This window comes from Amblyraja radiata, chromosome 23 (genome assembly GCF_010909765.2).
Source record: "Amblyraja radiata isolate CabotCenter1 chromosome 23, sAmbRad1.1.pri, whole genome shotgun sequence".
Classification (NCBI taxonomy): domain Eukaryota; kingdom Metazoa; phylum Chordata; class Chondrichthyes; order Rajiformes; family Rajidae; genus Amblyraja; species Amblyraja radiata.
In genome coordinates, this window is record NC_045978.1 from 24,708,017 (window position 1) to 24,771,702 (window position 63,686).

At 44.9% G+C, this 63,686-nt stretch overlaps 2 protein-coding genes across 2 annotated transcripts in view; one reads left to right on the forward strand and one right to left on the reverse strand.

The window, feature by feature from the left end:
- map1lc3a (microtubule associated protein 1 light chain 3 alpha) overlaps positions 1 to 17,874 on the forward strand; it is a 20,827-nt gene extending 2,953 nt beyond the window's left edge. Inside the window, exons 3-4 of the mRNA XM_033041846.1 lie at positions 3,455 to 3,561; positions 16,526 to 17,874. Coding sequence (XP_032897737.1) covers positions 3,455 to 3,561; positions 16,526 to 16,688 — 270 coding nt within the window. The 3' untranslated portion in view covers positions 16,689 to 17,874. The remainder of the gene's footprint in view (positions 1 to 3,454; positions 3,562 to 16,525) is intronic.
- A 4,266-nt stretch (positions 17,875 to 22,140) lies between these two features.
- On the reverse strand, positions 22,141 to 52,376 carry pigu (phosphatidylinositol glycan anchor biosynthesis class U). Its single transcript, XM_033041845.1, has 12 exons — positions 52,212 to 52,376; positions 46,702 to 46,766; positions 42,954 to 43,013; positions 42,795 to 42,857; positions 38,038 to 38,147; positions 34,802 to 34,902; positions 33,851 to 33,948; positions 32,021 to 32,175; positions 27,682 to 27,825; positions 25,803 to 25,927; positions 25,550 to 25,692; positions 22,141 to 23,050 (listed from the first exon to the last, which is right to left on the reverse strand). The coding sequence occupies exons 1-12, from the start codon at positions 52,339 to 52,341 to the stop codon at positions 22,937 to 22,939; spliced, it is 1,308 nt and encodes a 435-aa protein (XP_032897736.1). The 5' UTR covers positions 52,342 to 52,376; the 3' UTR covers positions 22,141 to 22,936.
- Between the last annotated feature and the right edge of the window lie 11,310 nt (positions 52,377 to 63,686).

Below are 63,686 nucleotides of genomic sequence, written 5' to 3' on the forward strand. Positions count from 1 at the left end.
TTGTTGGAACAAGGCTGGGAATTGATTGAATAAATTGGGGATGGGAGTAATGGGATGAGTGCTGTTTAAAAGGGACATCACGGTTGAAGGGCCGAACGGACGCCAGTCCAGGTCATTTACCAATGACTGAGTTAAAGTATGTATTAATGTTCTCTGGTTGTTTTATGTGGGGGGTGGGCGGGGAGGGGGAGGGGGTTGAGGGAAACTTTTTTTCAATCTCTAACCTTTCCGGAGATGCGATTGTTTTCCGGATCGTATCTCCGGTCGCTCTGCGGCCTAACATCATGGAGCTGGAGGCCTTGCTCGGGTCTGGCTTTGAGCGGAACCGTGGGGACGTGGACTTACCATTGGAGCCGATTCTTTGCCTGGGATCGATGCTCCAACTGCGGCCTGCGGACTTTAACATCAAGGAGCTCGCAGTCTCGGGTAAGAGACCGAGTCTGGAAGTTCCAAAAGCCGCACGACGTTCGACTAGCCCCGACCCGGGGTAGATCGCCCGGCGCAGGGGGAGCTGAGATTCCCCCCGATGCAGGAGCTTGATCGCCTCAACGAGGAGGCCCTCCACCAGCTACGGGAGTAAGAGCATCCCATCAATGGAAGGTTAGAGGCCCCCGACCGCGGGAGAACAAAGAAGGGAGAGATTGAACTTTTTTTCGCCTTCCATCACAGTAAGGAATGTGGAGGAGTCACTGTGGTGGATGTTTATATTAAAATGTATTTTGTGTGTTCTGTTGCTTTGTAGTGGTATGACTATATGGCAAATCTAATTCCTCAAATGTTGCAAAATATACTTGGCTAATAAAGTATGATTATGATTATGAAAGGGTTCCCAACCGAAACATCACCTCTCCATTTTCTCCAGAGATGCTGCCTGACCCCGCTGGCTTACTCCAGCACTTTGTATCTATCTTTGGTATAAACCAGCATCTGAAGTTCCCTCCTAGCCATAATTTCATATCAGTCATTATAAGGTCTTGAAACTGCCCACTGCTTGGGTATGTATTGTGGACCATGCATTAAATCACACGAATTATCTATTATCTCATGATCTATTATTCACACCTTTTTATTATATTAACGTTTTCACCGATTAGCTGAAAGCAGGATTCAGGATGTATTTGCAGACGATAATAATCTGCCTATTTGTTGTTTATTTGTTAACTATTAACTAGTTTTCGAAGTGCCTTCAAATATCTCGCCTGGGTTAGGTGGGTGTACATTACTCGAGAGAATCGAGGGCCAGTGCAATTTCTGCAGCCTTGCGACTAACAAGTGGGATTGTAACCGGCTTCGAGACGGCATTACATCATTGCTTTTTACCGCATTGCGTTTTGGGAAGGGAGTCGAGGCTGGAGCACGGAGTTAATAACCTCTCTCCGCCGCCGCTCTTCCTGAGAAATTTGATCCTCCCCCAGATGCCAGGAAAAAAACCCTCCCGGCACCGCTATTCAAATTAAAGAGCGCGTTGGAGACTTGTCTTAAAAGGGCCACGTCCCTTGGTTGTTGTAGCAATTGCTTTAACTTCCCGACTGTAAAAAAATAGCAAAAAACTATCTAAATGGTTTTATATTTATGTCATAGAATCGTACAGTGCAAAAACGATAAGCTAGATCTATGCTGACATTGTGTCTGCGTGTATGTATGCATATACTTACACATATATGTGTGTGGTATGTGTATATTATATATATACACCGGTATATATATGTGTATAAATTTTGATTTGGTTTGATTCCTTTATTGTCATTCAGACCTTTCGGTCTGAACGAAATTACGTTGCGAAAACACACACACACGCACATACATATACATACGTGTGATAGACACAACATGCTAAATCTGAAGGCTTGTTTCCTTCTCTCCAAAGATGCTGCCTGCCCCGCTGAGTTACAGTGTGTGTAAACGTGTGTGCGTGTGTGGTTATTGAGTCATGCAGCACAGAAATGGACTCTTAACTATTAGGCACCGATCTGTACAAAACCCATTTTCCGGCGTTTGGTCTGTAACTTTCTATGCCTGGGTGATTCGCAGATTCATCCAGATGATTCTTACACTCTGTGAAGTACCTGCCTCCACTAGTTATTGAGGTTTTTTGGATTCTTGTGATTTCAGTTCAATGACATGCGCGACTCCAAATGGTATCTAAAGTGTTGCTTTGCCAGTTAACCAGTAATCTAAAGAAACGTGGTGATCTAAAGGACGTACATTTAGAAAGGAGATGAGGAGGAATTTCTTTAGCCTGAGGGTGGTGATTCTGTGGAATTCACTGCCACAGACGACTGTGGAGGCCAAGTGTTATGATATTTTCAAAGCTGAGATTGACAGATTCTTGATTCATGTCAGAAATTCCGGGGAGAAGGCTGGAAAATGGGGTTGAGAGGGAAAGATAGATCAACCATGTTTGAGTGGCAGAGTAGACACGATGGGCCGAATGTCCTAATTCTGCTCCTATGACTTATGGACATGGACTATCAACTATCTTATCAACACAGACGTTTTAGCTCATTGGAGTCATCCTGGCATCCCATTGTTCCCTCATCTGTCTCCTTCTATCACCCTATCCCTGACATTAGTTATCTCCCGTAACAGCCCATGGTGATCAGGGTATTGATGGAACTGTGGAACTAGCACAGAAGAGGAAATGAGGCCTGGGGCAGAAGACCCATGATCATATAGAATGATGGGACAGGATTGAGGGGCTGAATGTTTCCTTCTCCTGATTTTGTGTGCTCTTCAGGCTTGTCTTTGATTTATTTTGCCATCAACTTGCACTGAAAGTGGCCAATGAACCTGCCAGCATGTCTTAGTGGGATGTGGTAAGAAAGTGAGGCACTTCAGGAAACCCATGTAGGTTAGACCAGGGGCCTCCAAACCTTTCAGCATGAGGGCGCATTTTTGCGGGCCACACTGACACACTCGCTCACTCGCACACACACCCACAGTCACACACACACCCACCCACCCACACTCAGACACACACCCACCCACACACACACTCAGACTCACACACACACTCACCCATCCACACACCCACCCACCTACACTCACCCACTCACTCACTGGGCCACCACCGTCGCTGATCTTCACAGTCTCCCCGGGATCATCGCCGGTAACCTGTCAGCAGCTGCACACAAACCCTCAACTTGATAGCCCACGGCAAACTGACAATTATTTTCCCTCGCTGCCACAGAAGCCGCTAAACAGCCTGTTGCCCAGAACGTGTTAAGAGCTTGCGACGGGCCGGATAAAATCTCGTGGCGGGCCGGATGTGGCTCGCGGGCCATAGTTTGGAGACCCTTGGTTTAGACCAAGTAGCTTCTCCAGTGTCTTATGCAAGATTAAAATTTTGGACATTACGTGGGTACATCATATGTTGTTCAACTTTCCTCTGCCCTGGTTTTGTTACGGCTTCTATTCTATCAATGTATTTACCGAGACTCTGTTTTGATGACAGGTAATCATTGAGCGATACAAGGGAGAGAAACAGTTGCCAGTGTTGGACAAGACCAAATTCTTAGTTCCGGACCATGTCAACATGAGTGAACTTGTCAAGATTATTCGGTAAGTGTAAGCTTCTTGTTTGTCGGGAAGGGGGCACTGTGATGCAGGTAGAGTCGTTGCCTTACAGCACCAGAGACCTGGGTTCGATCCTGACCGCTGGTACTGTCTGTAGGGAGTTGGTATATTCTCCCTGTGACCGTGTGGGTTTTCTCAGGGAGCTCTGGTTTCCTCCCACACCCCAAAGACGTGCAGGTTTGCAGGTTAATTGGCTTCTGTAAAATAGTAAAATTAGTGCTAGTGTACGGGGTAATCGTTGGTCAGCGCAGACTCGGTGGGGCCCAAGGGTCTGTTTCCACGTTGTATCTCCACAGTCTAAGGACTAAAGGGGAATTGAAAAACCTATCCACCAGGTTTGGAAATGCAGAACATTGACCAGGATTTGGTATAAAATCAGTTCAGAAGAGGAAAGAGGTTACTGTATGTCCCAGCTAATGTAACTATGGTACTTTATTGTCACATGAGGTACAATGTAATTGCTTTTTTACATAAAGTTCAAGTGTACAGGAATAGTACACTGAGAGAGCATACAAGAGTTGCTATGTTTTAGTGCCATTTTTCACGTTGTCAAACCGGAATGGGTGCAGAGAAGATTTACGAGGATGTTGCCAGGACTCAAGGGCCTGAGCTAAAGGGAGAGGTTGAGCCGTCTAGGACTTTATTCCTTGGAGCGCAAGATGATGAGGGGTGATCTTATAGAGGTGTACAGAATCATGAGAGGAATTAGATCGGGTAAACACACAGAGTCTGTGGAATTCTCTGCCTCAGAAGGCGGTGGAGGCAGGTTCTCTGGATGCTGTCAAGAGAGAGCTAGATAGGGCTCTTAAAAATAGCGGAGTCCGGGGATATGGGGAGAAGGCAGGAACGGGGTACTGATTGGGGATGATCAGCCATGATCACATCGAATGGTGGTGCTGGCTCGAAGGGCCAAATGGCCTACTCCTGCACCTATTGTCTATTGTCTATTGTCTTGCTCAGAGTCGGGGAATTGAGAACCGGAAGACGTAGGTTTAAAAGTGAAGGGGATAAGATCTAATAGGAACCTGAGTGGTAACCTTTTCACACAGCACAGTGGTAGAGTTGCTGCCTCACAGAGTCAGAGACTCGGGTTCGATCCTGACTACGGATGCTGTCTGTTCTCCCTGTGACCATGTGGGTTTTCTCCAGGTGCTCTGGTTTCCTCCCACATCCCAAAGTGCAGGTTTGTAGGTTAATTGGGCACTGTAAATTACCCCCAGTGTGTGTATCCTACGATAGTGTTGGTTTACGGGAATCGCTGGTCGGCGCGCTTGGTGGGCCGAAGGTCCTGTTTCCGCGCTGTTTCTCGAAACTAAACTAGAATGCAAAAGTGGGATAACATAGAACTAGAGCCAATGGGTGATTGATGGTCGGCGTGGACCTGGTGGGCCGAAGGGCCTGTTTCCATGTTGTATCTGTAAACTAAACAAAACTAATTCTAGCCAAACCATTTGAATTGCCATGACTTTGAAGTCTATGGCACAGGCACGGGCCTGGTATGGATGTGTACAATAATCATATGGATATGTACAATGGATAATATACAATAGTAGTAATGCACATTTTTTTTGTTAAAACTGCCATTCAGCCGTATCTCATTGGACATTGGAGCTTGTTTTTCAAGTGTAAATTTCATTAAATTCAGAAATCTAACCCTGAACGCTGTGGCACGTGATTCCTGTTCTCGTGCCCCGTCTGAAAACAATTTGCTAGCGCAGTTTAATTTCCTTTAGGGATACAGCATGGAAACAGGCCCTTTGGCCCACCAAGCCCATGCCGACCATGGAACACCCGTTCACTGGTAGTATGTTATCCCACTTTCCCAACCTACACGTTAGGGGCAATTTACAAAGGGACAATTGACCTAAAAACCCGCACGTCTTCGGGATGTGGGAGGAAACAGCTGCACCTGGAGAAAACCAACCTGGTCACAGGGAGACAGCACCCGGGGTCAGGATGGACTCTGGGTTTCTGGTGCTGTGAGGCAGCAGCTTGACCACTGTGCTGCCCTAAAGACTTAAGCACAATTCTTCCCTGGGACAACATGAAGTAAACAAAGAAAGAAGAGTAAGAGTGAAGGAGAAAATGGGACAAGTTGCTGAGGATGTACGGTCTGGATGAAATTACGTGGAATGAGCTGATGGTACATAGATAGGTTGTGAGTAGTTTGTAGAGAGGCTTCAAGGGTAAAGAGAGTGGCACAGTGCGCAGCGGTAGAGTTATGCCTTACAGTGCCAGAGACCTGGGTTCGATCCTGACTACGGGTGTTGGTTGTACGGAGTTTGTACGTTCTCTCTGTGACCATGTGGGTTTCCACCTGGTGCTCGGGTTTCCTCCCACAATAACCCAAATTGTAAATTATCCCTAGTATGTAGGATAGTGCTAGGGTACGGGGTGATCACAGGTCGGCTCAGACTCGGTGGGCCATACGGGCCTGTTTCCACGCTGTATCTCTAAAGTCTAAAGGACAAGATAAAAGATGCAACAGACTATAATGTGGAGAAAATATCCAGCCATCCACTTTGGAAGAAAAGAATAGTCAAAAATTGGTGTTCGGTTCTGAGAAACCTGAAGTACTGGTATTCAGAGTGGATGTGTGTCTTTCTATACAAATGATTGAAAGTTAACATGCAAATCCTGACCTCAAGTGCGGTCTGTATGGAGATTGCACATTCTGCATGTGACCATGTGGATTTCCTCCAGCATTTTGTGTCTGTCCTCAGATCTCTTCCATCCTTTCCCACTGTATTTGTATCTTCCTGTAAATGTGATGACCACAACCAACTACCTCCGGGTAAATGTGATGACCACAACCAACTACAGCTCGTTCCATACACCCACCACCCTTTGTGTGAAAAAGTGACCCCTCAGAATCCTATCAAAATCTTTTCCCCTTCAGCTTAAACCTATGTCCTCTGGTCCTCGATTCCCCTACTCTGGGCAAGAGACTGTGCATTTATCCTGTCTACTCCTCTCATGATCCTATATACATGATCTTATATTATCTACGTGCATTGTGGTTACAGACCTGTTATGCTGCCGCAAGTGAGAATTGTCAGTCCATATGACAATTAAACACACTTGGACTCTTAACTCTTTAAAGATACTCCTCAAAGCCTGCTGTTTAGACCATGCTTTCAGGACGGTGCTGATCTTTGATAACAACCTCATAAACCCATGGAATTTTTACCCACTTGAAGGACAATAAAGATATAAGCTAATTAAATGTCAACCAGGCAATTATCGTGAGCTGTATACGACGGGCTCCACAGGTGATCTGAGCAAAACAGTTCGGAAAATTTGTTTCAAGGTTCAGCAATTTTAAAATGCCAATCTTTTTCCAGAAGGACCGTGGGCGTGGCAACCCCGGGTGGCAAACAGCGCTGCTGAAAGTAGCACAGTTGCTTCGTAGCATTTATTCCTCTCATGATTTTATACACCTCAATAAGATCACCCCTCATCCTCCCGCGCTCCAAGGAATAGAGTCCTTGAACTCCAATGAGAATCTGTGGAGGTAAATTGATAGATGCCAATTCAGATGGGACCCTTCCTCAAACTGAAGGGCCTTTTGGTTTCGGTAAGTTATGGTATAAACAAGCTTCTGCAGTTCCCGTCTACACAGTCTTTTAGCTTAGTTTATTTTAGTCTGGAGATACAGCCTGGAAACAGGCCTTTGTGCACCAAGTCTGCACCGACCAGTGATCACCCACCCGCCAGTTCTACCCTACATACTAGGGGCAACTTACGTACAAACCTGCACGTCTTTGGAACGTGGGAGGAAGCCGGAGCACCCGGAGATAAACCCAGATTCTAACCCTCACTTACATACGAGGGCAATAGTTGGGGAATACATGTGTGTGCTTCAGTAAGCTTGCCCCTTCTCCACATCCTCTCGAAACACCTTCCTTTCTTTATGGCCCCTTTCAGGAAATAAAATGCTTCCAAATGCCTAAAGGGAACTATTTGAGCCAATGATAAAATTGAGACAAAACCAAAGAAGGATTTATTAATTTAGGTGGGCAGGTTTAGGGAAAGATGGAGGATTTAATGATGAAGTGGGAGGGAGAGAGAGAGAGAGAGAGAGTGTTGGAGTGATCTAGGGAAGGGTTTCCAGACTTTGTGTTGTTCATATATCCACTAGAAGTGGAATGAAGAATGGAGGGGATGGTGTGAGGGATGCCAGTGGTGGGAATTGAAGGAATGCAGAGGGTTGTGGGAAGAGAGCAAATTATTGGATTGAAGGTCACGGACGTAGTTGAAATTTTAGTTTAGTTTAGTTTGGAGATACAGTGCGAAAACAGACCCTTCGACTCACCGAGTCCATGCCGACCAGCGATCACCCTGTACACAAGCACTATCCTAACGCACACTAGGGACAATTTCCAATCTATACCAAAGCCTATTAACCTACAAACCTGTACATCTTTGGATGTGGGAAGAAACCGGAGCACCGGGAGAAAACCCACGCATATCACCGGGAAAACGTACAAACCCCTTACAGACCACGCATCTGTAGAGTTGCTGCCTTTCAGCGCCAGAGACCCGGGTTCAATCCTGACATCGGGTGCCGTCTATACGGAGTTTGTACGTTCCCCCTGTGACCACGGGGGTTTTCTCCGGGTGCTCTGGTTTCCTCCCACGCTCCAGTGATGTGCAGGTTTGTAGGTTAATGGACCTCTGTAAACTATCCCTAATGTGTAGGATATAACTAATGTGAGGGTGATCGCTGGTTATTCACAGAATACCCTCAGGAAAAGTTGGATGGCTTTCATCATAGAATCTGATGGATTGGAGTGATCTTATATGGCAAGATATATCGTCATTGAAATCGGAGGGTTAGATTACTGATTTTTGCCATGTGATTTGAAGCCAGCTGCTATTTATTAACTAAAATAACCTCTCTCCTGTTGTTGGTGAGCATCTGACGTGGAAGTTTATCTCACAGTTCTAGAGTAGCGAAGCAATGGATCACTAGGAATGACACCAACATCTTGTAAATCTGTAACACAACGTCCTAACTTCTAGACTCATGAGTCACTGGAGGAGACATTCTGGTTTTTGACACGGTGAGGTGGATCTTGTCCGTGCTGGGAATTTTATAAGTTCCCTAGTAAACGAGGGGGGGCCACAGTGGCGCAGAGGTAGTGTCGCTGCCTCACAGTGCAAGAGACCTGGGTTTGATCCTGACTACAGGTGCTGTCTGTATGGAGTTTGCATGTTCTCCCTGTGACCGCGTGGGTTTTCTCCGGGTGCTCCGATTTCCTCCCACACTCCAAAAGACGTGCAGGATTGTAGGTAGATTGGCTTCGGTAAAATTGTACAGTCGTGCAATTTTAAAGTTAATTGGCTTCCATGAAATAGCCCCTAGTGTGTATTTAGTTGAGTTCAGTTTTAGTTTAGAGATGCAGCGCAGAAACAGGCCCTTCAGCCCACGGAGTCCGTGCCAACGAGCGAGCCCTGTGCACTAGCACTATCCTACACCCTCGGAACAACTTACAATTTTACCGAAGCCAATTAACCTACAAGCCTGCACGTCTTTGGAGTGTGGGATGAAACCGGAGCACCCGGAGAAAACCCACGCAGGTCACGGGGAGAATGTACAAACTCCGTACAGACAGCATCCGTAGTCCGGATCGAACTCGGGTCTCTGGCTCTGTGAGGAAGCGGCTCCATCGCAGCTCCACCTTCTAAACGAAACGAAAGTAAAGTTAACGAGTGAAAACTGCACTGACCGCACTGCTGCTCGGTGACGTCCCACAACACCGACACCCCAGAAACCTCTGGGTGCTCAACAAGGAGACTTGCCTAGAGTTTTATCTCGTTAAAGCAAAGATAGGGGCGGCACGGTGGTGCAGCGGCAGAGTTGCTGCCTCACAGCGCCAGAGACCCGGGTTTGATCTTGGCTACGGGCCCTGTCAGTACGGAGTTTGTACATTCTTCCTGTGACCGCGTGGGTTTTCTCCGGGATGCTCCGGTTTCAATCCACTCTCCAAAGACGTACGGGTTTATAGGTTAATGGATTTCAGTAAAGATTGTTAATTGTCCCTCGCCTGTAGGATATTTAGTGTGTGAGGCGATCACTGTCGACACCGAAGGGCCTGTTTCCACGCTGTATCTCTAAACTAAACTACAATCATATGTGTAGGAAAGATAGTCAAGAGTCAAGAGTGTTTTATTGTCAAATGTCACAGATAGAACAATGAAATTCTCACTTGCTGCAGCACAACAGAATATGCAAACATAGTATGATATGACAAACGATAGCGAGAAAAGAAAAGCTCTGTGTCTATATATACACATACTCACAGCATACCCACATATATGTATATATATTTATACACACACACATCTTAAAAAAACAAACAGAACAGTGCAACAATAATAATAATAGTCTATTGTACTTCAGAGCCTATATGAGGTTGTAGTGTTTAATAGCCTGATGGCTGTAGGGAAGAAGCTGTTCCTGAACCTGGACGTTACGATTTTCAGGCTCCTGTACCTTCTTCTCAATGGCAGTGGTGAAATGAGTGTGAGGCCAGGATGGTGTGGGTCTCTGATGATGTTGGCTGCGTTTTTTGAGGCAGCGACTCCGATAGGTCCCTTCGATGGTGGGGAGGTCAGAGCCGGTGATGGACTGAGAAGGAACTGCGGATGCTGGTTAAAACTCAAGATAGACACAAAAAGCTGGAGTAACTCAATGGGTCAGACAGCATCTCTGGAGAAAAGGAGTAGGTGACGTTTTGGGACGAGACCCTTCTTCAGACCCAATCACATGGTTCATGGGGATTGTAGATTTCCATGTTTCTATGCGGCTGTAGTCCAGACTCCACCATGATCATTCCAATCTCTACACAACCAAGTAGGTCTATGAATCAGCCCAAGGTTCAAGGTTCAAGGAGGAAATTGCTTCTTCCAAAGTTATCCATCTTTCTTTTTAAAAAAATCAAAGAGGAAAAGTTGGAAGGACATGATGTTTGTATTGGAAGGTATTTTGTGTCAACAAGCCATGGAAGGTACGTTGGGTGCTCAGATGTTGTGTCTGGAGTTCAGCCAAATGACCACATGTTCCAAGTGGAGGTCACTGGATACTTGTTGATGGGAGAAATCATTCTAGTGTAAAGAACGTCACCACTAAATATTAACCCTTCCTATGAATTGGGGTAGGAAGGAAAACAAAATCGTGCCGCTAAATGTTAACTGTTGGAAATTTTGGAGAGCAGGAACATAGTACGCAGAAGAGGCCCTTCAGCCCACGATGTCCGTGCTGAACGTGATGGCAAGTTAAAGTAATCTCCCGCATTTCCGTGTGCAGGTCCACCACCGATTTTCCGCCAACTGGTGATCCGGCCCCCACCTGTAACCCGGACAAACCCCCCCCCCCCCCCCCCCCACTCAAGGCCGTGAACTCAGCAAAATGGATAATCCAGAATTGTTCTAGAACCAAGGGTGCCAGAATATCGTTGGTAGACCCGTACTTATCTAAAAGCCTCAAACTCTGCTGTTGTATCTGCACCCACCACCGCCCCTGACAGAACGTTCCAGACACCCATCTCTCTCTGCAACAAAAAAAAACCATGTCCCACATATCTCCTTTTAACTTTGCTCCTCTCACCTTTAAGCTATGCCCTCTAGTCTTTGACATTTCCACCCTGGAAAATGGTTCAGATTGTCTACCCTATCTATGGGTGAATGAAAAAACAAAAAATCGTATTTTAATTCAATTCAGCAAGCCATTAGAGCAAATTACCTCCCCTGGAAGATTGTTCCACACACCCACCACCCTAGGAGTGAAAAAAAGTTGCCCCTATTAAATCTTTCCCCTCTCAGCTTCAACCTATGTCCGCTGGTTATTGGGACCCCAGCTCTGGGTAAAAAGGCTCCGTGCCCTACTCTGGGTAAAATAATTGAGAATAGCTTCTATTCTTGTATTAAAGATTTCAATGCAGAGTGAAAATAAGCGTCACCCGGCTGTTACTGAAGCTTTAGCTACAAAAAGAAAACAGCCATGAAAAAAAATATGCCCCTTCAGTCCCTATAAAATCTTTTCCCTCTGATATTAAACCTATGTCCTTGTTTTCCAGAGATGCTGCCTGACCCGCTGAGTTTCTCCAGCACTTGTGTCTTATTTTAAAGCATTTATCATTTATCACCTCCCCATTTCCTTTCCTTTCCTCCCCTCCCTCCCCTCTCCTCTCTCCTCCTCGACCCCCCTCTCTCATCTCCTCTGACCCCCCCCCCACCCTCCATTTATCCATACAAAAGATAGACATAAAATGTTGGAGTAACTCAACGGGTGAGGCAGCATCCCTGGAGAAAAGGAAGAGCTGCTCAACCTATCCTCACCAAACTCCGATTGACAAAAATCCTTAATTAAAGTAGGTGCCCGAACATATGTAATTCCTTGGCGGATTTTTACCAATCTCAAATTTAAAAAAGATAATGAAGCCTGCAGCTTTAAGTGCATTTAAACGCTGACCTCATCCAATGTTAGTAGAACAAGCTGATGAAGCTAAGCTGGGGTTTATTTTGTTCCTCGACTGGACGTGAATTATTCTCCTTCCCTGATTACTCGTGGGCTAAGAGACAGTTTGATCCAATGCAGACGACAATTAAGAATCAACCACGTTTCTCTGGGTTTGAACAAACCTATGGGGTGGGGCAAGAACATAGGACTCTACTCTTCACAGGAGCTCTTCAGCCCACAATGTCTGTGCCAAACAAAATGCCAAGATAAACAACTCATCTCCAGTTTTAGAGATACAGCGTGGCAACAGGCCCTTCGGCCCATTATGTCCACGCTGACCAGCAATGATCCATACACTAGTTCTATCCTAAATTCTTGGGACAATTTACAGAAAACCAATTAACCTACAAACCTGCACATCTATGGAGTGTGGGAGGAAACCAGAGCATCCAGAAGAAACCATCATGGTCATGGGGAGAACATACAAAATCCGTACAGACAGCACCTGTAGTCAGGATCGAACCTGGATCTCTGGCGCTGTGCCACTCTGTACCCCCCCATAGAAGAGAAACAGAGCTCACCTTTCAAGTCGAGGACAGTTTCCAACATATGTCTTTATTTCAGTTCTTCAACATATGCTCTTCAAAAATGTTTTTCAACCTTAAGCAACCCTCCCCTTTTCCAAATCGATCTACACTGAAATAGTTAAACGCTTCAGTAAAATAAGCCGACGATTGTAATCTGAGAATGGGATCTGGTGTCGGGTGGACATAGCTGGAGGCATTTTTGATCGTTAATAGCTGAACATTTTGGTTCAAAATAATAACCTGAACTGGTAAACACATCAAATATTTACGCAGTTTTTAAAAGTGTCTGCTCTGCTGTTAGAGAATACACCAAATTGCATGATAGGGTGTGAGCAAGTGTCGTATTTATTACCCATTGCATGTTGTGTTCAGCCCAGGCTTTGAGCCACTACTGCCTGTGTGGTGAGTTAGAGAGTTCCAATGGTTCCCAGGAATCAGTAGGTAAACGCTATGGTGAGTGATTGTCGGTACTGGACCTGTACTCGTTGTAGTTTAGAAGAATGTGGGGGGACCTCATTGAAACATACAGAATACGATACGATAGGATAGAACTTTATTTATCCCAGGAGGGAAATTGATCTGCCGACAGTCATAAAACACAAAATACATGAAACATGAAATTAAAGCGACGAGTGGAAAGGATTGGGGATGTGCAAATATCGGGGGGGGGGGGGGATGTGGGCGTCTCAGTCCACCCCATGACAGAAGGGGGAGGAGTGAAAGGCTTGGATAGAGTGGATGTGGAGAGGATTTTTCCACTAGTGGGAGAGTCTAGGGGATCATAGCCTCAGAATTAAAGGATGTTCTTTTAGGAAGGAGACGAGGAGAAATTTCTTTAGTCAGAAGATAGTTCCCAGATAGAACAATGAAATGAACCATGAAATTCTTACTTGCAGCAGTACAACAGATAAAAGTGAACATAGTAAACTGTAAACATATAATAAACAAGGAAAAAACACACACAAACAATAGTGCAGAAAGTCAAAACCAATGTCCCCAGTCTGTAGTTCAGAGCTTATTTGGAGGTTGTGGTGTGGTTAAGGCTGGAGGGAAGAAGCTGTTCCTGAACCTGGACGTTACAGTTTTCAGGCTCCTGTACCTTTTTCCCGATAGCAGGCGTGAAATGAGAGGATGGTGGCCAGGGTGGTGTGGGTCTCTGACGATGCTGGCTGCCTTTTTGAGACAGCGACTCCTGTAAATCCCTTCAATAGTGGGGAGGTCAGCGCCCGTGATGGACTGGGCAGTGTTCACCACTTTTTTCAATCTTTTTACTCCTGGGCGTTCAAGTCGCTGAACCAGGCCGGGATGCACCCAGATAAAACATGAATTACAATCAAGCTGTCCGGAGCATACAGATACAAGATAAAGGGTATAACGTTTGGTGCAAAATAAAGTTCAGTACAGTCCGATTAAAGATAGCTTTAAGATCTCCAATGAGGTATATTGTAGCTCAGGACCACACTCTAGTTGGTGATAAGATGGTTCAGTTGCCCGATAACTGATGGGAAGAAACTGTCTCTGAATCTGGAGGTGTGCATTTTCACACTTCTGTACCTCTTGCCTTTTGGGAGAGGGGAGATGAGGGTAGAGCTGCTGCGGTACAAGGGCCTGTCCCACTTACGCAATTTTTTCGGCGACTTGACGGCACCCGTCATAGTCGCAGCAGGTCGCCGAAAATGTTCAAAATGTTGAAAATCCAGCGGCGACCAGAAAAAGGTGGTGGGGTGACGCCTGTATGGTCGTGAATAGTCGCCCAAAGAGTCGTACCTTTTTCTGGTCGCCGTTGGATTTTCAAATTTTCGCCGACCTGCTGCGACTATGACGGGCGCCGGCAAGTTGCCGAAAAAAGTGCGTAAGTAGGACAGGCCCTTTACAGCGCCGGAGACCCAGGTTCGATCCTGACATCGGGTGCTGTCCCATGCAGACATTGTGGGCCGAATGGCCTGTTCCAGTGCCGAACTGTTCTATGTTCTACAACGGTTCAATGAACAACACGTCAGCACTGGGGCTCGAGTAATCTCTCACCATATTTTAAACTTGTCTTTCCCCTGGATTACTTTTCACATGAACAAAAGAAAATCTTCTACAGAGGCGGTGGGATTATATTACAGTCTTGCAAAAAATAAATATTTAACTCCACTCAACAGCTGCTGCTTTTGGCTTAATCAGCAGTAAGATTGCAAAGATCTTTTTCTGCCTTTTGTGAGCACCAATAAATTCAGCTAATGTTTATTTATGTTCAACTGATACCCCAGAATTTGAAACAGATCTCACTATTTTCGGAGTTCTCCCCAGTATCCTGGCCTTTTTATCTCTTCTTCAGACATCTGCTGAGGACAGATTGGCTACAGCAGGGAAACAGGCCCTTCGGCCCACCTAGTCCACACCGACCCACCCCGTTCACTAGCACTATCCTACACACTAGGGACAACTTACAATGTACGGAATTGTACAAACCTTTCTTATCCATATACCTGTCCAAATGTGATAACTATTGGCTTTGGTCGTTAAAACTCTTGCCTTGTGAAGGAATATATTCAGAAATTACTATCTTGGCTGCTCAGCAATTTAGAATGACCTGAAATTGGAAAGTACAAATCCTGCATGTATTGTCTTTATGCGGACTGGTTAAGGGCCTGTCCCACTTTCCCGAGTTATTCACGAATTCTCCCGAGTTTTCCCCTTGATTCAAACTCGCAGAATGTTCGTAACGGGTCCGTAGATATATCGTAGCGGCTCGTTATGACAGCCGTAGGTACTCGGGGCATCAGGTAAGTCGGGACGTTTTTTCCAGCCTGATAAAAAATATCCACGAGTAAAAAAAGTCGGGAGGATGCCCCCAGTATCTACGGCTGGCATAACGAGCCGCTACGATATATCTACGGACTCCGACGGACCCGTTACGAACATTCTGCGAGTTTGAATCAAGGGGAAAACTCGGGAGAATTCGTGAAGAACTCGGGAAAATTCGTGAATGATTCGGGAAAGTGGGACAGACCCTTTAGCACACAACAAAAGCTTTTCACTGTACCTCGGCACACGTGACAATAAACTAAACTGAACTGAAACTGCCAATGGTTACACTTTAAAATTCATTAACCTGGTGAGAAGGGAAAGATTTAATAGGCACCTGAGGGAAAACCTATTGTACATGTGACAATAATAAACTAAACTGAGTCTGAAGAAAGGTCCCAACCCGAAATGTCACCTATTGTTTTTCTCCAGAGATGCCGCCTGATCCGCTGAGTTACTCCAGCACTTTGTGTCAATCTTTAAACTAAAAGGAGCGGCACAGTAATGAGTTGTAGGATAATTGGCTTTGGTAAAATTGTAAATTGTCCCTTGTGTACAGGGTGATTACTGGTCGGAGCGGACTCGGTGGGCCAAAGGGGTCTATACCTGCGCGGACTCGGTGGGCCAAAGGGCCTATACCTGCGCTGCATCTCCAAACTAAACTAAAACTTCTGTAGCACAAACCAAGTTTGCAGTGGTTACCATCCCCATTCTTGTGGTCGACGTTTAAAGGTTGTCCTTTCTTTTAGAGTCATAGAGTCATACAGCATGGAAACAGGCGCTTCGGCCCAACTCCTCCACACCGGCCAACATGTCCCAACTACACTAGTCCCACTAGCCTGCGTTTGGCCCTCTAAACCTGTCCTATCCAAGTACATATCTAAGTATTTCTTAAACATTGTGATAGCACCTGCCTCAACATTGTGATAGTACCTGCCTCCGGCAGCTCGTTCAATACACACACCATCCTTTGTGTGAAAAAGTTACCCCTCGGGTTCCTATCACATATTTCCCCCCTCACTCTAGTTCTCGATTCCCCTACTCTGTGCAAGAGACTCGGTGCATCGACCCGATCTATTCCTCTCATAGTTTTGTTCTCCCACAGGCGCAGACTACAGCTGAACCCCAACCAGGCCTTCTTCCTGTTGGTCAACCAAAGGAGTATGGTCAGCGTCTCAACCTCCATCTCGGAGATCTACGAACAGGAGAAGGACGAGGACGGCTTCCTTTACATGGTCTACGCCTCTCAGGAAACCTTTGGGTGCTGAGGATCGACTCAAGCGGCAGACTCACGGCAAAAGATCCCTGCAATTCATTAACTGGTCGTGGAAGAGAATTTCACTGTGTTTTTAAAAAAGAAAACAAAAAAAGCAAACCGTCAGGATTTCCATCCTGCATTCTGTCATTCACACGTACTAAGGTCGCATAGTGTACCGGGTGATGTAAAACATTGAACAGCCTTCTCTCACTTGTATCTATATGATTGGCAATTGTTTATTTGCTACTTATTGGTCTTCATTTTCGTTTGTGTTTTTTTATTTTTCATTTCTTTTTTGTAATTAAAAAAACAAATGTGATTTAATGCATGGTCCACCATACCCAAGCAGTGAGGAGTTTCAAGACCTTATGACGACTGATATGAAATGATGGATCGGAGGGAACTGCAGATGCTGGTTTACGCCGGAGATAGGCGCAAAATGCTGGAGGAACTCAGGGGGGTCAGGCAGCATCTCTGGAGAAAAGGAAGAAGGGCCTCGACCCGAAACGTCACCCATTCCTTTTCTCTAGAGATGCTGCCTGACCTGCTGAGTTACTCCAGCATTTTGCACCTATCTTCTATGAAATTATGGAAGCTGTCTTGGCCGGAGACAGTGAGAGAGGGAAACATATACATAGCTATATATGTTAAAGAAAATGTACCAATGACTTTAGAACTGATTCAAAAGTCCATATTGAATATTGGTACTGAGAGTGCAGAGATCGGGTGTTGGAGGGAAGGGGTGTGTGTGTGTGTGTGTGTGTGGGGGGGGGGGGGGGGGGAATAAGTGGAATGCAAAAAGCAACTTGAAACAGCGTAATGCTTTTTCCTGGTGTTCACAATCGGCTATTTTATGTAGAATTTGCTTTTAATGCACTTTATAAACAACACGGGTGTTTAGGAAGACCCACAAACTCTCACGTTGCAGCATAAACCAAGCAAGTTTTTAACGTAGATGACCAGCGACTGTTTATTGTGACACTATTATGATTCTTTACTATTTGTGCAATGCTCTCCAATTGCGTTGGGTAATATTTAATTTCTAATGTAGTTACAGCACCTGTCAATGTGTGTGATAAAAAGGAAATAGCATTCATGGAAATTCTCATAATTGTTGATTTTTATTTCTCCTTTTGGAACAAAATGACATAATTTACAACAAAAAAAAGTCCAATACAAAAATTTTGATTTAAACAGCCCCATGTCTTCTTAATCAATTTTGTATTACGGTAAGGTGGCCTCTCTTCAACCAACACTTTCTATTACTTCAAAAGAGTTGTTTAGTGTAGTTTTGTTTATTGTCGTGAGTACCAAGGTGCAGTGAAAAGCTTTTTTGTTGCATGCTATCCAGTCAGTGGAAAGTCTATACATGATTACAATCAAGCCCTCCACAGTGTACATATATAGGATAAAGGGAATAACGTTTAGTGCAAGATAAAGTCCGATTAAAAATAGTACAAAGGTCTCTGTTGAGAACGATGGGAGGTCAGGACAACACTCCAATCGGCGAGAGGATGGTTCAGTTGCCTGATAATAGCTGGGAAGAAAACATCCCTGAATCTGGAGGTGTGCGATTTCACACTTCTGTCCCTCTTGCCTGTGAGAGAGGGGAGAAGATGGAGTGACAGAGGTGAGACTGGTTCTTGATTATGCTGGTGGACTTGCAGAGGCAGTGTGAAGTGTAGATGGAGTCAATGGAAGGGAGGCTGGTTTGTGTGATGGTCTGGGCTGCGTCCACAATTCTATGCAGTCACAAAGGTTTAGAGGGATATGGGGCAAACACAGACAAATGGCACTAACATTTTAGGTAACTTCTACAAACACTTGCCATCTTTCTCCCCCCCCCCCCCCCCAACGTTTCCCCGACCCCATCCCACTCCGTGGATGACCTTGCACCAGATTCTCCTCCACCACACTAAAGTTCATTAACTAGCTCCACAGTTTACAAGTATGTATCCCTCTTGGGCTCACACCCGTTTCGATATCTAGCCTTTGTCCAATGATCTGCCTGTCAGGGAACCACCGAGGTCATCTGTTGGTGGTCATGATTTTCCAGCCTCTTTATGATTCCACTTTGTTTTCCCCACTCCCCCCTACTGCAAGCAGTCTGAGGAAGGATCCTGACCTGAAATGTCACATATCCATGTTCCTCAGAGTCTGCCTGACCCGCTGAGTTATTCCAGCACTTTGTGTCTATTTTATAGATAGGGCATCTTGGTTGGCACGGACAAATTGGGCCGAAGGACCTGTTTCCGTGCTGTATGTCTCTATATCTTGCTATGTGCAGGCATGGAGCGCTTTTTTTGTCACGTGTACAAATGCACAATTAAATTATTTTTTTGCATAGTTTAGTAAAGTATTGCCATACCTAAGCACAATCCCCGTTAGCAAAGTGCACATAAATAGTCCACTGAGACCGCAGGCAATAGTCGCCAGGTTTCAGCGCCATTTTCAAAGTCATCCGGTCCGCGTGCTCAGTCTCCTGGAGCGGTGCCCGATCTAGGCGAGCCCCAGGCTGCTGCAGGGCCTCCACTCGACGCCTCCGTCCGGATCGTCCCGCAAACCGACATCTCCCTCCTCACCTCGCCACCTCCGTGCCCTGGGTCACTTGTCGCAGCCGGCCTTGAAGCTGCGCAAGGCAAGGCCCCGATTCACTCTCCTACCGGCCCTTGCTCCTTGCGCCCGACGTCGCCGGCTCCCTCCTCTCCAGGCTCTGGGCCCACAGGCCTTGTTGCATCCGGCTGGGGGCAATGTGAACGCAATGGGACATTACACGATTATTAGCCAACATTCCTACTTATGATGGAAAGAAGGCTATAGGGGCGGTTGCACGAAAGGTCACTGGGTCATAGGGCTCGACGCACGGAGCCGCTAAATCCAACTGGAAGACATCCGTCACTTCCGGTATATGTTATTAATGCTAGAAACGCGTACTTTCCTACCTGTTAAAAAACGCCAAAATGGTGCATTTTTGCGCTGAAAAAAATTGTGGGAGTCGGGGTAAGTGTGAGAGACATGTACCCAACTTTAGAATCCCAAACGTGAAGCGAAATGAAGGTATAGAGAAGCGAGAACTGAAGGGACAACAGCAGTTAAAGTGCTTGGTAAACATTGAAAATATTGGGGATTATCGCGTTTGCTCACTGCATTTCATCAACAGTAAGGCATTATTTGTGTTTTTTCTTGATTCCTTTGGTATCTAAAAATTCTCAGAAGTGACAAATCTGGCTGTAAATTTTTCTTCAGATGCGTTTTCATTTTGTATGTAAAAACCCACTTGAGAACCATGGGCGATTAAAAAAAATTACAGCCAGATTTATCACTTCTGAAACTTTTTAGATGCCAAAGGAATCAAGAAAAAACACAAATAATGCCTTACTGTTGATGAATGCAGTGAGCAAACGGCCAATGTTCGCCAAGCGCTCTGGCTGTTGTTGTCCCTTCAGCTCTCGCTTCTATCTACCGTCAATTCTCCTCACTTTTGGAATTCTGAAGTAGGCTAAATGTCTCACGCTTATCCCGATTTCCATAATTATTTACAGCGCAAACATTGACAATTTCAGCGGATTTTAACGGGCCCGCTACGCTGGAAACAATGTGTGAAGAAGGGTTTCGGCCCGAAACGTCGCCCATTTCCTTCGCTCCATAGATGCTGCTGCACCCGCTGAGTTCCCCCAGCAATTTTGTGTACCTACGCTGGAAACAATGGTAAGTGCCTACCTGCAGTTCATCGCGTGTAATCCATTTGGAGTAGCCTAGCAACAGAACGGGTCATGGGTCGTGACCCGACTGCCGTGAAACCTCCCGATGAATCAGCTGAAGCTGGTGGGACCTGGGACTGCCGCGAGGATGTTTTGTGGTGATGTCCAAGGGCTGGGACAAGCACAACCAACTTCTTTGTGCAAGGTAAGAAGCCAACCAATCTCCAAACCATTTGGAGAGATTAATGAATACAAAGTTCTATCAATTTGGGTAGGTACATGGATAGGAAATCTTAGAATATGGACCAAATGCAGGCAAATTAGGACTAGCTTAGCAGGGGCATCTTGGATGCCAGGGACGAGTTGAACTGAAGAGCCTGTTTCTGTGCTTAGTGACTCAGAGATATTCCCTTTGTCCTATCCATCCCTTGCCCAACACCTCTACAACTTAAAACATATTTGTTTTCTCATTTTGTCGGTTCTGACAAAGGTTCTTCGAGAGGCAACCTTTTCACTCAGAGGTTGGTGGGCATGTGAAATGATGCAGTTGAGGCAGGTACGATAATAACATTTAAAAGACATTTGGACATGGATAGGAAAGGGATATGGGCCAAATGCAAGTGGGTGGGACTAGCTTAGATGGGAATCTAAGCATTAAGGGTCTAATTCTGTTCTGTATGTCTATGACAAACATAAATCACTGTTCCCAAGTCACCACCTTCATTAAATGGTTTCTCATTTGAATATAGAAATTGATAAAAAGAATATTTAGAAACAAGGAACTGCAGATGCTGGTTTACAAAAGAAGATACTAAGTGCTGGAGCAACTCAGCAGGCCAGGCAGCATCTCTGGAGAACATGGATAGGTGACGTTATGGGTCGGGACCCTTCTTCAGACTACAGAAAGAATATTTGTTGAAGGAAGAAGGGTGCTGACCCAAAACATCACTGATCCATGTTCTCCAGAGAAGCTACCTGACCTGCTGAGTTACTCCAGCACTTAATCTTTCCTTGGCAAACCAGCATCTGCAGTTCCTTGTTTCTACATCCCGAATCATTTCAATCCAGTACAGGATTTAGCTGGGTTCACTGCTGACGTCTGAATAAGCAAACTTGCCGAGAGCAATCTAACTATCGTGACCTGCTGAGGAGACTTGGCTGGATACCTCAATGTGAACGCACAATTCTTCAGACGTTGCAAATCCTTGACCTGAAACATTACCTACGGAAGCTGAGTGTTTCCAGCATTTTATGTTTATTCCCTCAGCTGCTAATGGCACCAGGTATATAAGAGCTTTTACATTTGAGCAAACAAATGCCACTAAACCACACTCCTGGCCTGAATGGAACTTAGTTTGATTTTCGTTTACAGATGCAGCACAGAACAGGCCCTTTGGCCTTCCAAGTCCACACCAACCAGCGATCACCCCGTACACTAGCACTAGCCTTACACAGTAGGGACAATTTACAATTTTTACCGAATTCAATTAACCTACAAACCTGTTTGTCTTTGGAGTGTTGGAGGAAACTGGAGCATGTGGTGAAAACACACGTGGTCACAGGGCAAACGTACAAACTCCATACATACAGCACCCGTAGTCAGAATCAAACCCGGGTCCCTGGCCCTGTAAAGTAGCAACTCTACCGCTGCGCCACCGTGTCGCCCTGTAGCTGCAGAAATTCGCTCAGTAGAATGACGTGTGCTGTTAAACTTCAGGTAGAATATTCCATTACACGGGATAATAATGTAAACCAAAAATGTCAGCTGCTAGAGGCTTGGATTTGCTTTATCAACAGTATCTTACAATCATTTAACAGAGAGTGTTATAACAGAAGATTAGAAGGAAAAGGATGTTTTCTACATTGTTAATGATTGACAATAATATTTTAGCCCAAAGATCACACACACACACACACACACACACACTCCCATGTATTTTTACAGCAGGACCAACTCCACTTCTTAGAAATGTGGTCAAGTTTCCCAATTTAGCCGAACAGCTGACACGCACTACATCAACCCATCTAGAATACACAGCCGTCAGTCTGACCTGGATATCGTTTAGCCTTTAAGACCAGCACGCTTGAGCCCCTTAGTACCAGGGTCAGAAATTACAGCCGGATGACTCAGACCAGAAAACACCTGAGAAAATGAAATCCGTTTGCATTCCACAGGTGCCCGTGTATTGTAGGCACCCACCATTAGTTATTACAGAGGGGGAACTTGTATAAACGTGAACATGGAGCCTGAAGCATCTGAATTCTCAGGCTGATTTTGTTCCAGTGCAATGACTCTCATTGTTTAGAAAGTAGAAAATAAAACTAAAGGACCAACTTAAAAAAAATTTCCTATAACATTTCTCGTTGACAGCAATTTGAACTTTTCTTTCTGTGTTTCGAGCTCCGTAAAAACAAATACATTTGAGTGATTGAGTCCAGCAATCCATAGCTGTACCGCGATGAGAGTAAAGGGACATCAGTTAACGATGTCCTCAGCAACAGTATCTTCCCAATACAAAATAATATCAGGGATTTTAACTTTGGTGCAAGTTGTCCCTTATCTAAGAACAATGTGTGCTTCTTTCCCATCCTTCGATTTTAAATGAAGTCCCACGACAAGATGATACTCTCTCCGGATGAAGGCGTAGAAATAATCAGAAACCAACAGAATCTGTGGAGGAACATGAGACACAGCCAGTCATCACATCAGTGTTAAATAACAATGACTCAAACTATCTTGTAGTGAGTTTATAAAAATGCCTGTAAAGTGATACTCTTAATTTATGTGTTCGACTGAACTATTCCAGATATGTGGGACAATTTTTCTTTTCACATGCCTTGAACGTGTTGCCAGGGGTGGTGGTGGAGGCAGATACAATAGTGGTGTTTAAGATGTGTTTAAATAGGCATGTGGCTAGGCAGGGAATGGAGGGGACATGGATCATGTGCAGACAGATGAGATGAGTTTACCTTGGCACAATGATCAGCACAGGCATTGTGGGCCGAAAGGCCTGTTCCTGTGCTGTATTGTTCCATAAAACTAACATCCAGGGGAGCACGGTGGCAAAGCTGGTAGAGCTGCTGCCTTACAGCGCCAGAGACCCGGGGTTGATCCTCACCTTGGGTGCTGTCTGTGAGAAGTTTGCATGTTCTCCCCGAGACACACATGGGTTTCCTCCAGGTGTTCCCGTTTCCTCTCACATCCGCTAGGCGTGAGGGTTTGCAGGCTAATTAGCCCTCGGTAAATTGCCCAGCGTGTGTAGGGAGTGGATGCAAAAGTGGGATAACTTAGAACTGATGAAAACAGGTGATTGATGGTTGGTGTGGACTTGATGGGCCGAAGGCTGCATCTCTAAACTAATTAATGCTAAGCCTAAAACAAAAAGGACCCATGTACACATAGAGGATTTGACAATCATCTATATCAATATATACAGGAAATCAACATTATGCATTACTAATGACAGGCACGATTTAGAGATCTATTCGGGTATAAAATTAAAAACTGTTACTGACTCAACCAGAGTGAATATTTTTTATTTATTTTTTCTCCATTTCTGAACAATGCATTGTGAGAAATGCAGACAAACAGACCTGCTCTGCTGTGCATATTGATCATAAACAAAGTTCACATAAGATGCCCACTGCACCAGTCATCCTGACCTGGAGAAACTACCAAGTCTATCGAGCACAACAGGCTGTGACCTGAACCCGATCCTTCTTTCTGCATTTACACCTGACTTGATCCTGATGTGGACTCAAGGAACTGCAGATGCTGGAATCTTGCGGCATACACAAATAGTTGGAGTAACTCCATGGATCAGGCACCACGGAGTTAGGGGCCTGACCTGAACCTTTGCCTATCCATGTCCTTGAGAGATGCTGCTTACTCCAGCACTTTTTGATCTCAACGCATGCAGTTGCATCCGTCGGACGCAGGTTGGACGGCCATTGTCCGGCACAGATGTCAAGTACCGTCCCGCTTAGTTTTACTCTTCGTTTCCACTTGCTCTCACCTTCTCCACAGCCAACAGTGGACCATTGTGGGCTCCAGCATTCCTTGATTATCGTTGCCTGCTTTGATTTGTTCTTTTCATTCCTTTCACTCATTTGTTCTTTGTACATTTTCACACCTCTAGCTTCCCTCTCCCCTGACTTGCAGTCCGAAGAAGGGTCTTGACCAAAAACGTCACCTATCCATGTTCTCTGGAGATGCTGCCTGACCCGCCGAGTTACTCCAGCATTTTGTGTCTATTCGGTGTAAACCAGCATTTGCAGTTCCTTCCTAAACCCTTCTTGAAATGCCATCTTACATGAGGGCAAAGATGTGGACAATCATTCCCCAATCTACACAGGCAAACCCATTCACACATCAGTGCAAATAGTACACATTTAATAATTAAGGACAACCCCCACTATACAGGGGAGGGGAGACACGGTGGGTGTGTTCCTTAAAACAGCCGACAATGCGATTTTCTGTGACCAAAAGCCATGTCATCTGTTTAAGAAGGAACTGCAGATGCTGGAAAATCGAAGGTGGACAAAAATGGTGGAGAAACCCAGCAGGTGAGGCAGCATCTATGGAGCGAAGGAAATAGGCAACCCTTCAGACAAAGAAGAAGGGTTTCGACCCGAAACGTTGCCTATTTCCTTCGCTCCATAGATGCTGCCTCACCCGCTGAGTTTCTCCAGCATTTGTCTGCCATGTCATCTGTACCTGTTATCAAGCAACCAAACCATCCTATCACCAGTTAGAGAGTGGTCCTGACCTCCCATCTACCTCACTCGAAACCTTCAAACTATCTTTAATCGGAGTGTGTTGACTCTATCTTGCAGTAAACATTGTACCCTTGATCCTGGATCTGTACACCGTGGACAGCTTGACTGCATTCATATATAGTCTTTTCTTTGACTGGATAGCACTTAACAAGAAAGCTTTTCGCTGTACTTTGGTACACATGATAATAAAGCTAAACTAAACTAAGAAACACGAACTGAAGAAAAAAAGTAACATTTTGGCCTTTAAAAAAAAAATCTATTTTCTGCCTATATAAATTCCGTGAATGCAAATATTGTTCTGCATCCCAAACCTTTGGTAAGTGACTTGTGAATTCTGTGAGGGAGGATTTCCGTTACATCCATGGGCATCACGCGGGGCCTGTACTCTTACCTGGCCAACGTTGAATACCAAGGTAATGGCATAGTAGAAGTTGGAATTTGCACTCCCAGAATAGATCCACAGATGCCATAAAATTGGGAACAACACCGACGAAGAGATCAACATGCACGATACCACAAAGATGTTCCGGAGGACTGAAAAACACACAGAGTTCTCTTTAGCTTTTTAATTTTTGTTTAGTTTAGCTTAGTTTTTAAAATGCAGCAAGGAATCCGATCCAATGAGTGAGTCAGTTAGTACTTACATCGGTAAAGGTGATTCCACATGGGTAGGAAGGCCATGTACAACGCCACATCACCCACCGTAGGGTAAGACTTAAAAATCGCAATGATTGCAAGCTGAACGAACATGAAGAACATGGGGTGGTCTCTGCAAAAGGTATAAAGGAGCCTTTGTGTGAGCATCTGAGCATTGTTCAGCATGTACCCAGTGGGCCAAAGGGCCCGTTTCCATATCTTTCAAACGAGCAATTCAAACACTGCATATAAGGTATAGAATATGAAAACACACACCTCCAGATTCAGGGAGTTTCTTCCCAGCTGTTATCTGGCAACTGAATCATCTTACCAACAACTTGAGAACAGTCCTGAGCTGCTATCTACCACATTAGAAACCCTCGGACTATCTTTGATTGGACTTTACCTTGCACTAAATGTAATTCACGTTGTTCCCTTTATCATGTATCTGTACTCTGTGAATGGCTCGTTTGTAATCGTGTATTGTCTTTCTGCCGACTGGTTAGCACACAACAAAAGCTTCTCACTGTACCTGGGTACACGTGACATTAAACAAAAGTAACTAAATAACCAGAGTTACAAGCCACACGTTGTAGTCAATTCATAACGTTAGCTTCCCAGCAATTGATGTGATGCTTTACTAATCTGGTAATAAATCTAAACATAATAATCTTGCAAATAAACTTGCATTTGAGTGATGCAGCTGAAATATGAAAAATCATTTAGTTACATTTAAAGAGAATGTCTTATACCCAATTTTATGTTAGTTTGTCTGTGATCTGTCCAGCCTTATCAATGTTGAAAGACCTGGATAGGATATGTTTAGAGGGATATGTGCCAAGTGTCGGCGGTGGGTGGGACTAGTGTAGATGAGGCATGTTGGTCGGCGTGGGCAAGTTGGGCCGAAGGGCCCGTTTCCACGCTCTATGACGTCAGGATTAGCACCAGGTTTGTGTTGATTTAATTTCAGTCACAGCAGAAACATAATCTGACCATAATTTAATACCGTACACATACATTTAGAAGTGTTTGAGTGGGCTGTTCTTGTTTTCCTTATTGTTATCCTTTCCATCAATAGAACAAATTAAAAGTAGAGGTTAAGAAGCATGTCAATGGATCCATTCGTGATAATTAAAACACAAGGGGTGTTATTATTTTAAATTCCACTGTTAATATTCTAGAATGCTTCCTAATTTCACACTCACTGAATCATATTTTCAGGGTAAGTGGATGGAAAAAATGTGGACCAGATTTTAAGGTTTTACATAATTGTAGGATACTCTAAATTATATTATGGTCGTGCAGGTGCTTTTGAAGTGTTGTTACTGTTGAAATGTACTTGAAGGGGGACGACACTTGCAAGTCTACAAGCAAGGCAGAACACACGCGCATCACTGCATTTCATGAAATGTGCTGTGCACAAAGTGGCTGCTAAAATGTTAACAGTGCCAATTGTTGTACAGGTCCACCTCCGAATTTCTGGCACCCTTGGTTCCAGAGCCTTTCTGGATTATCAATTTTGCCGACTGAGGTCAAGGCCTCCGAGAGGAGTCCAGTGGTACCGGAACTGCCTGCTTAGGCCGAGGTACCGGCTCGCAAAGTCAGCCTTGGAAGTGTGCTATGGGGACGGATCTGCCTGCTCCGGCCGGGCCGGACTTCCAGAGCCCCGGCCGCAGGAGGCAAATTAGACTCACTGATCAACCTGGGAGATCGCGATGAGGTCGAGATCGCCCTGGGCGTCAGATTGAAGTGCACTCTCATAATTCTATCTGGATTTAAACTAAACTAAGATGTTGCCTGCCTTGCTGAATATTACCAGCAAATTTGTGGGGTTTTTCGGAACAAAAGTGGAGTTAGCATTTTAAATAGTAATAAAGGAAATCTTACCTTAATTTCAAGGCTAATGGAAGAGTATAGAAGAATACGTTGATTTGAAATACACACACAAAAAACAAGCGAAAATGTTCAAACATCTCAGCAAAGAAGTACCAAAATAATCCAATGTTTGGTGTAAGATCTGGAACAGAAAGGCTAGAAGAAACAGAAGATTTAGTTTAGACATGGAGCATGGAAACAGACCCTTCGGCCCACTGAGTCCATAACGACAATTGATAATCACTAACTTCCCCAATGACTTGTTCTCTCTCACCTGCTCATTAACTTCATCCAGATTCTCCAACATGATACCTACACTGGGGAAAACCTATGGACAGCATTTCACCTCTCAACCAGCATGCTTTTTGGGATGTGGGAAACCACGTGGTGACAGGGAGGATATTGACACTCTACACGGACAGCACCAGAGGTCAGGATCAAGCCCAGATTGGTGGTGCTGTGAGGCAGCAGAGCTACCTGCCGTGCAAATGCGCTGCCCAGAGAGCATATGGAAGAAGCACTCCTGCTCGTCCTAACCCATGAGGCACAAGGATTCATTCCTCCCCAGCTTCTTTTAGCTGCAACGTGTTAAATAGTTTGCCAAAACTGTGCTTAAAAACAAAATCATTTTTAAAACAAAGACTGGAAACTTCCACTAATGCCCAGACCATTTTTCTGGAACTAGAACCAGATAAAATAGAAAGTTTGCAGGATTAATTTTTTTTGCATTGTAACTTGTGACAGGTGCGACAGCACAGTGGCCCAGTGGTAGAGTTGCTGCCTTATGGGCCTGTCCCACTTAGGCAACTTTTTAGGCGACTACAGGAGACTATGCGGTCGCCACATGTTCACGGGTGGTTGCCGGGGAGTCGCCTTCATGGTCGTGAGTAGTTCCCGCATTCTTGGAACTAGTCATGGCTTCATTCTGGTCGGCGCTGAAGCGGCCTTTTCACGGGGCGACTTGACGCAAGAGTTAACCAGAGTTTAACATCGTGGGAACCTCGTGCGATAACAGTACGGCATTCGTGGACCACCGTGGACCACCGTAGCGCTAACGGCAGGTAATCGTGTATCTTGGTCACTCGGGAGAAAATTCAAGAAAGTTTGAATTTCTCCAAGAGTGACTTGTACACTTGTGGTTGAGCATTGCAACATTATATGGACGTAGTGGCCAGTGCGATATCCGTAATAACTCTTGCGGGTACCGTGGGAACTCCTGCGAACGGTGAACCCGGAAGCTGGACAGAGGGGACAGAAGGTGAGTAAAAATTGTCTTCTGTGGGATTGAATTTAAAAAATAAATAAAAATAAAGATTTGCATCCGCATATGGACATCAACTTATTCATGGGTTATGTTAATGAGATTCAAGAAAATAACTATAATCTTTAAAAGGGACTTTAAAAGGGACTTTACTGAAAGGTTACGCATTTTTATGGTCCGTGAGAAATTTTTCACATGTACTTCTTTGAGAGATACAGGTCGGAGTCCTCGCCGACTAGCGATCGATGCCTTTCCGAAGCAGGGTCCGGAACGCTACCAATCAATGTTGTACAGAGACCCGTGTAAGGAGTGAACTGCACATGCTGGTTTAAACCGAAGACAGACACAAAAAGCTGGAGTAACTCAGCGAGTCAAGCAGCATCTCTGGAGAAAAATAGCTGATGTTTCGGGACGAGACACATCTTCAGACTCAATTCCGATTAGGCTGTCTGAAGAAGGGTTCCGATTCGAATCGCCACCTATTCTTTTTCTCCAGAGATGCTGCCTGACCCGCTGACTTACTCCAGCTTTTTATGTTTTTCTTCCCAGATCTGACTTACCTGCTGAGTTACACCAACATTTTGTGTCCTTCTGTGCGTATTAACCAGCATTAACCAGCGTCTGCAGTTCCTTTAGACATTACCTAACTTCAGATTTTAGAGATATAGCGCGTGGGAACTCCTGCGAACGGTAAACCCGGAAGCTGGACAGAGGGGACAGAAGGTGAGTAAAAAAGGTGGTCTCAATATCGACAAGGGAACATGTGTCCTTCGAGGACGTCCCACCTAATTGTCATTGTTGGATAATCTTTTTAACAGGAACACTTGCAGAGATGGCTCCCAGAAAATCTCAAAGAAAGGGGGTAAAGCGTGTCAGAGATGTTTTTGCCATGTTGCTCTATTCAGTTTCTATATTGTTTCAGTTTCTATATCTATATTGTTGCTCTATTCAGTTTCCCAGGGGGTCGGGACGGGACTGGAGTTGGGAGGGAAAGGTGGGGGAGTCGAGGGAGACAGATGGGGGTGTCTTCATTTACTGGCGGCGGGTGTCTGTCACTGAAACAGGCAGGTGAGATTTCACATCCACCTTGTGTGTGCCCCTCTCTCTCTCTCCCTCTTACACAGGCTGAGAGACTCTGCCTCTGTGAGTGTACGTCTCTTTCTCCCCCTCTCCCACACACAGTAAGACCGAGGTACTGTGCTCAGTCCATCTGTGTCTCCCACATACACAGTAAAACATGTCTCCAAATGAGCCAATTCAACCAAGGGAGGATATTTATAGTGTGTGAAAAAAAAAGTTACATCATTTGTGTCACGTGTAGTTCATGATGTTCATTCAAGATTTAACGCGAAAGCTCGGGAGACGGACAAGTCACTCGCACAAATAACAGAAATGCCGAGTACCGTGGGAACTCTTTATCTACCCCCCGTTATATCGTGCGAGACTCGTGCTGGACCACGACCACATCACTCTGGTGACATCTTGCGTCAACTCGCCCCGTGAAAAAGCCCCATAACATGTTGAAAAATTAGCGCCGCCCAGAATGAAGCCACCATGGAAAGTAGCGCAAATTCTCGTGCAGTGGAAGTGGGTTGCCAGGAGGTCGTAGGTTCTCGTAGGTTGTAGCCGGTGCTGACCGGTGAATGTCATCAGTTGATTGGGAAAAAAAATGTAAAGAGTAGTTTTCAGAACCAAGGATAACCGGTAATGTTAATGTCAGTCGAGCTTCACAGCCGTGTATCTTTGGCTTCTTAAAAGTTGTCTCCACTCATTCTTCCCACCCAGTCTCCCCCCTTCTTTTAAAGAACTTAAGTGAGTCTTATCCCCCGCATGCATAACTGGCTGGTGAAGGAAGGTGTCTGTGTCTGTGTGTGTGCGCGCGTGTGGCGTGCGTGCGTGTTCCACTCTGACAGTCGCCGTTCCAGTCGCCGGGTTTTCAGCGATCTGCTACGACTTGAGAGTCGCCGGCAGGCGCCTGAAAAACCGCCTAAGTGGGACAGGCCCATTGCAGTGCCAGAGACCCGGGTTCGATCTTGACTACGGGTGCTGTCTGTACAAAGTTTGTACGTTCTCACCATGATCTGCGTGGGTTTTCTCCCACACTCCAAAGACGAACAGGTTTGTTGGTTAAATGGCTTTGGTTAAATAGTAAGTTGTCCCTTATGTGTGTAGGATAGTGTTAGTATGTGAGGATCGCTGGCCATCGCGGACTTGGTGGGCCGAGGGGCCTGTTTCTGTGCTGCATCTCTAAACTAAACTAAATATAAGACCCAACTCATCTGCTTTTAAGTGCGATTAATGAAATGGAGGGAGGAAAGGCTTCTGGATGTCTAACGAAAAAAGTGACAGCCTGTATCTTGGCTCAGGTAAGGATATCGGTAGATGGCCATGGTAACCCTGACAGTTGTACTGCAGGCGTAACTACGATGGAGCAGTTATAAATGTGAGGGTAAGACACTTCAAGTAAGAGAATTTCTCTTTTTTTGGCTGGGGTGCAGGGTGGGCCTATTTTAGAAAGTTCACTTTGTTCCCATTATCTCTGCACAGGTAAATTAATTATAAAAGTTCTTGGCCACTAGTTTTATGATTTATATCAGAGGTATTCATCTAGAATTAAATGTCCCATTGGCTTTCAAGTTTGGACGGTAGCTATTACCGCACACCACCCTCCTTTTAATTTAGTTTAGTTTGGAGGTATAGTACAGAAACAGGCCCTTCGGCCCATTGAGTCCACACCATCACACTAGCTCTGTGTTATCCCTCTATCACCTCCATTCACTACACACAAGAGACAATTTAACAGAATCCAATTAACCTGCAAACCGGCACATCTTTGGAATGTGGGAGGAAACCGGAGCACCCGGAGACAACCCGCGTTGTCAACGTGCAAACACCACACAGACAGCACCCGAGGTCTGGATCGAAAGCGGGGTCTCTGGCGCTGTGAGGCAGCAGCACTACCAGCTGCGCCTCTGTGCAGCATTAAATGAAAGCTTAAAAAAAACCTTGGATAGCAAGTAATTATTTCAGAAATTGAACTTTAGCTGACATTTAGTTTCACAATTTTTTTTTTTTGCAAGAAAAACTCACATGAAGCCATATGTTGAGGGGATGAAAGTCCACGAACTCAGCAAGAAAAACGACAAGCATAAGCTGATGAGCAAACAGCCGATAAACATGACTGCATATTTGACCAAATGGAGCAGGAAAGCAGTACTGTGGAGGCTCACCGTTAGATGGTGTTTCTGTAGGAAGAGGAAAAAAGATGATCAATATGTACATTTTGATGCATTTCAAATGATTCTTAATCACTCTTTTTTTCTCAACCTTTAAAAATATTGCTTTCGCTCACAGTGATGGGTATTTAGCTTAAGTGCTGCTGTTTGCTTGGAGCTCCTCTGACCGAGGTGCAGCAGTTAGAGAAAGAATAACCTCCCTTTAATTCACTCGGGACATGCCTCAACTTCAACCTTGGATCTTGCATTAGCTAATAATACGAGAATGATGGTTACATCCTTAAGATGGACTTTAATAAATAAATCTTGCAAGGAACCACTGCAGGCGATTTTCCTAAACCCATCTACATTTTGGAACTCAGTGACACAATACACAATCAGTAAGGCAGCACCAACCTGTTTTCTAGCAAGTATTTTCAAAGTCATTGAGGTTTTAGTCAAAAGATGCATTTAAAAATGTCTCTTAAAAGGCTTATCACACAGAGGGTGGTGTGTATACAGAATAAGCTTCCGCAGGAGGTAGTTGAGGCAGGTATTATAACAACCATTGAAAGACATTTGGACAGGTATATGGATAGGAAAGGTTTAGAGGGATATGGGCCAAACAAAGGCAGGTGGGGCTAGTGTAGATGGGGCATCTTGGTCGGCATGGACAAGTTGGGCTGAAGGGCCTGTTTCCGTGTATAAAATTCTATAGCTCCACAGATTCAGAAACTGTAGCTTCCCAAAGTAATTGATGCTCATAAGGAAACCTTGCGGGTTCTTGATGTCAGCAGATCTCAGCAAATTATTGTGCCCAGAGGAATCAATGGCAGGTGGAGCGGAAAATATCATGTCCCAGCCTGATCCACGTTATGCCCAGCTAATCCTCAGATATATGCACTTTCCAGCAGGAGTACAGAATATCATCTGGAATAGAACCTCTGACCGCTTGTCCCAAAACAAGGAGACAATTACATCACATACATCCTTTGCACATTCATACTTTGACAAAACTAGCTAACTTAAATCAATCCCTAGATCTACTGAAGATGCTGGAATCGACAACAAAAAATAAATTGCTAAAATTCAGCGGGTCAGGCAACATCCATGGATGGAAATGGATAATGACGTTTCAAACCCTTTTTCAGATGCTGTCTAGCCCACTAAGTTCCTCCAGCAATTTGTTTTTCACCCGAGATATTCTTATCATGCATAACTTCAGTACAGTACACACAGATTTAATTTTCTTTTTTAAATTATTTAATAATGTACCATAATAACAGAGATTTTAAACTCCCACTATGGCATTCCCCTTTAAAATCAATTGTCTGCTCAACTCATGTCAGCTATTTGAAAATCAAGTGCATTAAACCTAGAAGACCTTTAGTGCATGGATACATGGTTCAATGAATGTCCCCCAAAAACATTGTACAAGGGGCCATTCCTGGAGACTTGGTGTGCTGACAAGCAATTTGATTGGTGAGTAGACAACACAGTTAAGTCCATTTCTCTCTTTTGCAATGCAGCAAAGCTGAGATATTGGACTTGACCGAGCTCCCATCTGCATGTACAGATCACATTGCATTGATAGGTCAACCACCATGACCTCAGGGATGGGTTATTTGCCATCCTTTAGGAACGGAATTGTCCACACTGAAAACCTGTCAGCAATAACATGAAGCTACCATTAAGAATAAATCACCTGTGCAAGGTACAGCACTGCTGGGGCAAACAATGCAACAGGATATAGAGATTGGTATGCAGCCAAGGCCAAGAATATTGCACTAATAAAGGCACTTCCTGAAAACAGAAAACAAGTCAGTTCAAGTCAAGAGACAATTAACAGCTGCAGTCAACTTTAAAATGCTGCCATATTGAGCAATACATTACATGCAAAGACAAAAGTCAATATATTGAGGACACGTTTTCAAAGGATTAACTGAAAGGTTCACTGAAAATAGACCTATCAAAATGCTACCATCAAATTTGCAATGCAGCATTTTCCATTCTTGTTTCAGATTTGTATTTTATTTCCCTCTTTAGCAAATTTAGACTTTTAAATCAAAATATGAAATTGGATATATATTTCTCATTATAATTTTTCCATTTCCCTTCCAAAGCTCGCAGTTCCTTGGTCGCTGGGTGATTTTTCAGCTCAGCTAAATGAACATCTGTGTCTTGTGGGCTTGAAAGGCAAGTGGTAGCACCGAATACACGCCAACTATCGGTCACCCATTCACACTAGTTCTATGTTATTCCACTTACCTACCTACACACCAGTGGCAATTTACAGAGGCCGTTTGACCTACAAACCTGCACGTCTTTGGGATGTGGGAGGAAACTCGAGCACCCTTAGGAAACCCATGTGGTCACAGACATAGCACCCGAGGTGTGGATCGAACCCGAGTCTCTGGCGCTGTGAGGCAGCAGCTCTACCAGCTGCGTCACTGTGCCGCCCAAGAAAAATTTGTTTTGTTCTAATTCTCTCCTTGCTTCAAATTATTGAAATTTTAAGTGACCTCAGTGTTCTAGTCGGAATCTTAGAATAATGAATAAAATCACAACTAATGATTACAGACTGCCAAGGACAGGCTTGGCACACAAAATAGATATAACGTATTGCACATTTGTCAAAGAAATAAGAAATACTCACCTTTCACAGTGGCTAAAATAAAAATGGAAATAATGGCATTGTTGATAGCACAAGTCGACTTAGCCACACAGGTGAGCACAGTGTATGGGTTCAGGAGATAGCTGGAACAGAACAGAAAATTGCTTTTACATGAGGTAATAAATGAGGTAAATCACATCATACAACATTATAAATCTTTCCCTTCCATCTGTACCTGAAACGCGTGATGCTATCCGTCAAGAGCATAAATCTAGGAAAATTGCCCGTTTATGCTCCGTAATTGGAAAAATTATACCAAAGGCAGATACATTTAAACATATAACCAAATAGCTGCAGGCAACTCCAGAGCCAATAAAATCATGGGAGACCCTTCCACCCCTGCAACGGACTGTTCCAGCTGCTACGGTCAGGCAAACGCCTCCGTTGCCATGCTGTGAGAACGGAGAGGCTGAGAAGAAGCTTCTTCCCAGAGGCCATTAGGACTGTAAACTACTATCTCACCAGGGACTAACTTTACTGTACCACTCTACTGCTTTTTTTTTTTTAATTAATTGCTGTTTTTTTCCCCTTTTTCCTTCCGCCCACAATATTTAATATGAAAAAGAATATGTGATTCTGTTACATTCTGTTTGTAGTTTGTTTGGTTGTTTGTTTGTTTGTCATTTTGCACAATGTCCGCGAGCATTGCCACTTTTCATTTCACTGCACATCTCGTATGTGTGTGTTATGAATAAACTTGACTTGACTTGAGTTTGCTTTCTGATAAGCAAAACCAAACTTACAAGATAACTGAAAGCTGATGTATGCGTTTGCCAGACATAAGTTTGAGCGCATTATTCCGAAAATAGGTAAATTAAACTTCTGTAGTAATTACACCAGCGCGTTATTCTAAAAACAAGAGAGTAAAACCCGATGTGCCTGTATAAGACAATTATACACTCTTGACTTTTAGCTCTACAATGTATTTTAATGCTTTTCACTATGCTGTGCTGAATTCTGAAATCTTCAGGTTTGCCGCTATCTTGGCATCATTCTAAGCCTTATCCTTTGATCTACTAAGTATATTTAAATTCTCGATAGCTGTAGCTAGAATCACATTTTAATTGATAACTATATATAGCCTACAAACTATGCATTCATTCTTTAATGAATGCATAGTTTCATGTACACCCTCATGCCTGTCAGTGTAAAAATACAAACTGCAGTAGGAACACAGTAGATTAGACATTATCTGTGGAGGGAAATGGACAGACGATGTTTTGGGTTAGGAAGATGTCCTGACGTGAAACATCCTTTATCCATGTCCCTCCACAGATGCTGCCTGATTTACTGGGTTCCTCCAGCAGTTTGCTTTTTTGACTCTTGATGCCAGGGTTCTTAGTCTACCAAAGCAGGCATTCACTTAATGCTTTCGTGATTTGTTTCGGGTTACTTTAGAGAAACAGCGTGGAAACATGCCCTTCGGCCCACCGAGTCCGCGCCGACCAACGATCATCCATACACCAGTTTTATCCGACACACTTTACAATTGTAAAGGGACAATTTACAGAAGCCAATTAACTGTAAATCTGGACATTTTTGGAGTGTGGGTGGAAACCGGAGCACCTGGAGAAAAACCCACACGGGCATAGGAGAATGTGCAAACTTCATGTAGACAGCACTCATAGTCAGGATTGAATCCGGGCCTCTGGTGCTGAAGCAGCAACTCTGCCATTGTGCCGCCCTAGTTTAGTTTAGTTTGTCACATGCACCGAGGTACAGTGAAAAGCTTTTTTGTGGCATGTTAACCAATCAGCGAAAACTGGGCTTAACACCATACAGACAGCACCCTTGGTCGGGATTAAACCCGGGTCTCTGGCATATATGTGGAATCACTTAAACGTAACCGGCTAACTTCCTTACTCATTTAATTTTGTTATTTAAATGGTTATATAAAACACCAGCCAAATATGAGTGTAGGTGGATACATTAAATAATTATTTGTGTTCACCATATGAGTCGATGCCTATTGACCGAGTCCAGTAATAGTTATATTACGTAGGTTAAGCATTTTTTTTTTTAAGGAGTGCAAATGACAAGTTCATGATTAATATAGTATTACAATAATCTGGTATCGTGCAGCTCTACACCAGAGTTAAACTATGTTAATTATAAATTACTAATTGCACCATTTATCAACGGCTCACCGCTCTGACCTACTTTCAACTAAAAACATTTTTAAATACCGGAGTTAGTTTGGAAAAAGATAATTGTCTGTGGCCTTCGCCCTGCTGCCCCAGAACATGACAGCGATGAAGATGGCACTGGCTACCACCGATTGGTAGAACATCTGCAGCATCTTACTGCAGATGTAGAAGGAGCGAAGCCTTCTCAAAATGTACAGCCGGCTCAGTCCCTTCTTGTACAGGGCGTCAGCGTTCCTGGACCAGTCCAAGGTATTTGTACTCCCTGGTAAACTGCACATGCACACCATTGATGGAGACGGGGGATAGGGGTGTTCCTCTCCTCCTGAAGTCCGCTATTAATTCCGTAGTCTTGTCGGTGTTGAGCTGCAGGTGATTTAGCCCACGCCACTCAACAAAGTCGTTGACCACACCTCTGTATTCAGCAGTACCTGCTTCAACTACCGCTGGCAGCTCATTCCATATACCTACCACCCTCTTTGTGAAAAAATTGCCTCTCACATTCAATCTTTCCCTCTCACCTTAAACCTATGTCCACTGGTTCTTGTTCTCCCTCTCTGGGTACTCTGTTCCCCTCATGATCTTATACACCTCGAGATGATCATCCCTCATCCTCCTGCGCTCCGTAATAAAGTTCTCCCTTGCCCAAACTCTCCCACATCCTCATAAACCTTCTCTGCAGTCTTCCCAGTTTAACAACGTCTTTCCATCTTTAGCAGGGTGACCAAAACTGAACACAATTCTCCAAATTAAGTGCAGACATTGGCTGCTAGGCTTTCTATGTGGCACAAATGACTAAACGTCCAAGTATTTCATTGTCTGAAATGTGCTCTGGTGTGTCCTGAGACTTTAAAAGGTGTAATGTAATCACTCCAAAGTGCTTTACTTTAACCACAGGTACTTCCAGGGTTTACCAGCTGGTACAAAGGTGGATGCTAATGTTAACAGGATGAGAACCCAAATCTACCCTAACCCGTGTCATGCTACACATCCAGTGGCATTTGGCCATCTGAATCACCCCAAATCAACACAGATATCACAGTACTGATAATGACAATATACTTTCTTACTTACAACAGTGCTACCTTAAGGGGAATATGATACATTTCTTTCGGAGTCCTGACCAGTGAGATGACATCACAAGCATATTTCTTGAATTCAAATGCAATCCGCTGTTTTCTAAACTGAGAAATAAAAATTAAATTAAAAAGCTTCAGTGTCACAGTTATAGTTTAATTCTAGTCATTCAATTTAAATTTCTTTGAAATGCATTCGCCCTCGCAGTGATCAGTCAATCTTGCCGTTGGTTTGCTGCATCTGGGACAATCAAATATTATGACACTTCAAACAAAACAAGAATAATTGTGATACAAATTGCTGGAGCAACTCTCTGGAGAACATGGATTGGTGACGATTGGGGTCAGGTCCCTTTGTCAGTGAAGAAGGGTCCCGAACCAAAACGTCACTTATCCATGTTCTCCAGAGATGCTGTCTGACCCACTGAGTTGCTTCAAAACTGTGTCTAATTTTGGTAAACCAGCTTCTGCACTTCCTTCACAAATCCGAGTGTCTCCTAGAATAATAGGTTTTTACTTCTCCTCTCCTTCCCCAATTTTTTTGCTGCTTTAGATTTTAGACCAGAGATACAGCGTGGAAAAGGGCCATTCGGCTCACATAGTCCATGCTGACCAGTGATCGCCCGGTACACTGCCACTATCCTACACACTAGGGACAATTTACAATTTTACCCAAGCCAATTAAGCTACAAACCTGCACGTCTTTGTAGTGTAGGAGGAAACCCGAGCACCCGGAGAAAAGCCACGCGGTCACGGGAAGAAAATTCAAACTCCGTACAGACAGCACCCGTAGTCAGGATTGAACCCGGGTCTATGCCGCTGTAAGGCAGCAACTCTACCACTGTGCCTCCCCAATATGTTCCTGCTTGATCTGAAGATTTTGATTCATATTGCAGACATTATGTCGTTTTATGATGTTGTTGTAAAATCAAATGTCCTAAACCAGCAGTGGCTTGGATTTTTTTCGTTTTCAAATCTTTTTAATTGGTGTGGACTGTCTTTGAGGCTGAGGTTATGTAAATACCACTGATTCACAAAGTCAGTACCTGCTGCCCAGTTATCATTCTCACCCACAGAGTAAGGGATAAGCATCTCCTGTTAAAGGCAGGAAATGCTCCTACTTGAATCAGCACGTTACAAACTAAAAATAGACCCAGTTAGTTTGCAGATTGTGGCATCATTATCCACTACAAACACACGTACAAAAATATTAAACACCTGAACCCAAAAAAATGTATACGTTTAACAAGACCTACACACAGACTTTAGACATGCAACGTGGAAACAGTCCCTTCGGCCCACCGAGTCTGCGCTGGCCAGTGCTCACCCCGTACACTAACACTATCCTACACACTCGGGACAATTTACAATTTTACTGAAGCCAATTAACCTTTCTAGGTGTGCGGTAGGAAACCAAAACGCCTGAAAAAAACCCACACGATCACAGGGAGAACACACAAACTGCCTACAGATAGCACCTGTGAACATAGAAAAATAGAAAATAGGTGCAGGAGGAGGCCATTCAGCTCTTCGAGCCAGCACCACCAATCATTGTGATCATGGCTGATCATCCACAATCAGTAACCCTTGCCTGCCTTCTCCCCATACCCCTTGATTCCACTAGCCCCAAGAGTTCCATCTAACTCTCTTTTAAATCCATCCAGTGAATTGGCCTCTACTCTCTCCTGTGGCAGAGAATTCCACAAGTTCACACCTCTCTGGGTGAAAAAGTTTTTTCTAATCTCAATTTTAAATGGCCTCCCCTTTATTCCTAGACTGTGTCCCCTGGTTCTGGACTCCCCCAACATTGGGACGATTTTTCCTGCATCGAGCTTGTCCAGTCCTTTTATAAGTTCCTACAAGATCCCCTCTCATCCTAAATTCCAGTGAATACAAGCCCAGTCTTTCCAATCTTTCCTCATATGACAGTCCCGCCATCCGAGGCATTAACCTAGTGAACCTACGCTGCACTCCCTCAACAGCAAGGATGCCCTTCCTCAAATTAGGAAAGCAAAACTGCACGCAATACTTCAGACGTGGTCTAACCAGGGTCCTGTACAACTGCAGAAGGACCTCTTTATTCCTATACTCAAATCCTTTCGCAATGAAGGCCAACATGCCAGTCTTCACTGCCTTCTGTATCTGCATGTTTACTTTCAGTGACTGGTGTACAAGGTCACCCAGGTCTCGTTGCACTTCCCTTTTTCCTAATCTGACACCATTGAGATAATAATCTGCCTCCTTGTTCTTGCCTACAAAGTGGATAACTTCACATTTATCTACATTATACTGCATCTGTCATGCATCTGCCCATTCACTCAACCTGTCCGTCACCCTGCAACCTCCTGGCATCCTCTTCGCAGTTCACGCTGCCACCCAGCTTTGTGTCATCTGCAAATTTGCTAGTGTTACTTTTAATTCTATCATCTAAATCATAAATGTATATTGTAAATAGTTACAGCCCTGGCAACGAGCCTTGCGGCACTCCACTCGCCACTGCCTGTCATTCTAACAGGGACCCGTTTATTCCTACTCTTTGTTTCTTGTCTGCCTACCAATTCTCTATCCATGTCAATACCACACCCCCAATACCATGTGCTCTAATTTTCCCCACTAATCTCCTGTGTGGGACCTTATCAAAGGCTTTCTGAAAGTCCAGATACACTACATCCACTGGCTCTCCTTCATCCATTTTACTTGTCACATCCTCAAAAAATTCCAGAAAATTAGTCAAGCAGGATTTCCCCTTCGTAAATCCATGCTGACGGATCAATCCTTTTACTGCTATCCAAATGCCCCATTATTACTTCTTTAATAATTGACTCCAACATCTTTCCCACCACCGATGTCAGGCTAACTGGTCTATAATTCCCTGCTTTCTTGAAAAGTGGGATAACATTAGCTACCCTCCAATCCACAGGAACTGATCCTGAATCTATAGGACATTGGAAAATGATCACCAATGCGTCCACAATTTCTTGAGCTACCTCCTTGAGTACCCTGGGATGCAGACCATCAGGCCCTGGGGATTTATCAGCCTTCAGTCCCATCAGTCTACCCAATACTATTTCTCACCCAATGCAAATTTCTTTCAGTTCCTCCGTCTCCCTAGATCCTCTGTCCTCTAGGGAGATTGTTTGTGTCTTCCATTGTGCAGAAAGAACCAAAGTACCTGTTCAACTATTCTGCCATTTTCTACTTCCCCATAATAATTTCCCCTGTTTCTGCCTTCAAGGGACCCACATTTGTCTTTACTAATCTTTTTCTCATAACATACCTAAAGAAGCATTTACTATCCTTCTTTATATTCTTGGCGAGCTTACCCTCGTACTTCATCTTTTCACCCCGTATTGGCCTTTTTGTTACCTTCTGATGTCCTTTGAAAGTGTCCCAATCCTCTGGCTTCCCGCTACTTTTTTGCTGTGTTATATACCTTTACTTTTAGTTTCATAGGGTCCCTAACTTCCCTTGTCAGCCACGGTTGCCTCTTACTCCCCTTAGAATCTTTCTTCCTCTTTGGAATGAAATGATCCTGCATCTTCTGGATTATGCCCAGAAATTCCTGCCATTGCTGTTCCACCGTCATTCCTGCTAGGATCCTTTTCCAGTCGACCTTGGCCAGCTCCTCTCTCATCCCTTTGTTCAACTGCAACACTGACACTTCAGATTTAACCTTCTCCCTCTCAAATTGCAGATTAAAACTTATCTTGTCACTACCACCTAGCGGTTCCTTTACCTTGAGTTCTCTTATTAAATCTGGTTCATTAGACAACACTAAATCCAGAATTGCCTTCTCTCTGGTAGGCTCCAATACAAGCTGTTCCATCTCGGAGGCACTCTCGAAGGTTTTCTACAAACTCCCTTTCTTGGGGGGTCCAGAACCAACCTGATTTTCCCAGTCTACCTGCATACTGAAATCTCCCACAACCACAGTGGCATTACCTTTGTTACCGACAATTTTAACTCCTGCTGCAACTTGCACCCTATATCCAGGCTACTGTTTGGGGGCCTGTAGATAATTCCCATTAGTGTCTTCTTACCTTTACAATTCCTAAATTCTATCCACAGCGACCCTACATCGTCAGTCCCTATGTCATCCCTCGCAAGGGACCGAATTTCATCCCTCACCAACAGAGCTACCCCACCTCCTCTGCCCACACCTGCCTGTCCTTTTCTGTAGGACGTATAACCCTGAATATTTAGTTCCCAGCTTCGAACCTCCTGCAGCCATGTCTCTATAATCCTCACAATGTCATATCTACCAATCTCTAACTGAGCCTCAAGCTCATCCATTTTACTTCTTATACTTTGCGCATTCAGATATAATACTTTTAATCCATTACTCACCTCACCTTTAACATTGATTCCTATTTCACTTGGCCATACTCTCTATCCCTTCGTGAGCTTTGTCCCGTTAATTCTGATGCCTTTCTTAACTTTTCCTATACTCTCTTTCCCTTTAACTCCATCCTTGTATTTCCAATTTGTCAGGATCGCACCCTGGTCTCTGGCACTGTAAGGCAGCAACTCTACCGCTGCACCTCCGTGCTGCCCTGAGCCATTTCCATCTTTTGGGGCACAAAAAAAATGGATCCTGATGAAGATCTATGCTTGGCTTTTGCGACAATGTGAAAGGGAATTTTTGATGAGGAAATATCTGGAATGACTATGAATGGGAAAGGGCTTTATCGTTAGAGCCAGCTACAAACAATGTCAAAAGTTATACAGTTATAACACATAATACAATGTTCTTACCACAACCCTGTTGAAATCCTCTGCAACAATGTAGAGTGCAACTGCAGTGAGAATGTCCATCGCCTGCAGAAACAAAATGCACTTGGCTGTCAAAAACAGCTAACACAGCAAGTCGTTGAAAAGTGTCATGAACAGACAATATTTGGTAACTTTACTTACCATAAAGACAAACTCTGCATAATCAATAAGAAAATGGAACAGGTATATGATCAGAGGAGTCTGTAAAAAAAACCCATAGTAAATGTACTAGCTAACATAAAGGATAATTTTTCATCAAATAACCAAAAAAATGATAAAGACAGCAGAGTTTACTAGAATAGTTTAACGGGACATTGGGTCAGAACCACTCTACTTACATATGCATATGATTTAAATAACCAATTTAGGCAAGGATGGCTAGTCAGGGCTTTACTATGGTTACGAGGGGAAGCCATCACAACTCATAGCTCACTTGTTTTATTGGTTTAATATCACTTGGTAGATGAACAGCTCTGCACCTGCTCCCTGCGTTTAGTTTATAGTCATAGACATACAGCTTGCAAACTGGCCCTTCTGCCCAACATGTCTCATCTATGTTAGACCCACCTGCCTGCATGTGGCCCATATCCCTCTAAACTGTCTTATTCATGTACTTGCCCAAATGTTTCTTAAAGTTGCGATAGTACCTGCCTCAACTACCGCCTCCGGCAACTCGTTCCATACATCCACCACCCTTTGTGTGAAAATGTTACCACTCAGGCTCCTATTAAATCTTTCCTCCCCCCTCACCTTAACCTATGTCCTCTGGTTCTCAATTTCCCTACTCTGGGCAAGAGACTCTGTGCATCCACCTGATCTATTTCTCTCATTTAGTGCACCTCTATAAGCAGGCACGGAAATCGCTATCAAAACATGGGGGGAATACAATTTCTTGGCGGCCACACACGCGCACGCGATGCTTCGGCCGTGGGCCCTGTAGACGGTAACATCGGAAGCTGACCTGGTTGGTGACTGACTCCGAACTCCAGCAACAGCAGCTTTGTCCGCCCCGAATTGTGGGGCTTGAATCGGCCCCTCACGGGGGCTTGAATCGGCCGCGGGGGCTTCAACATCGGGAGCCTTGATCGCCTCGATGCAGCCCTGCGAACGGGCCAATTCAGCCCTTAGAAAGCGCCTGATAAAGTCCGGATTACAAAACATGGGGGTGATTATCCCCCACCTCTCAAAGCATTGGGGGGGGAGTGGGGAAACGTGTTCCTCCGTTCCACTGCAGGATTTCCGTCCATGTCTATAAGATCATCTCTCATCCACCTGCGTTCCAAGGAATAGAGTCCTAGCCTGCTCAACCTCTCCCTGTAGCTCAGTCCCTTGAGTCCTGGCAGCATCCTCATCAATTTTCTCTGCACCGTTTCCAGCTTGAAAGTTTATTTTAGTTAGTTAATTTTATTGTCATGTGAAAAGCTTTTTGTTGCATATCACGTGGTATAGTGAAAAGCTATTTGTTGCGTATCCAGTCAGTGGGAAGACTATATATTACACTGACACTCAAATCCATCACATCCATTCAGCAGGATTGACAGCTGGTTCAGAAAGAGAGATTCTACAGTATAAAGATGCCTACATTCTGTGATCCAAACTGGTATCAGTCTAAAAGCACCAATTGAATGTCAATGCTGAAACCATGCAGACTATAAAATGACCTCAATTTGACAAGAGATGGCCCCATAGATACTGGGTTGCCTCAACCAAATTGTCAGTGCTAACACGCAACTTACGTGCATTTAAAGATTAGCCCAGAAAAGCACTACATCAACTAACCGGAAAGTCACCAGTCCACATACTCCGGAGGTGCTGCCTGACCTGTTGAGCTTTGTGCCTTCAAATTACTAGAGCATTGCAGACCCATGATCACGGTTAGCAATCTCATATAACTCCTTATGGAGGCACAGATTGTCACTCCTTATCTGGTTATTACTGATTTTAGGATCTTGCATACAGATTGTTTCGTCTACAACTGTGATTGCAGCATTCCCACATTGTTGTACACTTTATCCTTTATCTGTGCACTATGGGAGGCTTGATTATATTAATGTCGTCTTTCTTTGATGGATAGCGTGCAAACAGAAGCTTTCCACTGTATCACGGGAAACATGACAATAATCATAATCATATTTTATTATCCAAGTATGTTTTGCAACATACGAGGAATTTCATTTTTCATATAGTCATACCAATAAAAAGCAACAGAACACACAAAATACATTTTAACATAAACACCCACCACAGTGACTCCTCCACATTCCTCACTGTGATGGAAGGCGAAAAAAAGTTAAATCTCTTCCCTTCTTTGTTCTCCCGCGGTCGGGGGCCTCGAGTCCTCCCTTGACGGCGTGATCTTGGCTCCCGTAGCCGGCGGTCGGGCCGCATCGGGGCGATCAAGCTCCTGCATCGGGGGGTGGGAGGAATCTCAGCTCCCCCACTCCGGGCGATCTGGCCGCGGGTCGGGGCTGGTCGAACTTTCTGCGTCGTTTGCAGCTTCCCAAGCAAGGCCTCCAGCTCCACGATGTTAGGCCGCAGAGCGACCGGAGATACTACCCGGAAAACAATCGCATCTCCGGCAAGGTAAGAGATTGAAAAAAAGTTTCCCCCGACCCCTTCCCCAACCCCCCACATCGAACAAACCAGAGAACATTAAAACTTTTAAAACACACTAAAAATAACAATAAAGAGACCAAAAGGCGAGATTGCCAACATGCGGCGCCCCCTGGTGGCACTTTAATAAACTAAATAAATAATAAAATAGTTTAAATAATAAACTAAACTAAACTGGTAAGACATGTTGAATCATGAACAAAATCAATCTGCCGGTGCAACTTAGTGGATGAGGCAGCATTTGTTCAGGGAAATGGAATGTTGACATTTCAGGTCAAGAGCCTTCTTCTGGACTCAATAGGTTTCTAAGATGCAAATCAGCTTTACCAAATGTCAACGCAAAGTGCTGAGAGTAACACAGCAGACCAGGCAGTATCTCTGGAGAACATGGATAGGCGACATCTAAGGTCAGGACCCTTCTTCAGACTGATTGAAGGTGGGGGGAATGGGGGAGCTGGGAGGAAGAAAGCAGGAGGAATCCCCACTAGCTAGTCCCATCTGCCTGCACTTAATCGATATCCCTTGGAAGGCCCGGTGTCAATTTTTGATCCAAGATTCACCTGCGGTCATGAAGAAACTGATTTGATGTCATTCATTATTTCAATTAACCTGAAGGTAGCACTGTGGCACAGCGGTAGAGTTGCTGCCTTACAGCGCCAGAGACCGGGGTTCAATCCTGACCATGGGTGTTGTCTGTACGGAGTTTGTACGATCTCCCTGTGATTATGTAAGTTGCCTTTGGGTGCTCCGGTTTCCTCCCACACTTCAAAGATGTACAGGTTTGTAGGTTAATTGGCTTCCATAAATTGTGAATTGCCCCTATTGTATCGGGCAGTGCTAGTGTATGGGGTGATCGCTGGTCAGCGCGGATTCGCTGTATCTCTAGAGTCTAAAGTCGTGCCTTTTGTAATACAACCTCTTTGAAACCAACAGCCCACTAACTGAAGAAGAGTCTGAAGAAGGGCCCAACCCAAAACGTCACCTATCCACGATCTCCAGAAATGCTGACCCCGCTGAGTTACTCCAGCATTCTGTGTCCTTTTTTGTAAACCAGCATCTGCAGTTCCATGCTTTTACTTCTTCCGTTTTACCAATTCATAGGATATCTGCATGGGAACTAGTCTGTGAATAGGATGGAGTGCAACATAGCATACATGCTAGGGCATCAGAAGACAAGCAGCAGAACCAGCTGCCAAGTTATAAATGAAGCAATAAACGGTGCCATAACATTAATCAAGGTTCTCCATCAACACACAGCTGGCAACATTATACTTACTTCATGGAAGACATTTCCAGAATATGGGGATACTCCTAGATCCAGCAAGGCAAGCCCTTCCACCACTGTAACAGAGGGAAACAAACACGATTAATCCAGTTGCAAAATGTAGAGAGATTAAATGATTGATCTTCATTCATTTATGCAGCTTTCTGAACCAACGTCATTAAACATTTATAGTCTGGGACTTTTCCGCCAATTCAGGAGCTTCCCATGAATTCTGGACCAAGACAACAAGCGCTTTAGCTGCAGAGACATTGCTAGTAACCTCGCCCACTTCACACAGAGGGTGGTGGGTATATGGAACGAGCTGCCAGAGGAGTTAGTTGAGGCAGGCACTTGCAATTTAATTTAATCTTATTTAAGGCACAAAGAACAAAGAGGGACCCATTGTGATAGAGGATGCTAAGACAAGGTGCTTGCGGCACTCAGCAGGTCAGGCAGCATCTGTGGAGGGAATAGATACACAATATAGATAGACAATGTTTCAGGTTGGGACTCTTCTTCAGACCGTTTGAAGTATGATCCAGACCAGATCTGATTCTATACAATACTAACCTCAACTCTGAACTTTGGCAGTTTTTGGTTGTGCTAAGGACTTTGGAGTTTTCTTGCACTAGTAAAGCATTATTAATTTACTGATTTTTAATTTATTTTATATCATCTATGCACTGTGTTTACAGGCCTGCAATGCTCCTGCAAGTCAGAGTTTCATTTTTCCATATGACAATTAGTTTTTAGTTTTAGAGATACAACATGGAAATATGCCCTTCGGCCCACCGAGTCCACATTATAAAGTCATCCTTGAGATGAGATATTCAGCGCTAAAAGCAGAAGCCCACACGTTTCAAATTCTGGGATGTGGGAGGAAACAGAGCACGAGGAGGCAACCCATGTGGTCACAGGGTGAACGTAAAATTTGACTCGGAGAGCACCCTGGAGGTCTGGATCAAACTCCAGTCTCTGCCGCTGGGATGCAGTGGCTCTACCAGCTGCGCCACCCTTTTCTTGTATCTCCAGTAAAAAACTTTGTTTTGCATGGCATCCAAATGGATCAGATAATATTGTACATAAAATTCCTCCTTCTCCCTGCATCTGTTTGGCGGGGAATGCAGTCTGCAGGTCTGCGTGCAAAATGGGTTCTTCCCCGCCATTGTTGGGCTTCTGAACGGTCCTTCCATTAGCCAGAGTACTGTGCAATTCAACTCTACCCCATTGCGGACATTGGACTCTCTCTAGAACTGATGCAGTACCAGGCTGAGAACTATGTTCTGCACTCTGTATCTTTTTCTTCGCTCTACCTACCGCACTCATGTTGGAACTGAATGTATCTATGCATAGACACAAAATGCTGGAGTAACTCAGAGGGACAGGCTGCATCTCTGGAGAGCGGGAATGGGAGACGTTCCGAAACGCCACCCATTCCTTCTTTCCAGAGATGCTGCCATTCCAGCTGAGTCACTCCAACATTTTGCGTCTATCTTCGGTTTAAACCAGCATCTGCAATTCCCTCCTACACATTGTATCTATGGTATAATCTGATTTGTTTGGATAATTGGCAAAGCAAAGCTTTTCACTGCACCGTGGCACACGTGACAATAATGAACCCAAACCTGAATACAATCAAAAGGCAGCAGACCATGGTGCTGCACATATCTTCCCGCAGCAGGCCTGGTTTGCCCGCTATCCACAAGAGGCAAGTTGCTGAGTCCTGCCCTGCTTGTCCCCGAGGCCCGGAGAGGAGGGTGAAGAGATCCAAGATAGCGGCGGACACAAGGAACAAAAGGCTAGTAAGTGGACAGGCTGTGGGAGGCAGTGCAGGGCACCTCGATGGTGGGGGGAGAGTGGGCCGCTGGAAGCTCTGCAGCAGCCTGGGCTCGGCTGGATCAGATGTGACCTGCAGCAGCAGGGAGCAGTGTGGAGGCTCCAACTGTTCGCTTGGCCAGTCCCACCCTGCAATGCTGCCAGGACAACTGGTCTTCATGGCCAGACGAAGAACACAGCACTTATAACATCTGGGACTTGAAAACATTCCCAAACCTGGTGACTCTTGTATACTCTCTCAGCGTACTATTCCTATGCACCTGTACTGCATCTAAGATGTGTTATGTATAATTGAGCTAGACACAAAGTTCTAGAGTAATTCAGCAGGTCAGGCAGCATCTCTGGAGAAAAAGAATGGGTGAAAAATGAAGAATAAGGATAGGATCCCGAATCGAAATGTCACCTATCCTTTTGGTCCAGATATGCTGCCTGTGTTACTCTAGCACTTTGTGTCTATCTTTGGTACAAACCAACATCTGCAGTTCTTTGTTTCTATAATTATACTAATACAGAACTGTATGCAAAAAAAGAATTTCCCTTTACATCAGTACAAGCCAGGACAATGAGCCATCAATGTCTGGTCAAGAACCCTACATTTACAACAAGAGACTTGAAAATTGCTCCAAATCTGATGAATCAATAGACAATAGATGCAGGAGTAGGCCATTCGGCCCTTCGAGCCAGCACCGCCATTCAATGTGATCGTGGCTGATCATCCACAATCAGTACCCCGTTCCTGCCTTCTCCCCATATACCCTGACTCCGCTATCTTTAAGAGCCCTATCTAGCTCTCTCTTGAAAGTATCCAGAGAACCGGCCTCCACCACCCTCTGAGGCAGAGAATTCCACACTCACAACTCTCTGTGAGAGAAAGTGTTTCCTCATCTCCGTTCTAAATGGCTTAGCCCTTATTCTTAAACTGTGGCCCCTGGTTTTGGACTCCCCCCAACATCGGGAACATGTTTCCTGCCTCTAGCGTGTCCAAACCCTTAACAATCTTAAATGTTTCAATAAGATCCTCTCTCATCCTTCTAAACTCCAGAGTGTACAAGCCCAGCCGCTCAATTCTCTCAGCATATGACAGTCCCGCCATCCCAGGAATTAACCTTGTAAACCTATGCTGCGCTCCCTCAATAGCAAGAAAGTCCTTCCTCAAATTAGGGGACCAAAACTGCACTCAATACTCCAGGTGTGGTCTCACTAGGGCTCTGTACAACTGCAGAAGGACCTCTTTGATCCTATACTCAGCGCCTCGTTTTAACGGCCAACATGCCATTCGCTTTCTTTAATGCCTGCTGTACCTGCATGCCTACTTTCATTGACTGATGAACAAGGACCCCCCAGATCCCGTTGCACTTCCCCTTTTCCCAACTTGACGCCATTTAGATAGTAATCTGTAACTCCGTATACAGTAAACCGTCGCTATAATGGGGTGGGGGCTGTGGTCCATTGTTGCCGATTTCCCGCTACACCCGAATGAGTGGGGGGGGGGGGGGGGGTAAAGTTTAACTTATGATCGGGAAGGAAGAAATGCAGCCTTAAACAAGCAGGAATTCACGGGTTGAGGAGCATCAGTCCCCGGCCACACACATGGTGCGCCAGGGATGGGCCCAGTACTCTCGCTGCCTTCATGCTGCTCCCGCTCACTGCTCTCACAAATGGATGCTCCCACCACATGACACTGGCAGAAGTGGGGGAAGGGAAGGTGCAATGGGAGGTGTCAGTCTGCTATATAGAGGTCCGTTTTTGCAAGAGTTTACTGTCTCAGTGTATTACTACAATACATTTGTACTGCATCTGAGATGCTTATCTAAGATGTGACTAAGTGACTTCAGAGATACTGCGCGGAATCAGGCCCTTAAACGAGCACTGTCCTACACACTAGTGACAATTTACAATTTGTCTAAAGCCAATTAAGATCATAAGATCATAAGTGATAGAAGCAGAATTAGACCATTCTGCCTATCAAGTCTACTGCGCCATTCAATCATGGCTGATCTATCCCTCCCTCCTAACCCCATTCTCCTGCCTTCTCCCCATAAGATCTGCCACCCGTACTAATCAAAGATGAGGGTCTCTAATCTTGGATATCCAAAATGTCCCCTTTCTTCAGTAGTTCGTTTCATCTGTGTATGTAAGTACTCAGTTAAAATGACATTAAAGTAAATACTGAATACAGAATAGAACGGTTTCCCCCTGCTGTTGTGGATGGATTCCTCAGCGTCTCACATTTCTGTTGTCGCTCTCCCGCTAGATAGAACAATAAGAGTTCCCCATGTCCTCGTCTTTCATCCCACTAGGCTCTGCAACCAACACATCATTCTCCGACATTTCTGCAAACTTCACATCTTCCCATCCCTTTCTGCAGAGATTACCCTCCTTGGTTCGCTTACACTTTCCTACCCAACCCGGCCCCTCCCCAGGTACTTTCTCCGGCAACCACAGATGATGTAACATCAGACCCTACACTTCTCCCCTCCAGGAACTCCAGCAACCCTTCCAGGTAAATCAGAGGTCCATGTACACCTCTGCAAACCTCATCCCCTACATTTGGTGCTTCACAATGTGCCCTACTTTACATCAGTGAGACCATGCGAGGACTAGGCGACCATCTTGCCAAACATTTGTACTCTGTCCACCAAGGCCTGCAATTGCTAACCATTTTAACTCCCAATTTCAACCTTTCGGTCATTGGCCTCCTCCATTGGCAGAGTGAGGCCAAACACAAACTGGAGGAACAGACTTTTACGTCTTTTGAATGTGCTAGGATACCGGAGAAAACCCACGTGGTCACAGTGAGAACATACAAACTCCACGCAGTCAGCACCCGCAGTCAGGACTGAACCTGGATCTCTGGCGGTGTAAGGCAGCAGCTCTACCACTTTAAAGCGCCTTGAGTATTAGAAAGGCGCTATATAAATCCCATCCATTATTACCACTGCGCCACTGGGCCGTCCCCTAAGTGTTTATGTACAGGGATACATGTACTGAGCTGTACACAAAAATGAATTTCACTGTACCTTGGTACATGTGACAAATAAAGTACCATTGAACCATTGTGTAGGAAGGAACTGCAGATGCTGGTTTACACCGTAGATACAAAAAACTGGAGTAAGCGGGTCAGGCAGCATCCCTGAAGAAAAAGAATAGGTGCCGTTTCGGGTCAAGACCCTTCTTCACACTGAGAGTCAAGGGAGAGGGAAACTAAAAGTATGAAGAAGTACATCAACAGCCAACAAGGGACCATTGTGGGCTCCCCCTTTCCTTGATCGTGGCTTTGATTTGTCCTTTTGCATATCTTCCATTCATTTGTTCTTTATACCTTTTCATATCTCTAGTTTCCCTCTCCCCTGATTCTCAGTTTGAAGAAGGGTCTGGACCCAAAACAGCACCCATCGTTTTCTCCACAGATGCTGCCTGACCCGCTGAGTTGCTCCAATACTTCACTTTGAGTCGACCAATGAACTCACAATAAATGTACAATTAACAATTACAATAGGCGGAGCAAAGGGTAAGATACAGAGTGCAGAATGTAGTTCTCAGCATTGTAGTGGAAACCAATGGGAGGGAATGGAATCATGCAGCATAAAGGAGGCCCTTCGGCCCCACCCATCCCTGCTGACCCATCTGAATGGCTGCAGCTTGCATGGGGCTGCCCGGCCCAGCGACCGCCCTCCTCCCCGTACCTCGCTTCCAGGAAGTGAGCGGCGACACCACCTCCACCCGCTCCGAGATAAACTCCGCCAGCGAGGAGCGGAACAGCATGGCCCTGACAGTGACGGCCACCACCATCACCAGCACCAAGGAAGCTGCCATTGTCCCCAACCACCGGCCCGGAGGGGGGCGGAAGAGGAAATGGCGTCTGCACGCCGCCGGCGGCCATGGGAAGTGTAGTCCCCGGACGCGGCGCGCGTAGTTTACGTCACCGCGGGGACTACAACCCCCACAATCCAACGCTCGCCTGGGCGAATATAGATCGCGTCACCGCACGGGGACTACAACCCCCACAATCCAACGCTCGCCTGGGCGAGTGTAGACACGTCACCGCCCGGGGACTACAACTCCCACAATCCAACGCTCGCCTGGGTGAGTGTAGAACGTGTCACCCCTACATACAATTATATAATCATTATCTAATTATATTATAAACAATGAATATCTAATATATTATACAATTATCCCTGAAATAATATATAATTATGTTTAATTAAATATCTAATAACATATAATTCTGTTAATATAATATAATATAATATAATATAATATAATATAATATAATATAATATATATACATAATATAATATAAATATAATTACATAATTCAATTATATAATTATATTAGTAATATTAATTATATAAAGTTTTAGGGAGTCATGCAGGCACAAAGCATGGAGGGAGGCCCTTTGGTCCACAGAGTCTGTGCTAGCCACCAGGAATCCAGTTATACTAAACCCATTTTCTATCACATTTGGCTTCTTTGCCATGGCAAGTGGCCGTCCAAAAAACTCTTAAATGTTGTGAGACTATCTGCCTCAACCACTCCAGATTCCAACCAGCTTCCGGGTGAAATAATTCATCCTCAGGTCCCTTCCATCTCTTACCTTACACCGATGCCTCTAGTTGGTGCTACTTCTTCTCACTGCCTAACCTATCCCATAATTAGGCTACAATGAGAATTAAGGTACCGAGGAAGAGAGAGAAGCTTTATTTTGCATGCTATCCAAATAGATTGGATAATACAGCATATAAATACAATCAAGTCATCACAAGTACAACAGGTAGAGGAAAGTGAAAGATACAGAGTGTGGAATATAGTTCCCAGCATTGTAGCGCATCAGTTCCGTAGACTAAGTCCAATGCCCACAATTGGGTAGAGGTGAATTGGGCAGTACCCAAGCTTGTGGAAGGACCATTGAAAGCCTGATAACAGAGGGAGAGAAGCTTTTCCAGAGTCTTGTGGCACACGCTTTCAAGCTTCTGTACCTTCTGGCAAATGGGAGCAAGGAGCAGATGGAATGATTGGGCTGAGACAAGTCTATGGTTATTTTGGAGGTAGCCAAATTGCTGGAGCAGAGTCACGGGTATAGAAGAGACCCTGGTGAGAGCCTTTGGCTGCTTTTTATTTTGGCTGCTTTTTTGGCTGAGTTATTTTGGCTGCATTTCTAAGGCACTGTGAAGTGAAGTCAATTGGAGTCAAATGTGGGAACTCTGGTCTCTGTAATGGGCTCTCAACTATTTCCACTTTGGCACCATTGATGTTGAATGGGGCATGCATTCCACCATAAAGTCCTAGCCTGCCCAACCTCTTCCAATGCTGACGATATTTGTTTATTGTTTTGGCATTGTGTGGACAAGGACTCAGTGGGCTGGATTAGCGGGCTATGAATATTGATTTCTCTAATTTCAAGTAACACTTGCATTCCCGCCCTCTCCGTCCCTTCCCCACCCTAGTCATCCTATTAGTTTCACTGTTGTTCTGCTTAGTTACACTGTTTGTAGCTACACATTATCACCTTTTCCACATCCAACAATGGACCATCGTGGGCTCCACCCTTCCTTGATCATTTGTTCTTTGTATCTTTTCATACCTCTAGTTTTCTTCTCCCCTGACTTTCAGTCTGAAGAAAGGTCTCGGCCTGAAACGTCGCCTAGTCATTTTCTCCAGAGATGCTGCCTGACTCGCTGAGTTACTCCAGCGTTTATCTTCTGGTAAACCCCCTCTGCACCACTAATGGAGGTGTTTATGGCCCTTGTATCCAAAGATCTTAGAGCGGAGCTCTAAGATCTTTGCTTGTAGCTTCAGTCCCTGCAGTGCTCCCTACCAACTGAAGGTGGCAGCAGCATCTCATTCTGAGGACTGGCAATGCGAGTGATTGCTCAGTCATACAGTACACTTTTGTGATTATGGACCTCTTTATAACGGATTTCAGTTATAGCGGACAGACTGACTGACCTTCACTGACAGGCTCGGCTGCTGATGCCAGCTTGTACCGCCACCCCGGCTGCTTCTACCACCACCGCCACCGACCCTCACCCGCACTCAGGCCGCCCGCGGGCCACGGCTATTTACTCTGCCAATCCTCGCTTCCACTCACTTAGATCCCAGGGCCAGTTCCAGGCTGAGAGTCTGAAGAAGTGTCCTGACCCGGAATGTCACCATTTCCGGTCCTCCAGGGATGCTGCTGGACCCGCTGAGTTACTCCAGCACTTTGTGTCCTTTTGTGCATTAACCAGCATCTGCAGTACCATGTTTCTACTAATACAATGATACTCTATTACTCGGTAATCTCTTACCCGGTTATAGTGGACAATCGGCAATAAAGGGCTCCACCACCCCCCCCCCCCCCCCCCCCCCCCCCCGCACTGTCTATTATAACGAGGGTTTAGTATCTCCCTGTGGCAATCGCAACCCAACTCTCCCTCCCTTTCTGTTCTGCTTTTCTCTCTTTCATGTCTATTTACTGTGAAGTTTTGAGGTTACACTTGCAGACACTACAATTAGTCTGGTCTGTGACTGGTACTTGGACTCTATCTCAATGACGAGAGCTGTGAGCTGATGGTTATAATAACACCGTTGTACTCCAGCACCTGTCAAGACAAATGAAATATATTTTTTCCAATTCTCATCCATGCATTATTTTTTCTCTTTTGTACAACAATTCTTTAACACAAGCATTTAACTCTGTACGAGCCAAAACCAAGTCCATTTGCCAGAATTAAAGACAAAGGAAGAAACAATTAGATTTTTAACTGAAAATGTTACATTTAACACGGTAGACCTGCTGCCTTACAGCGCCAGAAACCCAGGTTTGATCCCAACCACGGGTGCTGTCTATATGGAGTTTGTACGTTCTCCCTGTGAATGTGTGGGGTTTCCTCCCACACTCCAAAGACGTGCAGGTTTGTAGGTTATTTAGCTTTGGTAAAAATTGTAAAATGTTCCTGGTGTGTAGGATAGTGCTAGTGTATGGGGATCGCTGGTCGGCGTGGACTCGGTGGGCCAAAGGCCCTGTTTCCGCGCTGTATGTCTAAACTAAACTAAATTAAATGAAAAATTACACCTCAATAAGACTACCCCTCAGCCTCCTACACTCCAGGGATAATGGCCCAGCCTATCCAGCCTGAACATATAACTCAAACCTTCCAGACTTGATTACATCCTTGTAAATATACAAGTGACGTGAGAAGAGTCAAGAGTGTTTTATTGTCATCTGTTCTGAAATGGAACTATGAAATTCTTAGTTGCAGCAGCAGAATAAATAGTTTACTTTAGTTCAGATATATGGTACAGCGTGGAAACAGGCCCTTTCGCCCAACGTGTCCACTCCGACCAACGATCACCCCATACACTCGTTCTCTGTTATCTAGGTTTTGTGCCCTGCACACTAGGGGCAGTTAGCATACAAACCTGCACATCTTTGCAATGTGGGAGGAAACTGGAGCACCTGGTGAAAACCCACACGGACACAGGGAGAACGTGCAAACTCTATACAGATAGTACCCGTAGTCAGGATCGAACCTGATTCTCACTATACTATGTAAACATACTACTCAGTGGACGCCATAATAAATAATAAAAATAAGTTCAATATATAAAGACAAACAAACAAACAATAGCCCAGACCTTCACATAAACCAAACTCCCTTCCATTGACTCCATCCGGAGCGGGTGGAGCTGTGGTGGCGCGCTGCTGTGACCCGACACCCGGAGGTCCGGAAGCTCCTACCGCAGGTCTGTGGACAGTAAAACCGGGAGCCCGCGGGTCCCTGGTGGGAGACCGTTTTTCGGGGCTTCCGCAACGGCGATTTCTCCCGCCCGAGTTGCGGGGTTGAAGTTTACCTACATCACCGCCCCGCCTGGGCTCCAACACCAAGACCCGGTGCGTGGCCTTGCATCACCCGGCGTGGCTTTAATGGCTGCGGGACATTTAACATCGCCCGCCGGGGGCTTTGACTCTGTCTTTGACTCTGACATGGGGGGGAGAGGGGAGTGCAGGGGAGAGATATGTTTAAGCTTTGCCTTCCATCACAGTGAGGAGGACTCACTGTGATGGATGTTTATGTGAATTGAATTGTGTTGGTGTGTGTCTTGGTTCTTTTTTTGTATGACTGCAGAAACCAAATTTCGTTTGAACCTCATGTGAGGTTCAAATGACAAATAAAAGGTATTGTATTGTATTGTATTGTATTGTATTGTATTGTATCTACACTTCACACTGCCTCGGCAAGGCCACCAGCATCATCAAGGACCAGTCTCACCCCGGTCACTCCCTCTTCTCCCCTCTCTCATGAGGCAAGAGGGACAGAAGTGTGAAAACGCAAACCTCCAGATTCAGGAACAGTTTCTTCCCAGCTGTTATGAGGCAACTGAACCATCCTATCAACAACTAGAGAGCGGTCCTGACCTTGCATCTACCTCATTGGAGACCCTCGGACTATCTTTTATCAGACCTTACTGGACTTTCCCTTGCATTAAACGTTATTCCCTTTGTCCTGCATCTGTACACACTCCACTACATCGACCCCTGGACCGGACTTTGGACTTTTTGTAGACTCATTAAGCTAAATGCCCTAAACCTGCTCCTAAGGCATGAACAATGATTTATACTTACCACTTTCTGAATGAAAATATTGCCCCTCGGCTTCATATAAAATCTTGCCCCCCCCACCTTAAACATGTGTCCTCTTGTAGAAACAAGGAACTACCGATGTCCCTCTGATGTCCTCTTGTTTTTGATCCCTCTAACCTAGGGAAAAGAATCATGCTCAGGTCTGCCCAAAACACAGGTGCACTATTTTTTTACCATAAGCAACAGGGACATAAGCAACGTTAAAGTGAGCAGCACTTCGTTTCACGGTGCTGTGAAGGAACTGACACTTTGGGGTCATTCAGTCTTGAATTATCCTGTCAGTTCAGTTGCCTTACGCTGCCTTCTTAAACCCACCCCAGTAGGAACACCCCTAGTCAACTTGATACTGACACGGACTCTCATATACTTAGTTAACTTGTCGTGTGTACTGAGGCACATTGGGTGCTAACCAGTCAGCGGAAGGAATATACATGATTACAATCAAGCTGTCCCCAGTGTACAGATACAGTATAAAGGGAAGAACGTTTAGTGCAAGATAAAGTCCAGTAAAGTCCGATTAAATATAGTCCGAGAGTCTCCAATGAGGTAGATGGTAGGTCAGGACCCCTCTCTAGTTGGTGATAGGATGGTTCAGTTGCCTGGTAACTGCTGTGAAGAAACTGTCTCTGAATCTCGAGGTGTGCGTTTGCATTATATAGAACATAGAGCTTGGAAAAGTACAGCACAGGAACAGGCCGCTCGGCCCACAATGTCTGTGCCGAACATGATGCCCAGTCAAACTAATCTCTGCCTGCACGTGATGCAGACCCCATGCATTTCCTGCTTATCTATTGCGCCTATTTGAAAGCCTCTCAAACGCTTCTATTGTATCTGCCTCCACCACCAAACCAAGGCACCCGGAACTCTCTATGTAAAAAAAATGCTTCGCACATGTCTTTTAAACTTTGCCCTTCTCACCTTAAAGCTATGCCCTCTAACCTTTGACATTTCCATTCTGGGGGAAAAAAGTTCTGACTGTCTACTTAATCTATGCCTTTTGTAATGTTATAAACTACTGTTAGGTCGCCCCTCAACCTCTGACATTCTTGAGAAAACGCTGTGCGCAGTAGCACAGTGGCGCAGCTGCTAGAGCTGCTGCCTCACGGCGCCAGAGACCCTGGATCCATCCTGACCTCGGGAGTTGTCTGTGCAGAGTTTGCACGTTCACCCTGTGACCGCGTGGAATTCCTCCGGGTTCTCCGGTTTCCTCCCACATCCTCAAAAACTTGCGGGTTTGTAGGTTAATTGACTGATGTAAATTGCCCCTCCCGTGGAGGGAGTGGATGAGAAAGTCAAGTCAAGTCAATTTTATTTCTATAGCACATTTAAAAACAACTCTCGTTGACCAAAGTGCTTTACATTAGTGCAGGTACTAACATGCTACAAACAGTGGCACATAGATCAACAATACATACATAAATACATACATACAGCGCTCCCTCAGAGGTGGGATTACAAGTGGGATTACAAGGAACTACTGTGAACGGGTGATCGATGGTCGGTGTGGATTCGGTGGGCTGAAGGGCATGTTTCCATTGCTGTATCACGAAACTAAACTAAACTAAACTAAACCAATCCAAGTTAATCCACTTTCTCCTTGTAGCTAACACTTCCTAATCTAGGCAGCATTCTGGTAAACATCTGTTGCATCCTCTCTAAAGCCTCCACAGCCTTCCTGTAATGGGGTGACCACAACTGTACACAACTGTACACTATGTAGCCAGCATTCTAGACCAGGGCGCCAGGAGTGTGTGGAGGGATGGAGGAGTTTTTCAGTATTTGTTTTTTTTCACCTAAGGATAAACTGACCAACTTTCAAAAACACTCAAGCATCAGGAGACTGGAGAATTAGCAACCTGGTTTTAGGCCGTTGTTAAATGGAGCTCCTTCAGTTTCTTGTTCACAACCTAATGCAACATGGTTCAAGTTATGCCGTACCTTTTGGAAAAAAAGCAACAAAACAAGTTGTGTTCATGTAGCACTTCTAACCCATCACAAATATCGCTAGATGCTGCAGAAGAGAATTATCTGACAAAAATGGACACCATTCACACTCGGACAGATGGGTTAAAGATTGTAGAGGTAGCTTTGAAAGGAAGAGAGAGAAAGAGAGAAAGAGATAGAGGGGTGAGAGATTTGAAGATGGATCTTTAGGATCTTGGTAGCAAATTTTCCACCACCAATCCCACACCATCGATCCCCGCACACTTGCACCATCCTACATACATTAGGGATGATTTACAATTTTACCGAGCCAATTAGCCTGCTAACGTGTACGTGCTACAGTGTGGGAGGAAATCAGAGCACCCAGAGAAATCCCACGCGGTCACAGGGAGAACGTACAAACTCCTACAGACAGCACCCGTAGTCAGGATCGTACGCAGGTCTGGCGCTGTAAAGGCCCTGTCCCACTGTACGAGCGAATACAAGAGTTCATCCTTAAGGACGACAGATGGCACAATGGGCTAAGTGTTCGGCTGTCAACCGGAAGGTAGCTGATTCGAATCCCGCTTGGAGTGCATACTGTCGTTGTGTCCTTGGGCAAGACACTTCACCCACCTTTGCCTGTGTGTGTCCTTGGGCAAGACACTTCACCCACCTTTGCCTGTGTGTGTGGATGTAATTATGTGAAGCACTTTGGGGTCAATGCAAGTTGACTAAAAATGTGCTATATAAATAAAGAAATTTAATTTAATTTAATTTCCAAGTTTTCCCTGATTCAAACTCGGAGAATTACGGTAATAGCTGCTCGTAGGTATTCGGGGCTCTCGTGGACATTTTTCAACATGTTGAAAAATCTTCACGAGTCTTCACGAGCTTACCACGTTTCCCGAGTACCTGCCGTTAGCGTTACGAGCCGCTAAGAGACATCCCGAGCTCCGACGTACTCGCTACATACATTCTACGTGCTTACCACGAGTTTGATTTTTTTTAGAACTCGGGAGAGCTCTTGAATTAGCTCGTACAGTGGGACAGCCCTTAAGGCAGCAACTCTACCACCCGTGCCGCCTCTGGAAATCTGAATGAATACTGGAGCTTCTCAGTGTGTGGTGTCTGATCCACTGAGTATCCTTGGAGTTTACTATTTTTATTCATTACTTTAAACCAGCCTGCATCCTTACTTCAGATGGAATTTGCGCATCAAAAGGAAATGTCAACCTTTGTAGCCAGTCTAAGGCTTTCTTTAATAAGGTCACATTAAATGTAGTTTGTGGTGTAATGGCAACTGACATCAGCAGAATAGGAAGCATTTAGAGGTAGCCTAGTGAAAGTCATTCTTTCAATAGCAAAATGATTTATGTATGCTTTATTCCATGGAGCATTGTGATCAAATGTTTACTTAATTGAGTAATTCAATCAGGTTAATTGGTTAGTCAAATACGTCCAAGTTTTCAGTAGTGCCAATGAAGAATGCCTCAGTGTTGCAATAGATATTCTATTGGTGTGCAATATCTGAATGAAAGGTCATAAAGATAATGCTTCATTTATTCAAAATGTATTTATTTATTCAGAAAGGAATTAGGAAGAAACAGCTTAAACATTAATCTTACCGGTACGCGGAGTGATTGAGGTGAAAAACAGAATCATTCAAGGAGGATATTAGAGTCTTAGAGTCATACAGCGTGGAGACAAGCCCTTCGGCCCAACGCCTACACCGACCAACATGCCCCATCTACACTGGAGCCACCTGCCTGCAATTTGTCCATATCCCTCTAAACCTGTCCTATCTATGTACCTATGCACCTGTCTAAATGTTTCTTAAACGTTGGACAAGCATTGGACCAAAAGGAGTGGACGAATGGTGGGCAGTGAGGTAGAAGGTGTGTAAAAGATGGGAAGAGAGTTTAATCTTTGGGCTATTTTTTCCCAGCATGGAAAAGATGGACTGAATGGCCTCCTACGGTGCCATTAATTTCCATCCCTCCGTAATTCTAACCCGGGTTTCAAAGACTACAATGTGGTTGGTGGCTGCATTGAGATTGCAGTTTGATTTCTTCAGTCTCAGACAGTTGAAAAGAGAAAACGAGTTAGTTTTAAATTACCGGAGGTGTGAGGAGAGGGACGTTGGTTCGCAGGACGATCCACACGTACAGGGGAAGGCGATGGCACATAAGACCGAGAGCGTGGACTGAACTTTGAACCGTACAGGTCAGTGGACTATATCTGTACACTTTGCTAATCGGGGATGGTGCTCAGGTATGGCAGTACTTTATCGGACTGTGTGTGAATAAATAATTTCACTCAAACAAAACCAAGATTAATTTGGGCGGCATGGTGTCAGCCCTCAGCCGCCTACCTTCATTTCCCCCTAAGTGCCTGTGGTGTCTATGTTTTGACAACATCTCTGCGGCTGTCTTTCCTGCTTTGAAGGTGATATATAACGGCTGATGTTGTTCCTGTGGTCCCATGAAGTTAGGCAGCTGTTGTCTACATAACTCCATAGTCTTTGCCTCCACTGCCTTCACTGGGAATTTATATTCAAGTGGCTAAATAAAGCTGCAAAGGGAAATAGATGCTGCCATTAATGCTTTTTATCATATAAAACCGGGCGGGTGATCAGGGAAAGTATTCTGCTAACTTTAGCCAGTCTACATTCCACATCTGAGACGATGTAGTTAACTCTTAACTGACCCACTTAATAATAATAATAATAAATTTTATTTAATGGGCGCCTTTCAGACATCTCAAGGACACCTTACATCACTTAATAATAATAATAATAAATTTTATTTAATGGGCGCCTTTCAGACATCTCAAGGACACCTTACATAGATAAATAGGAATAAAAACATATAATCAGAATAAAATAAGTAATAAAGACATCACAGAGACACAAATTAAAAACAGAATTCAATCCAAAAAACAGAAAATCAAAAACACAGTGTGATTCACTGATTCAATGGCTCATTCTAGCCCAGCCAGCTACACCCTGTAGTGCAGGAGGATGAGGGTGATCTTCTCGAGGTGTACAAAATCATGAGAGGAATAGATCGGGTAAATGCACAGTCTTTTACCCAGAGTAGGGGAATCGAGAACCAGAGGACATAGGCTTAAGGTGATGGGGGAGAGATTTAATAGGAACCTGAGGGATAACTTTATTACTCAAAGGGAGGTGGGTGTATGGAACGAGCCGCTGGAGGAGGTAGTTGAAGCAGGTACTATCGCAACACTTAAGAAACATTTAGAGGTACATGGATAGGACAGGTTTAGCAGGGTAAACACAAAATGCTGGAGTAACTCAGTGGGTCAGGCAGCATCTCTGGAGGAAAAGGATATGTGACATTTCAGGTCGGTACCCTTCTTCGGACTGATTGTAGGGGGGAGGAACTGAAAAGGCGAGGACAAATCAAGGCCGGCAACAGCTGTCAACTTTATTTATCCCAGGAGGGAAATTGATCTGCCAACAGTCATAAAACACAAGATACATGAAACATGAAAACGAGTGGAAAGGATTGGGGATGTGCAAAGATTGGAGATGGGGGGGGGGGAGGTGGGGGGTGGAGGGGAGTAAGTCTATCCCATGACAGAATGGGGAGGGGTTGTACAGTTTGATAGCCACAGGGAAGAAGGATCTCCTGTGGCGTTCTGTTCTGCAACTTGGTGGAACCAGTGTGTTGCTGACGTTGCTCCTCAGGTTGACTAGTGTGTCATGGAGGGGGTGAGCTGTATTGTCCAGGATGCTCCGCAGTTTGAGGAGCATCTTCCCCTCCAAGACCATCTCCCATGAATCCAACTCCGCCCCCAGGACGGAGCCAGCCTTCCTGATGAGTTTGTTGATCCTATTGGCGTCCGCAGCCTTCGCCCTGCTGCCCCAGCACTCGACAGCGAAGAAGATGGCACTGGATACCACCGATTGGTAGAACATCTGCAGCATCTTGATGCAGACGTTGAAGGAGCAGAGCTTTCTCAAAAAGTTCAGGCAGCTCTGTCCCTTCTTGTACAGGGTATCAGTGTTCAGGTCAGGTCGGGTGGGAGTGCCCCCCGCCACAGGTAATCCCGTGCTACCTGTTCCATGGTCGGATAGTCGGTGACTAAACCGTCTCCCCCACCTGAATTGCCAGGTGAGGAGGGGGCTGTGGACCCCCAGCAGAACCAAAAACAAGACCTGTCAAAGGGTGGATGAGCTTCTAGCGAGCCATCCACACTTCAGTAGAAGTTGCGATCACTGATAAAGCACACACATCAAAATCCTATACTTCCAGCGGCGGAAGTCGGCAGGAACTGGAGGACAGAGATGTGTGATGCGTCCGTCACCGTTACCGTTGGAAACCAGCACCACTGCGTCGCTAATGTTTTCAATGATGATGAATGAAGTATCAGTGTTCCTGGACCAGTCCAGTTTACTGTCCAGGTATTAGTACTCCAAGGTATTAGTACTCCTTGGCAAACTACACATCCACACCATTGATGGAGACAGAGGACAGGGGTGTTCCTCTCCTCCTAAAGTCCACCATTAACTCCTTAGTCTTGTTGGTGTTGAGCTGCAGGTGATTCAGCCCACACCACTCAACAAAGTCGTAGGCTACACCT

Excerpts from the sequence above, each read along its gene's own strand:
- pigu (XM_033041845.1), bottom strand. The coding sequence starts at position 52,341 with ATGGCAGCTTCCTTGGTGCTGGTGATGGTGGTGGCCGTCACTGTCAGG. Across the intron at positions 32,176-33,850 it reads CAGTGCTGTACCTTGCACAG|AAACACCATCTAACGGTGAG; the intron begins GTGATTTATTCT and ends CTCTTCCTACAG. Across the intron at positions 27,826-32,020 it reads CCCTCAACATATGGCTTCAT|CCTTTCTGTTCCAGATCTTA; the intron begins GTGAGTTTTTCT and ends TGTTTCTTCTAG.